General features: G+C 39.6%; 1 protein-coding gene across 1 annotated transcript; it reads left to right on the top strand.

The window, feature by feature from the left end:
- Nucleotides 1-25,752: 25,752 nt before the first annotated feature.
- Nucleotides 25,753-49,014, top strand: c1ql1l2 (complement component 1, q subcomponent-like 1-like 2). Its single transcript, XM_079875156.1, has 2 exons — nt 25,753-26,989; nt 47,265-49,014. The coding sequence occupies exons 1-2, from the start codon at nt 26,378-26,380 to the stop codon at nt 47,442-47,444; spliced, it is 792 nt and encodes a 263-aa protein (XP_079731282.1). The 5' UTR covers nt 25,753-26,377; the 3' UTR covers nt 47,445-49,014.
- The last annotated feature ends 23,075 nt before the right edge of the window (nt 49,015-72,089 follow it).

Genomic DNA, 72,089 nt, shown 5'->3' with positions numbered 1-72,089 from the left:
GAGCGTAGCGAGTGCTGAGCCCAAACGAGGAGGCGTTCCGCTAGATCTCAGAGGTTCCTGGATCTGACACCGCCCTGGCGGTTCACATAGGACACCACAGACATGTTGTCCGAACGGACTAGAACGTGGTGGCCCCGTATGTATGGGAGAAAGCGCTTCAGCGCGTTCTCGACCGCTATCATCTCTAGACAGTTTATATGAAGGCGTTTCTCTCGGTCTGACCACAGGCCAAAGACCAGTCTGCCCTCGAGGAGAGCGCCCCAACCTGAGTTGGAGGCGTCCATCGAGATGACCTTTCGGTACGAGACAGCTCCCATCGTCACTCCTCGCTGGTACCAGTCGGCCGCTAACCAGGGCTGCAGGGCTGAAACGCAGCTCTGAGTCACTCTGATTCGTCTGCCGCCGGAAGCCCAAACTCGGTGAGGCACTCGAGCGTTCAGCCAGCGTTGCAGCGGGCACATACGCAATAAGCCCAGCTGAAGCACTGCTGCAGCTGACGCCATACAGCCCAGCATTCTCGGAAATGTTTTCAGAGGAGCGGTGGTGCCCTTCTGGAAAGACGCGGCCAGGTGTCGAACACGGCGTGCACGCTGTGTCGACAAGCGGGCCGTCATAGCCACAGAGTCCAGTTCTATTCCCAGAAAAGAGACTGACTGACTGGGCAGTAATGAGCTCTTGGTCCAGTTGACCGTAAGACCCAGGCTTTCCAGATGGCTGAGAAGCATTGTCCTGTGAGATATAAGTTCTATCTCTGACTGTGCCAGAATCAGCCAATCGTCCAGATAGTTCAAAAATCGCATACCCCGATTTCTCAGGGGAGCGAGAGCCGCGTCCATGCACTTTGTGAATGTACGGGGTGCTAAAGACAGGCCGAATGGAAGGACGGTGTATTGATACACTTGACCCTCGAAGGCGAATCTCAAGAATGGCCTGTGACAGGGTATTATCTGAATCTGAAAGTACGCGTCTTTCAGATCGAGTGAAATAAACCAGTCCCTCGGGCGAATTTGCGCAAGTATCTGTCTGGTTGTGAGCATTTTGAATTGTCTTCTCATGAGAGCTTTGTTCAAATATCTCAGATCTAAGATAGGTCTTAGAGCTCCGTCCTTCTTGGGTACGAGGAAGTAACGGCTGTAAAAGCCTGACTTGCTCAGAGAAGGAGGTGCCGGTTCTATGGCCCCTTTGCACAGCAGATTCGCTATTTCTGCGCGAAGTAGGTGTGCTACTTCCGTATTCACTGTCGTCTCGGTCCGTGCTCGAAAGTGCGGGGGACGGCGAGCGAACTGCAGCGAATAGCCCTGTTTTACTGTGCTCAGCACCCATTCTGACACATTCTGGAATAGCTTCCCATGCTTCTGCATGTATGTCCAGGGGGGGCGGTCTGTGACAGCTAGCTGAGCGCGATCTAGGGCGGCCGCCCTGTCGTCGCTGCGAAGACGGAGGCTGGGCTGGACGTTGGTTAGAGCTTCGCGCAGGAGGCTGATCTCGAGAGCAGCCTGGAGCTGAGCTAGAGCGTCGAGGCAGGAAAAGGTTCATGGCCTGCATGGTCTTTTGCACCTCCGAGAAGCGGTCGACGATCCCGTTTACCGCTGGGCCGAAGAGGCCTGTAGGGGAGAGTGGTGCGTTGAGAAAGGCAGTGCGCTCAGACTCCCTCATGTCGGCGAGCATCAACCAAAGATGCCTCTCTGTGACGGTGAGTGACGACATGCACCTTCCAATCGCCTGGGCCGCGGATTTAGTAGCGCGGAGGGAGAGATCCGCCGCGCTCCGTAAATCCATGATGGCGGCCGGGTCCGGGCCCTTTTCGTCTATCTCACGGAGGAGATCGGCCTGGAGGATCTGCAGGACTGCCATGGAGTGCAGGGCGGATGCAGCCTGTCCGGCGGCTGAAAAAGCGCGGCCGACTAGAGCTGATGTGGTCCTGCAGGTAGAGGTCTGCACTCCCGTGGCTGTCCCGCGGGAACCGCGGGACCCGACCAGATATTTTGCGCCGTGGGATTAAATTTCCGACTAAAACACGGTAGCGGTCGGTAACTCTGGTGTAATTTGAACGGGAGCGGTCGGTCATTCAATATCACGTTCCCGACGTCCTTTCAGAACAGCATATCTTCGCTTTACTTAATCTTAATCTTATCGACCACCTGGTATAGGCTACAGCCTGCCCTGCACTCAGAACCGTTATGCATGCGCTGCACGCATGGACCAGTTCTTTCTGCGTCATGCATTGTATTTGCGGGGTCTGTGCACGCAGCATGTGCATTTTGGTCCTCAGGGCAGACTGTACCGGTGGTAAATATATGGCCCTCAAAAAGGATGGCAGAGCAAAGTGTGGATGCGCTGTCCTTGAAGGACGTTCAACTTGGACTGGAAAATGATCAGTTTACTGCTAAGAAACCCACGTCAGGCAAGTCTGATGTATGGTAGTCTTTTTCATGTATCATAGACGCAGATGGAAAAAAATACCCTTTGCGCAATGTGATAAATGCCTAAAAGTGTTCCCGTTCAGCAGTCACAAGACTGGAACCTCGGGTTTAAGGCGGCACTCATGCATCATCACAAAGGGTCAAACTAAACTGACATTTACAAAGTCTAGGCCGGTGCCAGAGCAGTTTAAAAAAGAGACCACAGAAAAATGTGTTTAATTTGTTTGCCAAGACATTCGACCGTATGATACTGTGTCCGGAAAAGGTTTTAATCAGCTGGCCCAACATTTGGTCGACACAGCAGCAAAAATCGGAAAGTTTAATGTCAATGAGATACTTCCACATCCAACAACAGTATCAAGAAATATTGAAAAGAGGGCTCAGAGTCTGCGTAGACATGTTGTTGACGAAATCACTGCAGTAATACACAAATTCGGATGTGCAATTACAACAGACATATGGACAGAAACTTATCGCAAAACGTCTTTTTTGTCGGCAACCATCCATTACGTTAATGAGCAATTTGAGCTACATTCAAGAGTGCTTTTTGCTGTCCCTTTTGACCCAAGCACCTCAAAGACGGGTGAAAATATTCGAATGCACCTGCTGCAGAATCTCAGAATATCTGGCATTGAGGCGAAAGAAATGGGCAGAAAGATAGTTTTTGTCACAGATCGTGAAGCCAACATGATCAGTGCCTTACGAGTATACACGAGACTAAACTGCACAGCGCACATACTAAACGTGAATCTGTCCAGTGCGTTTGGTCCTGCCGTAATGGAAATGTCTCCAGAGATCGCTGGGCTTCTAACTGATGTTAAAAAGTTGGTTACATATTTCAAACACTCAGGACAGCAGGCCAAGCTAAAAAGGTCACTGAAACAATCCGTAGAGACACTGTGGAACTCAAATTTTGACATGCTGAATTCTGTTTTGGAACAGTACGAAGACATCGCATCTGTGCTGACTGAGAGCAAAAATCACGACAAGATCATACGCATCAACGCCAGCACGCTCAAGTTACTAGTATCATTCCTAAAACCCTTCAAAGAGGCAACTGACGACTTGGAAACTGACAACACAACTCCAAGTGCCTCACTAGTTCTTCTGTGGTCTGTGCGATTAATTGAGCATTGTACATCAGCCACAAAAGACCCTCTGCTCTCTGAAATCGCAACAGTCTGTGTGAAACGGCTGAAAGAACTACTGTCAACAGACAGCACTTTGCCAAATTCGGTTCACATGCTTTATAGAATAGCAACCTTTCTTACGCCAAATCTGCGAAGTTTGAAAATGTTGGATGAAAGAGTGCGTCAGGAGGTGATACAGGGTGTCAAGGAGATAATAGAAGATTTAAAGTTTGATACCCATGGTGAGGATGTTGAGCCAACACCTGCCAAAAGGCCTACTGTTCTCTCTAAATTTTCAGATTGGGAGGACAATGAAGAATCAGTTGGATCGAAATCACTAGATATTCAGATTCAGGAGTACATGACCATGAAACTTGAACTATCAAGTCAACAAAAAGTTTTGCAGTGGTGGAATTCACATCAGTCCCAGTTTCCTGCTCTGAGCAACCTTGCAAGATATGTCCTCTGCATCCCGGCCACGAGTGCACCTTCCGAGAGAGCATTCAGCCTTTGCGGTCGGATTTTGGAGGAAAGACGTTTGGTATTTAAACCGTCATCAAACCGTTTTTGTTCATTTCATATATTGCCTACAATTATGAGATGTTAATTTATTATTAGTTATTGTTGAATTTATATATTTTCTTTTGTAGGAGAGACGTTGAAATCAAATCACATTCTTCTCAGTGATGTTAAATTGTTCGGTTAAAAAGTGATTTCATTTCGCGATGGAAGGCTTACATATTTTGCTTGTAATGAATGACATGTCACATTTTTTTCTTTCTCTGACACTTTTCCTGTGTTGACAGCAAAATGTTACAAATTGTGTATTTTGACAATACGAATAAAAATAACAAATAGGCTTAAATTTTTGTACATTTTTATTTATTTTTTCTCTGCAACATTTTTTCCCCTACTGTGTTGGCAGCAAAATGTTACATTTTGTATCTTGACAAGGTGAATAAAATAATAAATAGTTTTTGTGCAGACTACATTTTTATTTTCTCCGTGGAAATGTAAATGTGAAATTCTGGAAACGAGATCTAAATTTAGCGGGATGGTCGGGTCGGGAAGAAAATTATTCTAAGCAGACAGCGGGTGAACAAAGAGTGTATATATATCGGTAACGGGTGGGTGCGGATATAACCCCAGCGGGAGCTGGCGGGAGCGGGACTTAAAAAACAGTCCCGCGGAGATCTCTACCTGCAGGCTTTGGACGGGAGGGCAGCCTTTGAAAGCCATCCCACAGAGGGCGGACAAAGGTGCGCTGCTACACAGCAAAATCCCCAGAGTTAAATTAACTCTGTTCAGAGAACATTTGGTCCCTCTCTACAGAGAGTTAAAATAACTCTGAATCAGAGTTAAAGTTAATGAGATACTTAAGTGATTAATTAAGTGATGATTGGGCATTAATGATGAACACCTGCTGTTAACAAGTTCTCAGCAGAGGAGGATTCAACAACTCCATAAACAGCATTACCAGCTTCACTTATTACTAACCAGATTGACTTTATTTCTGTCATACGTTTACAGAAGTTCTTATTGAGAATTAACAGAGGTTTAGATGTTGACGATTTATTGAAAATGTATGATCACCATTATCGTGATGAGTGTTTCCTTTAGTTGGGCAGTTTGACTCTAGCTTATTTTTTTGAGTGTTTGTGGTTTTTGTAACAGCTTTTACCAAAACATGTCATTTGTTGCAAAGAATGTCAGATGCAATGATGTTCAGGTGATCTAGTTTTCAACAACAAAAAGTAGAATGATGCGCTTATATCATCACTGTCCAAAAGTGGTCATTTGATGTTAATAGATTATATTCACTAACAATACTCTCTTGCCACGGATTGGACATTTTGAATTTTTTAAATACATAATAGGGGATTTTTTTTTTTCTAAGACACAGACATCAAGAATCAGCATATGAATCTCAACAATGGTGACATGTTTCATGCCACAATGCATCCTGGGAGCCATGAGTTTTATACTATTGTGGCTCCCAGCATGCATTGCAGCATGAACCATGTCACCATTGTTGAGATTCATATGCTGATTCTTGATGTCTTTGTTTAAAAAAAAAATAATTCCCCTATTATGTATTTAAAAAAATCAAAATGTCCAATCTGTGGCAAGAGAGTACTGTTCGTGAATATAATCTATTAACATCAAATGACCACTTTTGGACAGTGATGATATAAGGGCATTTTTTTACTATCTGCTGTTAAAAACTATATCACCTGATAATCTTTTTTTTGGCTTTCTTTGTAACAAATTACGTGTTTTGGTAAAAGCTGTTACAAAAACCACAAACTTGCAAGAAAAGTCAAACTGCACAACTGAAGGAAACACTCATCACTATAACGGTGATAATACATTTTCAATAAATCATCAACATCTAAACCTCTATTAATTCTCAATAAGACCTTCTGTAGACGTCTGACAGAAATAAAGTCAGTCTGGGGTGCGTTTCCCGAAAGCATCGTTGGCCAACTATGGTCGCAAGTTCTGTCGTTACAATAGAGTTCAATGGACATTGCGATGAACTTGCGACCATAGTTGGCCAACGATGCTTTTGGGAAACGCACCCCTGGTTAGTAATAAGTGAGGCTGGTAATGCTGTTTATGGAGTTGTTTAATCCTCCTCTGCTGAGAACTTGTTAACAGCAGGTGTTCATCATTAATGCCCAATCATCACTTAATTAATCACTTAAGTATCTCATTAACTTTAACTCTGATTCAGAGTTATTTTAACTCTCTGTAGAGAGGGACCAAATGTTCTCTGAACAGAGTTAATTTAACTCTGGGGATTTTGCTGTGTACCGCCTCCTCCACTGGGGGGATAGAGTTGTACCCCTTCTCGGCGGCGCCGTCAACCTGGGAGAGCGCCGAGGAGACATGAGAGTGGAGTGTCGCGGAGAATGGTGCGTTCCACGATTTAGAGAGCTCTGCGTGGAGCTCCGGCAGGAAGGGTGCAGATCTGGATGTGGGCGCTTGGCGGCGGCGATGCAGAAAACAGCCGTCGAGTCTGTTAGGCGCGGGCTCCTTAGGCGGCGACTACTCAAGGCTGAGCTGGTCAACGGCCTTTGAAAGGAGGCGCATTAATTCTGCATCCACGCCGGCCCACGTCCGTCCAGAATCCTGGACAGAAGAGGAGGCAGAATGGTGAGAACCGGACCACTCCTCGCTGTCCGAGGCCAGGATGGAGCAGCTGTCACCGGCGGCATCTCCGTCCGCTTCATCCCCTGAGGCGGCGGCAGTGAGGGCCGAAGCCGGCAGCTGCGCGTCCGGAAGGGGGGGCGGAGAAGGAGAGAGAGAGGCTCGAGGGCTGGCGAGCTCTTAAATGCCGCCACAGACTCCGGTGGTCTCTGGGAGCGGCGCTTCTTCCTGCGCGGTCCAGCAGAGACAGGCGGAGTGACAGCTTCAGCGTCGAACACTTCAAGTCGAGCCCGCAGGGTCGACATCGAAAGTTCTTCGCAATGGACGCAGCCTCCCGAAGAGAGAGCGAGGGCTGCGTGGTATCAACCCAGGCAGAGAGCGCAGATCACGTGGCGGTCTCCGGCGCTGAGCGGGGCTCGGCAAGAGCCACAGGAACTGCGAGGCATTTTTACAAAAACGCTCGCGCTCTTTTAGAGAAAGTGTGTGTTGCAGCGGTGAACACACACAGAGAGAGCAGAAAAGGATACTTGTCGCCGGATAGCGCGGCAGGCACAGATGGCTGAAGGCGGCGAAGACGACTGGCTTCCTCAGACGCTTTCCTCTGCTTGCTAGTCACTTGATTCCACGGCGGCAGCTTCTCAGGATTCAGTGATGCGTAGAGCTTCGCTGAAGAGATGAAAATCAGGGTAGCAGCCCCTGAGCCCTTCCTTATACGCTAAGCCACTCCCATTCTGGCGGGCTCTGACACGTGTGGGCGCGGGAACCCACCATTGGGCGTGACGTCACGCGGGGCTCAGTGGTAGGCTACTGCGGTTGCCGCAGGGCAGCCAATGAGTGCACTAGACAGCCCGCTCTAGGTCTGCTAGCTTCTGCACTGCGTTGACAATAAATACAAAAATTAAGGATAATTTTTTGGCTTCATATCTCGAGAAAAGATGACTTTACCCGTAGCGTAAGCAACTTACAAAGTTAAGTTAGTTAAGTTAGTTATTGTCTTAAGCTTGTGGATTTGCTGCCAGTGTCTGAAATCAGCCAAAGAGATCAAGACTCAGCTACAAGACTGCTGATAGCACATATTTTTTCCTTTTGCCTAATTAGCTTAGGTGAAATGTTTGCGAATCGGCTGTATTGTAAGACTCACAAAGTACAACTAGGCATTTGTTTGCTAAGTAGACTCAATGTACAATATCATTATAGGCTATTATACTATATTACATCACACAGAGAATATGCATACTGTTTCAATTTTAGAAGGCTGGTAATTGAACAGTGAACAGTCTTGGCAGTAGGGTTAAAAACAGCATGTTCTGGTGTTGTGCTGAATTTCGACCCCTGCCACATTATTACCCCCCTCGCTGAGGCTGCTACCTCAGAATGACGCTGAATGTTTTGTTAAATGCTGGAATACACTACATTACTTTTAAAATCTGAGCAGATTCTAAAACACTATAGGCGACTGAGGAACAGACACTACCAGACTTCCACATGCAGAACATGTGCCTCATTAGGAGATGTGTGACAAATGAAAAGAGCCAAATATTGCCTCAAAATAACATGTTTGATTTTCTCCAACTGGATGAAATTATTGTCTGAAGATATATATATATATATCCAGGGCTAATGCCTTGCGTTGTATTCCAGCCTAAATGCGTCTTGGATGCACATTCTTCAACTCATGCAGACAGAATATGGAAGTTAAAACACAGCTTTAAATCTATAGCGTGTGTCATCCAAATGACTTAGGAGCTGATTCATTTTAGTGAATCTGAAACATATATAATGACCAGTGAAGTCCAATTTCTGAAATGATGGCTCTTGTAAACAGGTTCTTTTTAGTGAGTCAAAAAATGAATTGATTGGATAGTTAGATGGATGTGGTTTGCTATTGCTGTGATGTCATGTGAGTGACAGGTTGATCTCGTACTCACTCCAGTAAACACGTCATCAGAGAAGAGAAGAGATGCCGCTGCAAGAGGGAGAGGAAGTTATTTGGATGAAATTAAATATGGCTGTTGTTGATCCAAAGAATTTAACTACTGTATGTTCAAATTAAATAATGATCTTATGTTTGTGCATTAAAACTAAAACAGCTGTGTTGACAGAATTAGAAAAAGTAATTTCTCAATTGAACACAACTCACTTAAGTTAAATGAACGAAATGCAGTTGTGTTACCTCTGCAGTACCGCACTTTTGTCAACATGGAAATATTTCAAAGCACGTTCAATGCGTCGCTCATCTAGAAGCACTCGTTCTCCATTTTGTGGGTATCAAATCATGCTCAAACGGAGGATGCAATCAACATTTTGTAATTATCTGGACAAACAGGTGAGTTATTTTACTTCCTATCCTTTAATATTGAGGCTGTCAGTAAATAAATAATGTTTTTGTTGGTATTTTATTGAAGTTGCTGTATCCTTTAAGTGGTTCTGACCTTGTTGTTAGTGTTTTTTTTTTAGCTCTTATGTGATGTTAAACTCGCTGAACTTTGATAATATTTAAATTCACCCATACAAAAAAATTGCAAATGACCTTATTTTTTATTAAATTGCTAGTTAAGAAGAGTTTCTCCATGTTGTGCCCCAATGTAATGATAGAAATGAGCAGGAAAAACAGGTCAAAATTCAGTTTCCCAGGAAGAAAAAAAAAGACTTTGGGAGTTTGAATGACAAAAGTGTCAGTACTGCATTTTTGGGTAAAGTATCCCTTGAAGCCTGGTTTATAAGCTCTGGAATGGTAATATGTACATGATTAATTCTGTTTTAATTTCAGAGCTTGTTCGTCGCTTTACCCTATTTCTCAGCAGCATCAGATTTGTGATGCACCTATTGGAACAGCTCTGACATCCAAGATTATTTAATAGCTTTTCTGTAGCAAAGCTTTTGGTTTAGAACCACTTATTAGTTTTCTTGTACTGGTTCTCTGAATTTTTAGGCCCTCACAGATGCAGTTGCAGATAAAAAATGTTTTGGCTCTTGGATCATTTGTGTTCTTCATCAAAGGCTGTTCTTCTGAACACTGCTTATTTGTCTCATTGATCAGAATGACACCACTGGGAAAAGGTGAATGCATCCTGAAAGCACTTGCCGTTTACCTGGACGAGGGCCCCTCAAACCTTGTGAAGGAGTGCATGGTAAATTATTTACATTTTCAAGAATTATTGTATGTTTCTCTAAAACCAACTCCCCCTTTCACCACTGACTTTTTTTTAGGCTGTTGAACATTATGAAGCCCTAACCTCGATACGCAAGACCACCCTAGGAATCTATGTGGTCAGACATGAAGGGGCAGAGGCTACAGATCATTACAAAGATGTTGGCATTATGATTTAAGGCATCTAAATACATGACAACCTGAACAATGTGCAGATGTGTGTTCTTCGATGCTTGGTCTTATTTACGCCTGAATAATAAACTCCTGTAATCTGAGGTCAGGACCATTTCTGATCTTTCTATAATGTTGACTGTTACAGTAGGCTACCTTTGTTTCATCAACCATTACATTACTTTGAATAATAGTCTTGTTTTTAACAACTGATAAATTGTTTGCTGCTTTTTTTTTTGCAGAACACATTTATAAGTAGGCTATTTGATAAATCCTTTCACTTAAAGGAAACATGCTTTTATTTTTAATTATTTATTATTTAATTAACAATTATTTTTCTTGAAAAGTGAAGGCAGTCTTTACAGAGTAAGTATTTTGTACGTTCATGTTGGAAATGTTTGTAAAGATGTAAACAAAATTGTAAAAAAAGAAAAAGTGAATGTATTCATTGAATAAACTCATAATGAAACTGGATTATTTTTTATTTTAAAATTAAGACTGTTAACCTTATTCAACTAAACGGCATTGAATTAACCTTATGTAATTAACTTAAGTTTATCAATCATAAATCCAACGTAACCAAGTTCTACCAGAAAGACTCGGGAGAATTAATACTGTAACAATAACATTTATTTAGGAGCTCAGCAAGCAATCAGGTTCTTTGGCGTAGGCCCCGTTCGTAACTCGCATTCAGAGGGTACTGAATCTGCGAGTCCCGCCTGAAGACGAAGGCGGGGGCGCCGCTCACCCCCCGGCGGAGTAAGGAAAGGGGCCATCTGGAGGTGGTGGGGTGGATGGAGGAAAAGACATTTGAAGTCTTCAGGATGGAAGGGATAGCCTGACTGATGGTGTTGAGGTTGATAGAGGGAGGACCCAGCTTGGTTGAGTAGAGGAGTTGGAGGAAATATCCCATCTTGGTGGAGGCGGGGAGGATGGAGGTACTGGAGCGACAGCATCTGCGAACTCAGACGTGTGTAAGCACTGCCCTTTTAAGCTACAGTAAATGATATGATTGGATAGATGAGGAGGTAATTAATGACACGAACAATTGAGTCTTCCTGGCAGAACTTGCGCTAGCTTCATTTACGTGGAACATGTTAAAGTTAATTAAAGCCAACATATCATTTTTTTGAGTGGGCACAAGAACAGAAAAAATAACGATAAATCACTTGGATAAATCATTTATTCTAAATACTGCAATATTCCATAAAAAAAAAATGTAAAAAAATAATGGCAACTTTATAAAGTGTGTGTAGTAGGTGATCACACCTCTTGCAATAATTGTTTTCAGTTTATCCATCCATCCATTCTCAAACCACTTATCCTCTGTAGGGTCACAGGAATGCTAAATCCTATAGTTTTCAATTGATTTATTATTGAAATGATCTCATTATTTGAGATATCCCTCTATATCTATTCTTTCCAAGTACTAAAACCAGAGCCGGAATCATTAAATTCCTTCCCCTAGTTGTGAGTCTAGGCTGGTCTAAAACCTCATATTCCCTGCATGTCATCAAAGTTACAGCAGTTATTATAATACACTCAAACATTTATTCAGTGCTGCTCCATTTGACCAAAGGACGCCCCCTAACTGAAAATGGAGCATGTTAATAATCTCATCTTATCACCGATTGGCTGCTAGAGGAAGAAAAAGTCAGCCTCCTCTGACCCTCCCAAAAATACCCACAGCTGTCCTGTTCACTCCCCGCTCTCCTCATGATTAAAAGAAAATAGCTGTTCGCTTCTCATTAATATCATAACGGACGGAGCACTGCCCAGGAGCGAAATAGTAATAGCGCGAAAGAGAAGGCGATGCCAGGGTGGAGTAAGACTGTGTTCATAATGCTGAAAAGGGCAGTCCCCAAAATGCCTGCATATGAAATTCAGCGCAGAGTCTCACTTAGTATGACACATTGCTGAAACCTCATGGCAGGGGAGCCGCTTCTTAGAAGACTTCAAGATGATACATGTGTAGAGGAGAGAATGCTCTCGGGCAAATTCAGACTTGCAGCGCTTGCTGCCTTATCAAGCTGTGATTTCAGCCCTTACCTTCGATGGTTCTCATGATTTGCTTGTTTTTCTTTGTCTTTCTTTCTTTCTTAATTTATCATGCATACTTTGTGAATGCATTTGGGTTTTCTGCGCATCTTTGTTGTGGAGAGGTCTTCCCTTGTCTCTGTCCTGAGGGCCAGAACAAATACACAACTAATATTGCACCATAATATAATGTCTGTTTTCTCCTGTGTGTGGTCATTTGTGAAACAGTCTTGGAAATGCTATTATACAACTCCACAAACATTTCACTACTGACATTACCACAAGGCATTGTAGCTATCATTTGAATACATACATATTAATGAATTCACGGTTATCAGAGGCCATAGTAGTGCAGAAATACCTGTTAAAAAGTATCTGGGCATGCTGAGCAGCACATTAAATATGCCTGATAGACTGTAGATGGTTTGTGCAGAAAAGAATCAAAGGCTCTTAATTCTCATCTCTAAAGCTCAAATATAGACTTTATCGACAGAAAAGCTGCTTCGTGTAATGGTTCAATAGTGTTGACGGTAGTAGCATCAGGGTGGTGCTGTATCCATTATAGGCTATATGTTAAATGAAACCAGTTGGATGCTAATGTGCTCTTCTAGCATACAGACCAGAGCACTATTTTTGTTTTTCTTCCAGGTTTTGGCTATATTCAGTCAATTTGGATAAAAGGGTTTGCTAACTGAACAGTGTAGGGGACTGTTACTTTTAAAAACACTGTATTACAATATTGAATCCCTCATAGAATTAATTAAAGTAATTGCTCTATCAATATGTTTTCTGGGAAAATAATGCTTTTCACTCTCACGTCTCCGGAGTGGAAGCATCATGGTTTGCAGCCATTGCTTATACTGGAAGTGCTTTTTGTTTTCATAAAGACATCACTTATTTCTTTTTTGACCGTTCACACAGAACATATTTTTGGTCTGCTATTCCATTGTTTGTTTATGTAAACATGCACTATGCTAGACGGACATGTTTGACTGCTGTGCTCACGTCTTGCATCTTTCCCAGCATCTCACACATTCTGAAAAGTGCTTAAGTTTAAAAAAAGGTTTTAAAAAATATCTCTAAGCCTTGCGTTTTTTGTATTGCACTACCCCACGTCTCGCTCTTTTCAGCGCAGAAACACATTCTGTGTGAATGGCCCCAAATGATGTAATTTACAGATGAAATCCCCATCACTTACATTTTTAATATAAAATGTCCATTTGATTATTTAACATGCATTGTTTATGACAAGTTATCCCATAAGTACATTTAAAGAAAACATAAACGCATAGAAAGTATGTTTACCAATATTAAAAGAAGAACTTAATTTTAACCTAGGAATTACTTTACATTATGACACAGAAACACAGAAACACAGAAAGGTAAGCTTGGTCAAGTGCTGCAGACATGTATGTGTGAAACAGACCGTAGGCTTAATTTTATGTCACATCTCAAGGAATGACAAAGATGAGTTTAGGTTAACCTGAACCTGTCTGAATGTGTGGCTGATTTCGCTTCAAGAACGCCTACGCCTACTCTCCCTGCTCTCCCTCTGGGTCCGTGCACCTCTCACCCCTCCCTGGAGAGATGGGATTTTTCCAGAGTATCCCTCCGTGAGGGCCAGGCCAAGCATAGTGCAGCCCAGCTGGGATCCTGCCTGAAGTCTGACAGCCTCTGTTTCCCCACACCCGGATGACAGGAACCGTCCTGCGATTCCTCCCCAGGGTCAGATCAAAGAAGAGAGGAATAGAAAAAGATACTCACAAAAGTTTTCATTTATTAATTTATTTCTTTAAAGACACATTTTGACAGCTGTCTCCACACTGCAGAGGGGTGGAATGTCTAACATGAAAAGAAGTGGGCAATAGAGAAAACTGTTCTCATATCGCTAAACTTTACAGACTGACTATTCAAAGAGAGTTTATTCAATTGCGTCCCCGTCAGTGAATAAAGATCCTCAATGGGTTTTCCCCCCTGTGTCAGTTGACATTGACTGTAATAAGTAACGGGGGAATTCAGAGTCTTTAACTTCCATGTCCTCCTTGAGGTCTGTTCAACAAGAGTCTTGTCAAATATGCTATTTCATAAAGTGCTTTTAGTCTAATATTTGCCAATTTTGGCACGCCATTTTGTCATTGCTCAAATTGACCACTTGGCTTTATTAAATTATTTGATAAAAATACCAAAACAATTGATAACAAGACCAAAATATGAATTGCAAGCAGTTTAAATATACTGTTGAAAAAATATGACAAGAAAAAAAAGATGTAAGATAATAACAATGGACTAATAAGAAACATAATTTTGCTATGTATAATGCAAATGTAAATTGTATTAATAATACATTTGTTATGACAGATGTTTCAACTTACACTGGCACAATGAAGAATGCAAAGGTAAACATGAATTATATGTTGTATGCTAGTCAGAATAAATATACACTAGGGCAATTTTAACACACACACACACAAACATTTAGTGTTTTCATGTTTTATGGGAATTTTCCATAGACATAATGATTTTTATACTGTATAAACTGTATATCATTTCCCCTTACACTAAACCCACCCCTAAACCAACCCATCACAGAAAATGTTTGTTAAAATTTTCAAAAAACATCACTTAATTTTATTTATAAGCTGGTTTCCTCATGGGGACCAAAAAATGTTCCCACAAGGACAAGGATTTTGGATATTCCCATCTATGTGGGGAAACAAAAGATGTTTGCCTAGCCTGGGAAAACCCAGACAACTTCCGGCAAATTCAGATTTGCTCGAGAAGTAGTCTGGCAAAGAGCTCATTCAAGCCCATTTCCATGGCCTAGAAATCGCGGCACCAATCAGAAACGTTGAGGCGGGCTTTACACGATGCCGATCGCTCTGATTGGTTTTTGGTCTATCCAATTGCGCCCAGAGGCATTTGAGCGACGTCCGTTCAACTTTTAAATGCATTATTATATTCAAATTGCAAACACATGAGGACAGTCTCCATGAAAGACCCACTGGCAGATGAACGTGCTACTACATTTCTCTCCGAAACGGTAGGAAATTAAATCAGATTTAATAGAGGGTTTTAACTGTGACATGATGATTGACAGGGCAGTTAACGTGACAGGATGCACGCGACAGATCCGTCCGATAAAGATGACGAAGTAGTATGTCCCAAAGCTTGCCTACTTTTTTGCTACACATTCAAAAGTAAATACATTTTCTTCACAAAAAGAGTTCATACTTTTATGGCGTAGTGTAACTTAGGCGAATTGGGACACAGCATATGGCTTTACACGATGCCGATCGCTCTGATTGGTTTTAGGTCTATCCAACTGCGCCCAGAGGCATTTGAGCGACGTCCGTTGTGACGCCCCTTTGGAAATGATTTGTCTATGGAGCTTTGCCAGACCATAACTCAGTTACTGAGAATGGTCTGGTTTTAACCAGGCTAATGTTTGCCCGCAAAATGAAAAAAAACACGCACGCTCAAAGTAGGTTGGTTTTATCAAAATACTTAACACAATTCACAAAACCACACACCCAAACTGCAAAATACCTAATATATCCTGCAAAATGAAGCACTGCAACCAAAACTACATATAGCATTATCAAAATCAAACTTTTGCACGAAATGGCAGACACTTTTATTACCACTATTACCAGATTTTTGTCTAACCAACTACACACTGTTGGGCATAATGAAAAGCACTCTCATCTTTAGTATACTTTGCCATAATATAAAATAGTTCAAATTGTAGAAAATTCTTCATATTGTTCACATGCGCAGAAATATTTGCAGATACACACACATGGTGCTGAAACATTTATTTTTCACCAAACAAGTCAGTGCAACATGTGCACAGCAGATATTTACATTGAACTGAACAAAAATATGCTCACAAAAAACAGTAAACTGAAAAAGATTGAAGTGTTAACAATTAAGCATTGAGGTGTTTGGCCAGGTGGCACATGTATTGGCCAATTAGCTCAAGTAGTGTCATTTTGAATGGCAGTGTTTTGAAATGGTAAACATGTGACTTTATGTCAGATTGCTGTGTCTTATGCAGAGAATCGTGTTCAGTGCATTTAAAAAGTGCCATTTTGAATTGCAAAATGTGTGTAAAGCAGAAAATGTGTTTAGACTTTTGGAGACTTGAGAAGAGGTTTTGCTCTCTGTGCGTCAGTTTAAATAATTGTGCTGTGCGTGTCTTTTTAGTGTGTTAGCAATTGGAAAAAACTGTAAAATTTGCAATTATTTGCATTATCACCACCTAAAATGTTATTTATGTTGACAATGCCATTTCAGTTTGAGTAAAATAGACCAAGATGACTTAAAACTGTGTAAAAATTAACTGAGTCTAGGGAGAGCGGCTATAATCATGACTAGCAGCACTATCACTATTCACCACAGCCTTCTAGACAAGAGGGTAACCAGAGCGATGACACACCAGAAGAACCCAGTGACAGCTCCACATTCCCTCACTGGCAGGTCTGCTCAGTGTAGGGTGGGGGGTGGTTTTGCAAAGAAGGAGAGAAAAAATTGATGGACAAAGGAATGGCAAAGCCACTATTATTTATTTTTTCTCTTGGCACAAACCAATGATTCATTGGTGCTTATAGAGACTCTGTTGTCTGTGGCCTTGGTGTTTCTTCAGCAAAGGAAGAAAAAGACAAAAACAGCATGATCTCCTTGAATAAACCTTTCTGATGAAACCAATGTGAGTATGCACACCATCCAGCCTTTGAAAGTAATAAAAGTGAATAAAAAATATAATTGGTGTCACCCTGGTGTGGAAAACAGAATCGTGACCTCCTCTCGGGTGAAGTCCAGCTTTACAATCAATGTGGCTTTTAAAAGTTGCAGAGGTATAATGAATAAATTCAATTATTAGGCAGCAGCAGCAGCAGTCTTTTGAGAACAGTCTTGGATAAAGAAAGAATAAATGGAAAATGAAGAACAAAAAAATAACAGTTGGAGAGTCACAGTGATGTTGTCGAGTTCAGGGAAAATGTGTCACATGCTATGTACAGTGGCATGTGTCAAACCTGCTGGCATTTTTGAGACTAGTTCGCCCAGTAATTAGTTGTTCTGTTGTTCTAAACCCGTATGACTTTCCAAAGAAAAGAGGAGGCAAAGTAAGAGTGCCCCAAGAAAGGGACCCAGAGAAAAAGAAGAGACAGCGCAAAGAAGCCTCAGCGAAGAGCAGAGAGAAGGAGACCGCCAGAGAATAAAAGAGACAGAGCAACAGTTGTAATATTCTTTTATCCCTTCCTTGACCATGTGACTGCAACCCAAATGTGAGACATTCAAACTGACCAATCAGATAGTTACAACTTCCCCCACCGTACTAAAGGTGTGACCGCTGGACCCCCAAAGTACACACATCTTGTCCTGCAGGTCCTGATCGCTATCAACACTTTTTTTGTATCATCTTCTTCCGCTTATCCGAGGCCGGGTCGCGGGGGCAACAGTCTAAGCAGAGATGCCTAGACTTCCCTCTCCTCTTCCCTTTACACTCTTTGTCTTTAGGAATTCCAAATGGCCCTTGTGGTAAGAAAGAGGGGGTTGAAACTGTAAAGCAAATGTCTTTGTTCATTTTCAAGTATATTTGGTTATATTTTCAATCCTACAATATGGAGATGTGTGTGTAAATGTATACTAATCAAAAAGAAATAAATACTTTTATTCAACAAGAATGCATTAAATTGATCAAAAGTGACAAGTTCCCAAATAATACTAATACATGTTTCTTGAGAAGCAAATCATATTAGACTGATTTCTGAAGGATCATGTGACTGGAGTAATGATGCTGAAAATTCAGCTTTGCCAACACAAGAATAAATTGCATTTTAAAATATATTACATATATTATAATACAATATTACTCTATATTGTTCATAACCACACTGTGTTCTGCTCTGTGCAAGTGTGTGAGGACTGAGCAGAGGAGAATGAATAGCTGGAGTGGATGTATTACTCACACTGGGCCATCCCAGAGTGCAGGAGGTGAGGCCAGCCTGTCTTCCCCATCACTTTCATCTATCTATCCATTTCAAAGCACAGAGAGAGCACAGAGGCAGTGCAGCTGCTAATATCTTACATTTAGCTTTCTATTTTAAAAAAGCGTGCCCTCCAAATAGCTTCTTTCAATCTGTAAAAAATCTTTCAGCTTGAGCAAAATTGTCTTGCTTTGACAGGATAAATAGTGTTTGTGCTTATTGGCGGCTGCCATATATTCTGCTTGGGTCAAGGAAGTCTTTCTTAGTCAGTCCTGTTCTTCTTGCTTTCATTTGGATTGCCCTTACACAAACATTCAAGTATACACAAATAAATAAATGCACAAACTGTCACAGATATAGACACCCCCTCAATGTCCACATCCCTCTTGATGCTTACAGTTCTCTTTGTTAAGATCAAAGTTAAGCTATTACTGAATTATCCCTATACCAATTTCTAGTGTATTTGTGATTGAACTCAATGGGCCCTATCATACACCCGGCACAATGCAGTGCCAGGCGCGACGCAAGTGTGTTATGCCAGTTTCAGCCTGACGCAGTTTTCATTTTCACGTCCTGCGCCATGTTGTTTAAATAGCAAATGCATTTGCGCCCATTTGTGCGCTGGTCTGAAAACGAGGTGTGTTCTGGCGCACTGTTGGCGCGTTGCTATTTTGAGGCAACTGCAACAGATTTTAATTTTTAAAAAATTTTTATTTTTTATTTTTTATTTAAAGAGCACGTATAGCCGGGTCCACAACGCGCATACACTTTGTCCCGTAGATGGTCTGCTTGTGTGCTTTGACCTCGTGCACGAACAGATCCGTTTCCTCGCTAGAGAAGCGTTCAGTTTTTCCGCATGCAAATTTTGCCATGTAAATAGTGAATCCTCGAGCACAGCTGGCTTTTAAAGGGAATGGGAGATGAGACTCTGATTGGTTTATTGCACGTTACGCCCAAAACATACCCATTACTCATTAAGAGAACAGGGACAACCCTTTTAGACCATGCGCCGAGTACGTCGACCATTTTTCACTAGCAAAAGTGGATTTGTACAAGCCCTAAGTACACTTGCGCCATCCGCTTTAGACAATGGGCTTAGATCTTTAAAATAGGGCCCAATATTTTTTTATTCATAAAATGAAAGCATTTCATCTTCCTTTAGGAGTTGAGAGGTGTCGTTTTTTTAAACTTGAATTCTCCATTGCACTATTCACTTCACAGACACTATTCATGTCTTACTGACCTTCTGCTTAATTTGCGCTCTGTCCTGTGCATCTCACCTTCTGTTCTGTTTATCAGCCTATTTTATTATGTGAACATTTGTCTGTTAAGCACAACATTTAGCACAAGCAGTTGTGACTTCAAATCAACTCTGACAAAAGCCAAACTGTGTCTGGGTCTCCCTCTCTGGCCATTCTCTGCACCTCAGTCCTGCTCTGAAAGGAGCTCTTTGATAAGGCAGCAGTCAGGAAGGATGCAGGGAAGCAGTCAAAGACATTAGGACTGTCTGTGTATATAATGTTAACTATTCTGCTTACTTGTCATACGCTTTTTCCCCCCAAATAGTCCTATGAGTACTAAAAGTGATCTGTTCATTTGTTCCTCTCAAGCGTTATACTTTTTCTTATTTATTTATTTGTTAGTTTGTGTCTCAACCATTAGCTCTTAAAAGAGTCTCCAATCTTTTTGTCTTGCGCACTTTATTTGGTTGCCATGACAAACATGAATGTGAGCGAATCCATTTGAGACCCCTTCTAGTGCGGATGGTTAATGCGTAATCTTCAGTAGGTGGAGATATGAGTCCTCTTGCTTTCTTTCTCTCGCAGCGCTGAGCTCCTAACAGCACTCAGATCAAAGGCTAAATAAACATGCATCACTTGTGTCCTATCACTCCATTCCTTCTGAGTTTGCTTTCTCACTCATCACTTCTTACAAGTGTCTTGCTCTAAAAGACTTGGTCAAATCAATCAAATTATTGTTTAGTATCTTTGTTTGTTTATTTATATATAAATATTATATACTGTACACTTCTGTTCAAAAGTTTGGGGTCATGAAGATTTTCTTGGGAAAGAAAATACTTTTATTCAGCAAGGATACATTAGATCAAAAATGACAGTAAGGACATTTATAATTTTACAAAGGTTTCAGATCAATTTTTGTTCATCAAAGAATCTTGGCTTCTTAAACATTAAGCAGCAGTTTCCAGCATAAAGATAATAATAAGACATGTTATTTATTTTTTTTTTAGCTCCAAATCATCCTAATAGACTGATTTCTGAAGGATCTTGTGAGACTGAAGACTGGAGCAATGATGCTGAAAATTCAGCTTTGCCATCACAGGAATTACATAAAAAGTGTTATTTTGAATTTGTAATAATATTTTACAATATTACTGCTTCATTGTATTTTTGATCAAATAAATGCAGCCTTGGTGAGCAGAAATGTTTTTTTTTTCTTTTCTTTTTTCTGGATAGTACATGAACAGATATAAGCATTTATATTTAATTAAAGCTGAATTGCAAAAATACTGATTTCAAACAGGTTTCCTGAACACTTTCATTGGCTGAACAAATAGAAAGTATTTGGTTACACTTTATTTTAAGGTGTCATTGTTACAGTGTAATTATATTAATGTATTAATTTAATTTTAATTTAATTTAATATTAATTAGTAATATATATGTAAGTACTGAGTAATAATAACTAACTACATGTTCTTACTTTAGGGTAGGATAAGGATTTTGGTTGAGGGTTAGTTGCATGTAATTGTGCATAATTTACTGTTATAGCTACATGGTAAGTACATGTAACATATGTAACAAGGACACTGTAAAATAAAGTGTTACCAAGTATTTTTTCATTCCGAGAAAAAAAAACCTAATTCCACCTTTAAGCTCACGTACAGCATTTGGGCTTAAACCAGGGTTTTCAAAACATTCAGTTATGAAATATGAACATCTGGACATGTGTATTAATGTGTCTAATGAATTCTTGGAAAAGACCATTAGATCACTGTGTGAAACTGACCAGTGTAAACGGTTGCAGTCCCTTACCAATAAATGTCACCACACCTTTTTCTTTTCAATCACACTTTCTTTACTGAACTCATCAATGGCAATGAAAACATCATCAGGTCATATATTACCAGTGAGCACACACTGTCTTCCTTTCTGGCCTTTCAGATGCTCTCTCTATCTATTGACATCTCTATCTTTCATTGCTCCTTTATTTCTCATCTTCTCTTGCTGTTTGCTCTCATAGTCTGAAAGAGTCTTTTTTATTATTATTTCTGATCAAATAGTGAAGTAGTCAATTGTACACAGACAGATTTTCTGGTAACACTTTAGTTTAGGATCCAATTCTCACTATTAACTATTGCTTATTAGCATGCATTTAATTAGGATATTAGCTGTATATTAGTACTTATAAAGCACATACTAATGCCTTATTCTGCACGAACTTATTCTACATCCTTTAATCCTACCCAATACCTAAACCTAACAACTACCTTACTAACTATTAATAAGCCGCATTAGGAGTTTATTGAGGCAAAAGACGTAGTTAATATTTAGTTAATACTGAGAATTGTACCCTAATCTAAAGTGTGACCGATTTTTCTTTTGGATGTGTCACTTCTTCACACTGCAATCTTAACAAAACATCATCTTTACTCACATCACACTCCTGCTGTAATTTAAGACATGTCCAGAATCCTGCAGTTCTTCTTCCAGTGACCAGCGCTTTGGGTATGAATGTCAGCTGTCTAGTATGAGCCATAGAGATTATTTTTTCCCCACACAGGACCCTTAATTCAATCAAATGACTGGATCAATAGACACCATGCTCAAAAACGCAACAGGCCAATAACAAACCATTTCTGAACAGGAGGAGGAGGAGGGAACTTTATTGGCAGCCAGGGGGGAAAAATAAGTGAAATATAATAAGACTACGACATACACTCAAAGTCAAAGACACACACAAAGAGGAATAACAAGCTCATTTTCTTCTTAAATGATCTTGATAATAATACTGTATATTAATATATCTAAAATAATTCTTGTAGCACCTCAAATCAGTAACAGCATGTTTATGTGTGAGTATTTCTCATAAGTAAAAAAAAAAAAAAAATATATATATATATATATATATATATATATATATATATATATATATATATATCCACTGTGATTTTAATGGTAAAAAGACTGTAAAAATGCTATGGTAAAAAAAATAATTATGGACCATTCATTTAATGTAATTTTACAGTAAAATACAGCAAAATATACAGTTTTTGGAAGTGAATATATTGACATTCCCAGAATTCCCTGAGTGACATTTCACATTTGATGTATTTTCTTTGAAATAACTGTTTCTTATTAGTTTTTAAATATGTTATTAAAGGATAGTTCACCCAAAAATGAAAATTCTGTCAGTAATTACTCACCCTCATGTTGTTCCAACCGCGTAAGACCTTCGTTCATCTTCGGAACACAAATTAATATATTTTTGATGAAATCTGAGTGCTGGATCACTCCTCCATAGGCTGCTAGGTGACCGAAACTTGCTGGCCCAGAAAAGTTATTAAAGAGATCGTTAATATAGTCCAAGTGACTACAGTGGCTTAATCTTAAGTATATCAAGCGACGAGAATACTTTTTGTGCGCAAAAACAAACAAAAATAACGACTTTATTCCACTATTCATTTCCTTCTCTCTGGGCCTCGTAGTGTTTTTGCGCTGCGTGTCTGTGTTGCACGTCAGACGCATCACACACATGACCAGCTTCGGCCAATTGTGAGCCTACGTGGTGACGTGTAACACAGACGCGCTACGCAAAAACACTACGTGAACCAACTAGAGGCCCAGAGAGAAGGAAATGAATAGTGGAATAAAGTCGTTATTTTTGTTTGTTTTTGCGCACAAAAAGTATTCTCGTCGCTTGATATACTTAAGATTGAGCCACTGTAGTCACTTGGACTATATTAACGATCTCTTTAATAACTTTTCTGGGCCAGCAAGTTTCGGTCACCTAGCAGCCTATGGAGGAGTGAGACATAGCTCTGATTTCATCAAAAATATCTTAATTTGTGTTCCGAAGATGAACGAAGGTCTTACGCGGTTGGAACAACATGAGGGTGAGTAATTACTGACAGAATTTTCATTTTTGGGTGAACTATCCCTTTAATGTTGTTAAATTAATGTTTATTGCATTTTTTATGTCATGTATGTTACCATATGTTTGTATTGTTTGTGTGAATGACACTGTGTCATTATATTTATTTTATTTATTTTTTTTCAAATATTGCTTTTATGGTTGTATTTCTATAAAAGTGGTCAAAACATTTATTATTAGTGGTATAGTAGTAGACTAAGTAGTAATTTGTATTTTATTTCTGAATTTTTGTTAAAGGGGGCATTTAATTAATTATTATTTAATTATTATTTTTCTTTCCTGTTTGTTGTGCCAAATATATAAATGTGATTCCATGCTGAAATATATTGCACAAAATGCTATTTTGTTAAAATTGGGATCATCATAAGCATTTGCAGAGCACCAGGTGCTACACACAGCCAGGCAAAGCACAAGGTTTGACCTTCACCTTTGGGGAACCCGACAAGGGCCTCTTTCCATCCATCATGTTCTTTGCGTTGTTAATTCTATGTGCTGTATTTTAAAGGTCCCATTCCATGGATAATTTTATTATTTTATAATGTTTCCTGGGGTGCCCTTATAATGTTAGTATGTTTTTTAGATCAAAATTTTTTATAATTTAGAAATAAAAGGCATTTTTCCTAGCCTGATTTTAGCCTCTGATTTGAACACTCTGTTTGAAGGGGCGTGTCTGCTGTGAGACTTCAGTGTAAACGCCCACTGCTGTGATTGGCTGACATGCTTGCATATGAAATATCTGGCATTACATGTGGAACTATCTGGAAAACTTTTACTATTATACGTTTTTACTATTACAGCTATCGGGATTAACGAATCGTGAGAAGTTTTTTAAGTATTTAGATCTATTTCAATCACATAAAAGGTTGCAGTGATGAGCATTGAGCAGATAACAGTCTGTTGATCGCGTGAGAGATCTTATCATTGCAACGCAGTTTCTGCACTCTCACTAATGATTTCACCAATGCAAACATGAGGTATATAAATACAGTAAGAGCTTCGTTGTGCAGTGTAACAGCGTCATTGATTTCATAACGAGTTTTGGCAAGTGTCCAGATTAACTCGCGCTGTGTGATTGACAGCTTGGGCGATTGGAAAGGGATTGTTCTTTGATCGCTTTCTGTATATTAATCACAGTTTAAGTACGATTATTTTCATCCTACTAAGAGAAACGATGTGAAGTTGATCGCTACTTCCATAGTAAATCACTACTTACCGCTTGCTGGAATATAGTTGAAATTGTCCCCTTCGTCAGTATGAAACGCTGAGAGAAGCCTGCTTGATATTATCCCAGGTTAGAAAAACAGTCCGTGGTGAAATGGACAGAGCAAACTAACAACTTCGAATTAAACTTTTGCGGTATCCGATTATAATCGAGATAAACATCAACCACGTCTGTCGTTCGCCATCAATACGCCTGTATTCCTGTGGGCGGAGGTTAGTCAAAACACGGTTTTAATGACGTCATTAAAGAAGGAAGTAGAGGGGTGTAGTCCAATCCAGCCATTTTTTTGTAGGCGACTTCTGTTAAATAAAATATCTCGCTTGGCATTGAACTTTGAGCTTTATAATTTTACAGATATTATTTATACTCTAACAACAACATTACACACTAACTAAAGTTTGAAACATGGGATCACGAAGAACGGGACCTTTAATGTGATGAGAGAATGACATCACTTTCACTTATGGCTTTCTATAATTTACAGATTTAAATTTTAGTGCACTATTAATAGTTAAAATGTGTTCTTGTATATAATATACAAAAATAAACAAAAAAAAATTTCTAAGTGGTGGTTAAAACGATACTGTTGGAATCACTTTTGGAATTACTTTTCCAGCTGTTGAATGAAAAAACAACAACAACAAACAAAACCTGACAGCCAATCAGAATCCATCCTGCTTAGAATAAACAAAACAATCGTCTACTGGTGTGAACGCTAATATAATTATGATCTTTATAGTTATCGTTCTTGGTGTGAATGGACTTTTACTCTTGCTTCCAAATTTAAGTGGCATTTTAGAATACAAAATGTAACATTTTAGTGGTGTAAATGTGTAAATGGTGTGTTTTTTAAATGTATTTGTCTGAGATCAGAAAGCTGTAGAAGTACAGATTTTGCAGCGAAGTGGTCTTTTAGGATTGAGGAGGATGTTTTCAGTTCTTAAAAGGACAATGTTTTCAGTGTTTTTATCTTCCAAAAAAAAAAAAAAAAGTTTATAAATATATATATTTATAAACCTGTGTCAAACATCAAATCTTAATGTTTACTGTGATCTTTTTATGATGAGATTTTATTTTTCCTAGTGTATTCTTTATCTCCTTTTATATTTTCCTGTGTTGTCCCCTCCTCTCCTCTCAGTTACTTTTCTTCCTTTCCCCTGGCTGTATCGTTGTGACACAGAGAGGGAGAAGAGAGAGAGTGTGTGTGTGTGTGTGTGTGTGTGTGTGTGTGTGTGTGTGTGTGTGTGAGAGTGTGTGTCGGGGGGGGGGGGGGGGGGGTTGCTCAGTATAAAACCCTCAGTCTGAGAAAACGCCTCTGCAAACACACCGTCTCTCCTCTATATCTGCTTCTCTCTCTCTCTCTCTCTCTCTCTCTCACGCGCGTACACGCTGTCCTTCACTCCCATGCACACACTCGCTCACTTCATCCTCTCTTCCTCTTTGCCGCCTCTGCCATCCCTCATTCTCTTCATTACCTAGTGCAACTCTGTCCACCAGACAATGGGATCGACTTTTTGGGAGCGCGTGTGAGCGCGTTTGCATGCATGCGCGTGCGTGTGTGAGAGTGTGTATGTGTGTGAGTGAGATTGAGCGGATGTGGGATCTGTGTGAAAGCTCTTTCCAGCCTGCCCAACGGATCCAGTGAGCCAGCTTAGCAAACCAGGCGTGCACGGAGCTAGGAAAGCGTGTGAGAGCGTGTGCATGTGGGTCTCTTTCACCCTCACGTGCTCCTCTACACATTTGGGATCCTAGGGCTTGGCACCTTTCCCCTGGGACCCCCTGCACCCCTCTGTCTTTCTCTCTCTCTCTGCGGTCTCCTCTTCTCCAGCAGTCACCATTTCGGCTCCCGGCAGACCCACGCTGGCTGCCCAGCCACTCCCGCGCCTCAGCCTGGGCAGGAAGACCCTGGTAGCGGCCGCTGTAGGGGTCATGCTGGTGCTGGTGCTGGTGGTGCTCATCCCTGTGCTGGTCAGCTCCGTGAGCAATGACAACAGCCACTACGAGATGCTGGGCACCTGTCGAATGGTGTGCGACCCGTACCAGAACAAGGGCACCACCACGGGCATCACCAGCACTGGCTCTTCTGTGCAGGCCGAGGCCGAGGCTCTGGCCGACCACAGCAACATGCCCCCACCCTCCACGCTCCTCCAGGGGCCACAGGGGAAGCCGGGCAGGCCAGGCAAACCCGGACCTCCGGGGCCACCAGGGGAGCCAGGGCCCCCGGGTCCGATGGGGCCCCCGGGGAACCGGGAGGACGGTGGCCGAAACGGGGTTCTGAGTCTTGACAAGGATGGAGCTATCAGCACGGTTACATACAACACGCACCCACGGGTGGCTTTCTACGCGGGACTGAAGAACCCTCACGAGGGCTATGAGATCCTCAAGTTCGACGATGTGGTCACCAACCTCGGCAACAACTATGATGGTACTTCGGGCAAGTTCATCTGCAGCGTGCCGGGCACGTATTTCTTCATCTACCACGTCCTGATGAGGGGAGGTGACGGCACCAGCATGTGGGCTGACCTGTGCAAGAACGGACAGGTGAGTGCCAAATTCTTATAAGAGTTATTTATGACCTTTTTTCTTCTTTTTTTGCTGTTGAAAAGCTTAGCTTTCACATGATCATGACATATATATATCATGATCATGTGATAGCTAAGCTTTTCAACACCAAAAAAAAAAAAAAAAAAAATGAAATAAAATATTAACTTATGTCAATAAGATAAAAAAAAAAATATATATATATATATATATATATATATATATATATATATATATATATATATATATATATATATTGCCTATACGTATTTATATTCCTATTGACATAAGTTAATATTTTATTTCAATTGTATAGTTTTTTTCAGTTTTTTTTATTCTGATCTTTTTCAAGTATTGTTTCTAAAATCGTGTTGCAAATCTATAAAGAGCATTTCTTCATCTCGTGTTAGAAGTACGTGCTGGTGGTTTGAGCTGGTATTCACAGAGCGGATCTAAAATTAATTAAGCTGTTAATAATGACCCCACAGAGGACAAAAAAGACTGTCGTTTGTCTCTCTCCTCCGCTTTTTAAATTTTTTTTGTGTGTGTGTGTTTCGTGTGAAACTGGTGGGAGACGCAGTAACATCTGCTGTGAGTTCCTCGTCCCCCAGAGCACGCGGGTGAAGTTCGCACAGCTGCGGCGCCACACACCCGGCGAGAAGACACGAGCTGAATGCGCTAAATGCGCGCTGACATTGTGCGCGTGTCCCCGTTAACAGAGGACAGAGATTCTATCTCTCTCTCTTTTGAGGAATTGTCTTAGTATGGGACACTTAAAAGTTTGCCACTCCGAACTTTTTAATGAAGTGTCCAGTGTGTTTAAAAAGCGCATAATTATAGCCTATATCTTTTTTCAACTTAGGAGAATATATTTTGTTCATTGATGTATAAATATTGCAAAAGTTACATTTGGTGTCATTAATTTTATAAAGGCTATTGTCATTACAAATATTTAAAGGAAAAAATGAATAGGCTACTACTCGAATCAGTTTACACTAAGCCATTAAATAAATTGCCATTTATTTATTTGCAGTAAATGTTTGACCGCGAATGTGGCTATTTTCCGCGCGAAGCTTATTTACGTAATGATCATTAATTAGGGGGCGCGAACGAAAATGCCAAAATTTGATAAAAAAAAAAGGCAGCGCGTGCCAAATCGTGCAACTTCATGAACTTATAATCACAGTGCCAAGCTACAGCCACAAACACATCTTATTATCCCAGCATGTCTCAAGAAACGACCGTTTAATGGTATTTTACTCTCTCTTTTTTCTATGTGTCCTTTGCTCTCTCTCTCTCTCTCTCTCTCTCTCTCTCTCTCTCTCTCTCTCTCTCTCTCTCTCTCTCTGTGTGTGTGTATGCATGTCTTTCCCTCTGTTCATAGCTTTTGTTGTTTGCGCTATTTAATGATAAAATGTGGAGTTGTACACGATATACAGTGGCACAGTGACATGTCAGAATGTGCACAAATAGACACAAATATAGACATAAGTGGAACGTGCGATGTTTAAGGATCTGATATTATTGTTAAGGATTTGTCGACACGGTTGTAATTCCTGATACAGTATTTATAAGAATGCCGTAATATATTTATTCTGTTGGAGTAGTTTGGCACGCAAGACTAACTCTCAAGAGGGAGAAAAGCGCACGTGCAACGTCATCCACAGAATCCTGCCGCACGCGCAACGCGGGGGTGACAGATGGAATATAATTATACAGTAGACTTTAGAGTCTCTTCGGGCTCGAGTGAACAAGAATTCACATTTTCAAATAGTCCTACTGAAATATTACATCGTTTAGGAAGTGTACAAAGACACCACAAGGCCAGTTTTGACTTTTAAAATAAAACTGTCCTGTAGTGTAGCCCAGAATTGACAGCATCTTTCATAAACATACTTAATCACACTCATTTAAATGTAGGCTAATTTCAGGCACTGCAATGGTAATTATATATATGTATATAGCTCTCATTTTAATAAATAGCCTACAATTCGTTCTTGCCACATTTAAATCATTAAATATTTCATTTGTCAAAGCGAAGGTTTATCTGCTCTGATGTGTCCTTATATATTGTGCGCTTTAGTGCTCATAAACTGTCTGGCACCAATACACTGCGTTATTGTGCGTGTTTTACATAAACCAATCAAATAATAAATGCATTTCAGACATTTTTGAGTTACAATCTAAGTTCACAACGATCAGCCTACTGGATGATCACAGAATAGGCTACACTTCAAATTTACATTTCAAGCTCTTTAATTTGCTCTCCCATTTCCATTTGCCTCGCTTCAACAGATAACGTGACCCATAAAGTGTATTTGTCAACATGTATTTTTAACTGTTTAGCTAGAACTGCACCTGAAATTGAAAATGGGGTGAGGAGACTGGAGAGCATCACCTGGAGGGCGCGTGCATGTGTTTTTAGTCTTTCTGTGGCCCGGTCTGGAGGTCAGCGCGCGCAGGACTCAGCGTTGCCGCAGCAACCGGGGCTTTCGCAAGATAGCCGATGTTTCAGTTCAGATAAATACAATTACCGAAGGTTATCCGACTGCCGCCGCCGCCACGAACATCCAGCAGCCGCTCTTAGAGCATAGTTCAACTCCTATAACGAAATTGTCACAGAGGAAAGAATGCCAGACGTTTAAAAGCTGGCCCTGGGGGTAAGCAGGAAAATGAAAGAGATAATAAAAGGAAGCTATAACGGTCACTGGAATTGACCGTTCGCAAAGACCCGCCCCCTTAGTTACTGTTGCTATGTCCGACAAGCCACGCCGCTCTCACTCTACACCATGTTCTCACGCAGTGAAAAATACATCGCGGAGCAGAGAGGACACAGACAACGCCCTGACAGACAGGACAGACCAGGTTACTTGTGATATGAAACAAAGTCTCAACTCTCAAAATTGGTCATTTTTTAAAGAAATTTAAACAATAAATACCGTTTTGTGGCTCTTTAATGTGTCTGACAGATCGCTAGAGCCTCAGTTAAAGCTGCTCGTGAACCGATCACCCCCTCCTTCTAGTTAATTTATAGCATCAAATAAACATGAATGAACATAAGAAGGAATGTTGTTTTAACCGCGAAAAGACGTCAGCACACACCGTTTTTCAAGTTCAAATCCTCCAACGTTAATCTAATTCTCCTCACTGCTTTGTCGGACAAAATTGGCGGATTATGATTGGTCAGATCGCCTGTCAATCTAATTCCCGAAGGGTCAATTGAAATATGTTTCTTTTTTGTTCCCAACATATCTTAAACTCTCTCTCCCTCCTTATTAAACCTTATAAATGTAATCATGTTCTTCTTCATTAGATCAAACTAGGCCGCTCACTGAGACAGAGTTCTTATAAGCTCTGCCTGTCTTTCTAGCTGCCATATTAATTTAACTCGTCCAGTCCCTTGGTGCCATGATAATGTGGGCAGATCTCTTCCTCTTAATTAAGATGAACACTTGCTTCTGTCACAAACACATCCTTAATCTGATTACTTGTGCTTTAATCTGAACACAGACCTACCAATCAACCACAGTAAAATGCATTCCTTGCAAGAAACCAAAAACAGCACTTGGGAAGATTGCAAGTTAGCAGACAAACTTTCTAGCAGAGACGTTTACAAAGGTCTCATACTTCTCTGTTGTGCAGCTAAAAAGTTTGTCTGCTAACTTGCAATCTTCCCAAGTGCTGTTTTAGGTTTCTTTGTTTTCACAGTGTCCTAACTAGATTGCCTAAGCAAAACCCATAAAAGAAGTACACTAATGGCAAAGGCAAGAACAGGCAAAAACTGCTGGGAGCACAGTACTGCATTAATGGAGTGTGTGAAGGAAGAGCATTGGGAGAGCATATGTTGTCGTAAAGCACCGTCTGTTGAACACAATGGGTCCTGATCTCTAGAGACCCTCCTCACAGACACTTTAGGCAGACATGGGAGACAAGCCTTCCTCCTGAGAGCAAGCTAATCTTTATAAAGTGGTTACCGCCTCACTAATTAAACCGCTATTCCAGATCAGAGCAATTGCAGCAGTGTGTGTGTGTGTGTGTGTGTGTGTGTGTGTGAATGGGCATACAGGACCTCAGGTGAGCTGCTGCTGAATTAGCTGTCTCACATCGTTCCCTAACAGTTTAAAAGAAACTTTCACTATTTAACTTTGTTGTATTCCTCTTACTCTGAATGTATGTGAACGCAGTATAGTGTTTCTTAATGGCAGTGATGGAGTGCTAACAGACTTTCAGCTAGTCTGCTGTATCCCTGTGGACTTACTCTATTCTTCAAGCGGCCACTGACCATACCACCATACAAACCCACACAGCTGGTGTGCAAGATGTGTACGTGAGTGTATGAGAAAGAAAAAAGAAAAATATTCTGGTGAGACTGCATTCTGTGTGGAAAATATTAGCGCTGTAATTATTTATATTTAATGAATTTTAGCTTTAATACACATGCTCGTACACAGATGCATTTCTTTTCATCCATTTCCACTCCACTTTCCAAGCTCCTTCTGTTAATTCCTTGCCAATACATTTTTTTCTTAATTTGCCAAATATCCCCCCCCCCCCCCAAAAAAATCACATTTCTGCCAGATGGACATGTACAAATGCCTGCGAGTTCCTTTTGAAACTCCACTGGCTTTGCAAGGAATTCCACTTCAAATGTGATAAAGGAGTAAAAAACAAAAAGAAAGACTGGGAAAAGAAAAGGCGTTTGTAGTGTGCCAGAGTCTTTTTAATCGTAATTAAAAACTTTGAACCACATCCAGATTGCGCTGGCACCTGTCCTTATGTTCCTTCTGTTGATATTGTCATTAATCCACCCAAACCCATTCTGACTTCATTATAAGCAAATGCATCCAGGCACTCTTTGTGTTTCTCAAGAGGCTCCTTCGGGATAATCTTGCTGTCTCAGACCACACTCCAATGAACATACACACATTCACGCATGCGCAGATGTGCGCAGGTATCTGAAGATTCACCTGTTTGGTTTAAAGCTGATTTATAAAGTACAATATGTTTAACAGTAAGCTACAATAAAGGGATACTTCACCCTAAAAAATGTATTTCTCTCATAATTTACTCATCGTCACGTATGACGTTTTCTTTTGCCTTGCACATAAGAAGATGTTTTGAAGAACTGTTTTCACCCATACAGTATAATGAAAATTATTGGGGTCCAAAACAACATTGGGGTCCACTGACTTTAACTGTACAGACAAGACATTTTTTCTAAATATATTATTTTGTGTTCAACAGCAGAAAGGAAGTAATTCAGGTTTAGAAAGACATGAGGGTGAGTAAATCATGACGACTAAATCATTTTCATTTTTGGATGAACCATCCCTTTAATCATGACATTAACTCAGTCCTTCTTTAAGAGGGACCTATTATGCCCATTTTTACAAGATACATAATATAAGTCTCAGGTGTCCCCAGAATGTGTATTTGAAGTTTCAGCTCAAAATACCCCACAGATCATTTATTATACCATGTTATAAATGCCTAATTTTGAGTGGAAGGAAAAACATGTTGTTTTCGTGCATGTATCTTTAAAGGTGAACTATGCAGGGTTTCTTTACCTTAACTGAACAGCTTCGCAGTCATTGAAATGGTTATATGACTTTTTTCGGGTAGATTGGTGGTCTTCTCGCACCCCCCTAGCGCCTTTGAGCAGAAAAAACACACTTGCAACTTCTGGTCTGTGGACCGCCGGCCTCAGCGTCAGGAAGTATCGCGTGATATCAGGTCTCGTGATGTAACGGATTGCTTTACGGCACTGCACACATACACTATCTAAACATTTATATGCTAGCCTTCTGTGTATCACACATACCTCAGAGGACATGACTCCATGCGTTCGCCGGCTTCTTTGAAAACAAATGCACATGACCAGTAGGGGTGGTTAATCTGTCTGATTTCCTGATTCGATTCGATTACGATTATTGAAGTCCCGATTCGATTACAGTCGATTTTCGATTATTAACGATTCTCGATTAGCGATTATTGATTTTCCATTTCACAACAGTAAACGAAAATACACTACAAAGTGATTGCAGTATTAAAAAAAGTCAGCTGCTGAATTACTTAACTCTTTTATTGAGTAACAACAACTCAAAGCACTTTCTGTGTCGTGTAGTTATAACTTCAGAATTATTTGTATGTAGCTTATGTTCTGTAGAACACAGAAATGAATACATCACATTGTGTTGTGACTCATCAAGTTGAACTAAACAATAACAAATAAATGAAAGGCTTATTTCCTTTAGGAAGTAGATCAGAACCAACATACTGTAGAAATTGTACAATTTTCTTCTAGAAAGACAAGGTGTTCAGGTGGAGGAAGACTGCAGGTTGCAGTCGAAACATGTCAAGGTAAAGAAAAAGTTTTTTCTCCACCTGAACACCTTGTCTTTCTAGAAGAAAATTGTCCAATTTAATCATTAAGAAGACAAAATGAACATTTTTGAACAACTTACTGTAGCTTCAATTAGTAACATACAAAGCCACTCTTATACACAACTAAATAATAAAGAGTTATGACTTGAAATGTTTGCTGTATACTACAATCAAAAACAGCTTATACAAAAAAAGTGAATGAACATCTGCAGAGAGCACAGTCAAAATGTTACTTTTTGTGACTGAAATTGCACATATTGCAGTATAACGTACGTATAACAGATCGGTTTACACAGTGTACTGATGTGAAAACTAAACAATATAGAAAGCAGCTCTCATACAAAAATACTAAATAGGTAACAATGAAATTGCCAATTTTACATACGTTAGCTTTTAATGAAGAAGGTGCCGTTCGAATTTGGCGCTCAGCCATCATGAGTCTGTTATGTATGTGCGCGACTCTGTTATGTGCGCGTCTCTGTTATGTGCACGCCACAGATTGTCCGTGCACTGCACGTCCGCTTATAGTTCCGCCTTTTGCATTCCGTCAATATTACGTTATTAGAAAATATATATATATTTTTTTTTTAGAAAATAGATTTTTTGACATTTGTGAATCGATTCAGAATCGTCCACGTCCGCATCGCGATGCATCGAAGAATCGATTTTTTCCCCCACCCCTAATGACCAGAGGGGGAGATGGGAGGGGGGCGAGTCGCCAACGAGTTTTGGCGACAATGTTGTCAAATATCTATTCCGAAGCTGTAGGGGGAGCTCTATAGAGAAACCCATGAGCAAAAAAGCGAGAAAACAGTGAAGAAATTGCCAAAACTGCACAGCGTTGCTTTAAATTCAAATGAGCTGCTGCTCCCTGCCCCGCTTTCCAGAAGAGAGTGGAGCCTGTACAGCTAATGCTTTAGAATAATCTGCCAAAAACAAATCTCTATCACGGTCACGCTCACATTCTTTATCATGATGAAAGTTTATTATCTCCATGCGTTTTAAAGCCATATCAGTCTAAACTTCTGATATGGTTTTCTGAGCGCACACATCTGAAGCACTTGCACAGAAAACTGGATGTCAGACGGCACGCCCTGTGAGTATTAAACTAAGTTCTCTTTCATGTCTTATTGCGCTTAAACTGTCAAATACACTCAACTTTATGTCAAACAAAGTTCACATACTATGAACATAATCGTGTCTGTGAATCACTAGCGTAGCCAGAAAAGAGTATCTGGGTGTGCATAACATAAAACATATAAATCTGCATATTTATGATATTTTAACCTTTATAAAGAGCATTTTCCCTAATCGTTTTAAATACTGTATATGCTTCATCTTTCATTTGAAATTCTTAAATTTGATCAATAAATTAAATTAGAATAATAAGACACTGGCTGTTACCAATCAAATTAAATAATTTACACTGAAAAATTGCAACTGCATTAAATAATGTTATGAGATTGTTTTACATATTTTTTTGAATATACAAATATGAAATATTGGAATGAATGAAATTTTTAAACGAAACTAAACCACCAGTAGGTGATGGCAAGCAACTGTCTTAATGAGTGAGTCTTTGAGCCATTTATTCAAACTATTCGTTCAAACGGTTTGTTCAAAACGCTGAATCATTTAGTAATGAAAACACGGTTATGTGTAATGAAATACAACAAAAACAGTCAATATTGTGTCTAAAATGTAAGTGACTTAATATTAATTGCTTGTTTATTGAACTGGCATTGTGTCATATGAAATCACTCACTTTTTCAGTCGTGATGATATTCAGCACTCTTGATCGTGTGATGTTGCTTAACTGTATCATATGTTATAAATATAAAAACTTCACATAAATTTTTACCGCTGTATGTTCACTGAGTTTCCATTTTCTTCTCATGAGATGCGAGCCTCAGCAACACAACCTTGTTACCATCAGACAGTCAGCGGCTGTCAGCAGATTTTATTTTTTTTAACAATAATAATTTAAACATCAAATTACATTTAAAATGAAAAAATATTGTAAGTAAACAACAATAGCCCAAGTTGAGATTTTAGAAGAATTAGAAGATTTAAAAAAATAATTTTGCATCTATTTTTAGGTGTGAACCCGTGGCTACGCCTATACTGTGAATGTAAACAGCAAGTAAAGAAATCCCATTTGTATATTATACCTGTGTATTAAAGGGGTGGTTGATTTCTAACTTTGGTAAGTATGTATTGTTGCTGTTTGAGCATAAACAACATTGCAAAGTTACAACGCTCAAAGTTTAAAGCAAAGAGAAATATTTTCTTTTAAAAAAATTGCTTTTTAAGGACTACAACAAACGGCTGGTAGGGAATACACAAGCTTCCTCCCGGGTTAGTGACATCATCCCTAAAATTGACATAAACCCCGCCCCCGGGAACACGCAACAAAGGCCATGAGAAGAGGAAGACTTGTAGTAGAGCACATTTGGGAGTCTGCTCAAGCTGTAGCATCCGTCTTTTCACATTTATTGCAATACAGTACTTAACATAAAGGCAATAGCATGTCACTCTGTTGGCATCTTACAACAGTTCCCACACGAGAGATTTATAGATTATCATGACAGAATATGCTAATCAATTACTTTTAGTTAACTCCACATCAACTACATAAATTCATTAACTAACCATTCAGAAACGTCCTGTTGCATGTTGTCACTTCTTCTTGAGTCTCTCCATCATCGTTGGACCCGCTTTGAACATAAAAGGCTAAAAGTTTTAGAAATTTTCAATGCATGTCTATTGTGAGGTAACCGGAGCTTCTAACACACAATTTTAACATGCTATAAAAAAATGATCTGTGGGGTATTTTGAGCTAAAACTTCACATACACACTCTGGGGACATCAGAGACTTATTTTACATCTTGTAAAAAGGGGCATTATACCACCCCTTTAAAGTGAAAGCAGCATAATATACATTACCTACTGCTATATTGGCTGGTCAGATGAATCAAACAACAAAAGAAAAACAGAAAATCAACTTAGTAGCTTTAATAAGAATACATTTCTTACTTGAATGCTGCTGTTAAATGCTCTGGCGAGTAGATAAACATGGCGGACTGTGTACCGCTCTCAGGACGGGGTCTATGCTAATAGGACAGAGTCCGTCAGCAGTCGTGGGCGGGGCCTGTGCAATGTGATGTCACAAAAGCTAGAATCTGCAAACGGCTTGTTCTGAGACATTGCTTATTTATAGGGATAAAAAAAAGAGAAGTGGATATATTTTTACCACTGAAGGGTGCTGACTGTGCCAACAAACATTTATGTTCAAACACCATGTAAAAGTGAATTTTGCTTAATAGGTCCCCTTTAAGATGTCTTTGGGCATAGTGTATGCCTAAAGGCAATTGTTTTTACATGCATAAAATGTGCTAATATAATTAATATGACTAGGAGAAATATGAATAATATATGTGTACAATATGTGTGTGGGGAAAAAAGCACACTTCACCATCTGGAACAGCAAAAACGTGTTTTTAATTAGAGTTCAGTGTTCAGTTACTAGAGTCAAACAAATTACTCATGTTTAATTACACAGCGTACATAAATGCAAGTGTTGTTCATTGGTATTTGGATGAGGAGAGAGACAAGTAACAGACTGCTAGAGGGAAAATGTCCCCCAAATCAATACTATTTTTGCAAGAAACAGGAAAAAATACATCCAGTATAGCTTGTGCTATAATTATTTTGGTTGAAGTAGCCTATACAACATTTTTCACTTGTCTTTTCGGTCAGAAACAAACTTATCATCCTCAAAATAATCCCCTAAAGAAAGTCTGCAGCATCTTTTAACAAGTCCAATAAGCAGTCCTCTTCAATAACAGCTTGCTAATTTGCTTTGGAGTTGTAGAGTGTACTTGCGTTTCAGTCAAACACATTCTTCTCGCTCTCCACTCTTCTAATCAGCTGTTGAGGCACTGGGGCGGGGCCTTTGCCCCTGATGTGATGTCTAATTGGACACTAAATTTGCCGCCCAGTGGAGCAGAACATTAAAACCAGTCTAATTGGGTGCTGTAGGGTTATTAGCACTGGATTTTCCCATGCTGCGAAGAAATGCCACACATGTCACATGCGTCGGGGTGAGACGGAGCAAACACTGATTCTGTGGAGGAACCCATCATTTATTTATAGGCGAGAAACTATACTTTTAAAACACAGACCTTCTGCACCTCAGCTCTATCATTCAAATATCCAGCCCAGAGATACTTCAGCGGAACTGCTGTGAGCGTGCATGTTGAATATATGCACTAAAATAGCCGCGCCTTCCCATCTGATGACTGTGGTCTGGTCTGTGACTCAGGAGGAGACCCTCTACTTCTTTTAATGAGCAGAAATCAACACACTCTCAGTCACATGCGGTCATACTGATACCCGAACCCCCTCTCGACTCATGTTTTCATGACACACACACACACTCTGCTGTCACAGGGAATAACAACTTGCCCCTCGGCAAAGTTCTTCAGTAAACATCTTGATGCTTCAATGATGCTTTCAATGACTCCACTCAATTCCACTCAGACGCTACAAACCTATGTACGTCCACTGTGACTCTCTCGCTCAGCCCACTTACTTGATCGAATTAGTCAGCGCGTGTACGTGTGTGTTTAACACCTCGATCACCTTGGAAAATAAACAACAGCTACTGTAAGATTACAGCTATCCGCCCAGAGCCAAATGATGAATAGGGCAATTCATGAAAAATGTATCCTGCAGCAAAAACCATGCGTTTCTCCCTCGCTCCCTCTCCTCATCTTTCTCTCCCTTTTCCTCAATCTCCCCCAAGACTAGAATTACTGCACTCTCCTCATTATGGCACTGAGAGGAGGTGAGACTACTCTATCACACGATAATGCGTTATAATGCAGCGAGATGTTTCATTAAGCAGCTGCACCGCTCAGAGGCTTCAGAGAGGGGCTTCGCGTAGAGGTCAGGCCACTGTGTGCATCTTCAGGGGGATCCGCCACTTGTGGTTTAGGGGAATATTTCTTGCTTTAAGTGTGAGGTTACTAGTGTAAGTCGAGCTTGACTGACAGTTCTTTTAAACAAACCAATTAAACTGCATCTGTTTGTCTGTTATATCAGTAACAGTGGCTTTTTTGTGGCTGTTACTTCAGTTTGTGATTGTTTGCATAAGTTCTAGACGGAAGAATAGGACCTAATGTAACAAACTTTTCCGATTTTTTAAATTTTTATAACAACTGTTATAAAATATAGTTGAGAAGATTCAGAGTGAAATAACCTTTTTAAGGCATTTTTAAAACTTTTTGATGCCAAGCACGCCCATATGTAATGTAATTATCATGGCTGGTAGGCCTATACAGTATAAAGGCAATAATTCATCAAATAAAAAAACAGGTGTATATTTGCATGCATAATTCCCTGTTTATACTGTTAAAAGTAGTAATATTAATTGTTTGCTAAATTTGCTTTGTAATTGAAATTTAAAGCCCAAAATATCTTGTTTATATTAAGCTTACTATTTATCTTTTTCTTCTTGTCTGTCAATTACAGATTTTTGTGGGGCTGATATGACAAATATACCCCCTAAATAAGGTCTAGATTCACCTATGCTGTACACCGCAGCCAAAATATCCATACGAAGATTACGAAGATCCATAATGGATTTGGTTATAAAAGACTGCACATGTTGTAAACTACCTGGCTGTTTTGGCAGAAACCTTTATTAGAATAGATTATACACAAATGACTTTTCCAAGCAGTCTAAAAATCTCTGTGAATCATTTTTTTTTTTTTTTTTTTTTTTTTTTTTTTTTGCGGGGGCTATTTTGTGAACTCTCTTCCTTGACTTCAGCTACTTGAACTGTGCATGAATCAGCCTGTTTAAATTTCTTTTAGATGCATAAGTGTGAGTAACTGATGGAAAGCTGCTCTGGCATTAGCTGATGGCTGTTGGCATCCTCTTCTTTAGCCAGCTGGCCCTCGTCTATCATGGCCATCAGCAGACGACATGGTTATTTAAACTCCTTCTCAGTAATAACTTTATTAGAAGTACTTCTGAAGTTTTCATTAAAACCTTTCCTTTTCACCGCTATTCATCGTTCATTCTCTGTGCAAACACCATGGGCCGTACTTCTCAAACAGTTTTAATCATTGTTTAAACATTATATCAATGTTATTTAAGTATTCCTGGAGATCGCTGACAAGACAAAGAGCAGCTGGGTAGATTAATCTCTCCGGGTGTCTCTGCGACAGATGGAAATGAAAGCGTGGCACCTTCACTTTTGTTCTCCACAACTTATCTTGTCCTTAATCAGGTTTGCTTTGCTAATAAACCCAAGTGAAAAAGGAACACACGTCCGTCTCTTATGTCCTCAGGATTTTCACACAACCAGCAAGCATCTGGCTCACTCTCGTCCACGAGGGGATTTTTCTCCGAGCACTGTGTGAAGAGCTCTGCTAAACCTCGATCAGGGATGCAGCTCACAGTCCACCTTTTAAGTATAATTAGAGGCAGGTGCATGCTTCAATTAAACTACACTACCACTTACCTTCTAAGAGCCTGTAATAGGGTAGAAGTCAACTGCGAATGAAAATTAGCCACGTTAAAAATTGTACATGGTCCCTTTTCTATATTATATACTGGTGTCAGTCACAGAAAAAAAGCAAGAAAGAGAGAAGGAAACAGGGGGACTTGTCTATCAGGATTAGTTTGCTTTCCATAGATGAAATGTTTCATATCGTTCAGAGACAGATCAGTCTCTGGCAGGGAGATGCTGCTGACATCTGTAAGAATATCCACTGGCTACTGCATGCGTTTCAGTCGCAGCACGCTTAATCTCTCCAGTGACTGTATTAAGAAATCGAGCCAGGAAATTTAAAGGATAAGGTGTAAGGTTTGGTTTATTAAGGTGCAGTTTTGGTACGTAAATTCCAAGGTGTATGTTTGATTCCAATAATACATTCACTGTAAAAAAAAAAAAAAAAAAAGGACAGAAATTGCTATACATTTTTAAGCACAATCACCTTGGCTGTGTAAGTCATTTTAACTTGAAATACATTAAACTGACTTGACGAGTAGAATTTCGTAAAAAAAAAAAAAAAAAAGTTTAAAATGGCTTAACTTATTTTTATGAGTTTTATGAATAATGTAAAAACATTTGTGTCATCATGTCATTTTTACAGTGTTTCAACTATACAGATGTACTACGGTTTTACAGATGATCTGAAAAAAAAAGCCAAACAATAAACTGGGGTTTGATGACTATTTAAAATAAACTAAATCAGCTCTTATATATGTTTTACAGAGAAAACATTTGATAAAAATAAAAAAGTTTTTATTTTATTACACGATCAGCATTTGATTTTTGAAGGGTCGTGTCACACTGAAGAGTAGCTTTGCCATTACAGGATTAAGTTACATTTTAAATTGTATTAAAAAAGAAAACAGATATTTTAAATTGTACAAAATATTTAACAATATTACATTTTACTTTATTTCTGAACAAAAAAAAAGTAGCCTTGGTGAGACTTTATAAAAATGATTTATTCCAAACATTTGAACGTAGTGAACATTTGTAGTGTATATATAATAATAGAAACATTGGAGATTATTTAGTGATTTCTTGACTTTGCTAGGTATCCTATACCATCCATCTATATCAATTGACAAAACAAATGATTTATGATTATGTCAGATTATCTACATGTTTAGACATTTAGCTCTTTGATCAGTCACATAAATCTTGCAATATCACCAGAGAGGTCATTCCCTGAAAGTCAAAAAGCCATTCCTCAATGAAGTCTATGGCAGACGCATGGCATGTATGTGCTCTGAGCACACACCGACTGTTTTCTAAAACAGGGACAAACAGATGCGTGTCAGAGCAGGGCCGCCGGTTTCCGTCTGTTTGAAATGCTAAATGCAGGCTGTCTGTCCCCCTTACCCAGCCCTAAAGCTCAACAATGTCTTTGGACTTACATTCTTTGACTTTGCCCAACTATACCACCTCCCTCCCTCATTTGTTCCCCACGGACCTGTTTTGCAGCTATTTCACTCCCATGTTAAATGAATATTCTGGCATACTGTGCTATATGGCAGCATCTGTGGCATGCTATTGATTAGCACAGAATATCATTTCAATTCAAACTTCAGTTTAAAAAAAACAAACACAACTGATAGTTATTCACTTATAAATTAAGTCTATTTAGGGCAATTGTGCAACGGTTGCCCCATAGACTTCCATTGTAAGTGCATAAACACATTTTTTGTTTGTTTTTACAACTAAGGTACGATTAACAATTATTTTCTGTGTTCATTGACAGAATCACACAAAAGCTTTCTAAAGAGCCCAGAATATTCATTTAAATCTCAGCGTTTATTGCAGTGGCTGTCTGTGTTAATTATTTTGTTTAGGCCTCGGCTAACACAGATTCTCCGAGGGCATCATAAAGGAAGGATTCACCGTGGACCTCTAAGAGGCAATTGATATATCCATCTTTCTATTAGATTTCTGTTTACGCAGAGTTAGAAATGCCTTGTGGTGTCTCATTGCTCAGGATATCATTTATAGTCATAGTGGCCTTACCAATGAAATCAGTTTTATAGTATTGTCAATCAGAACACAGTTTCTGTCATTAAGTCTTTATAAGAGTTTTTTAAGCTTAGATTTCAACCGCAGTTCAATTGCTTTTTAATTACCCTGAAATGATATCCCAACACAGCCAACAACGGAAGTCCGGCTTCCCAGAGGAAGCTAATATTAAAAAAAAGGAAAAAAAGATTAAAACGTGTTTCATCGAAATCCTCTCCAACAAATCCCACGCACTCCCAGGGCACTAAGAGCTAACCCTTTAATAAGGCCGCCATGCAGGCTGTGTGTGCTAAAGGCGGATTATTTGACATTAATATGCACCGGACGATCGTCACCATGGATTCAGAATAGCAGACTTTGTTTGCGCATCGATATTAGACTCACCAGATTTAATCAAGAAGGTAAACAATGAATAGAAAAAGGATAGAGAATAAAAAGAGAGACAGGGCAACACAGAGTCATCTGGGTTGAGTGACGGGCAAGTCCTCTTACATTTGACCTTATGCGACGACAAGACGCAATAGAAGCTCTGCAGTTGCTTTATTACACTGAATGTGCCAAAGCAGACCTTACTTCTGAATTAAATACTGGCACAATATTTTCTGAACACTTCTCTAATGTTTCTTTAAGGCTTTATAAATATTAGTAGTAGTCAGGAAAAAACTATTCATAGCCACACCATCATACACTAGTAATTATGTAAAACTGTCCATAACTCGTATAAGTGCAATGCACAAACTTTGAATACAAATCAGTTCTTTTGTCTGCCACCCCTAAGCTGTGAATTACTTTGTTAATGGTATAGTTCTGTCAGTCTTTATATCAAGTATATTCAGAAGATGAGAGTGAGATGAACCCAGACTTGCATGAATATTCAGTCTGCCATTTTTCTCAATCCTTTTTCAATTCATGCGAGACCAGGTGAGATAAAGGTGAATGGTTGAAATATTTAGATTCATATTGACCATCAGCAACATTCTCCCCACTCACAACCCTAATATAACCAACAGTGTAAAAAGAGTGAAAGACATTTTGCTTTGACCAACTGGGATTAATGAAAAGATGTTAATTAGAACAAAAGAAACTAAGAATTTTGTAATATCAGGAAAGTGTTTTGAAACATGTAGATGACAGCAGAAGAATAATTAATTTACCCTTTAAAAAGTAATCGATCGATATAGGTATTTAAAAAGAAGATTTGTAAAATGAACACGATGGTTATAAGGTAAAATGTACAGAAAATATTTGTAAAAAATTGTACAAAAAACACTTACTAGAAGTGAGGTGGGGCAGTGAAGATGGTGGACAGATGGCTACAGGGTCGGAGTCTGTCTGTCTCTCTCAATCCTTTCTCATTTACATCACCAGCCGTCTGTTCCTCTTACCTGAGCTATTGATCGTCTGCTCTCGACCTCTCAGACCTCAAGACATGGATATAGATGGAAATAGAAAATAGAAAGAGGAGAAAAGGGGAAAGAGAGATTGAGAGCTGAAAGTCCTAAGATGATTAAGAAAACTAATTGGATGGAAGAAAAACCAGACATGTATATGAAGAGATTTACAAAGGAGAACATAAAAGAGACTCAGGTAAATGAGAAAAAGTTTTTTTTTTTGAGGAGAGAGGAAGTACGTTAACCAATATACAGTGTTCTTAGTATTTGGACAATTTAGCTACATTTAAAAATATATGAATGAAAAAAAAACCCAAATCAAGCTACATTTATTTCGAAGACATATAGCACACGCAGACTGTTCAAGCAAAACACATTTCAAAACATATGACAACACTTTCTGGTTGTCAAAACAATGGAATATGTCTACACTTTTTGTTTGATAGTTTGTTATCTATTGAAATGACATTCATATAATTCAAGTGTGGCTTCAGTGTGCAAATATACTTTGGGGTTCTTGTAAATACAGATGTCCCAAAGACTTCGTCCAAGAATCCTGAAGCTTTCTGATGGCTGTCGAAATGCCATATCTCACTCTTTTCCATGGCCTTGTCACATTTCTCTCCATTCCTTCTTGCACTGCGCTCTGTCCATCATAATTAAAGAACACATTACAGTCTCTGGCTGACAAACCCACTGCCATTCAGCTCAAAATGAAAACTAATGAGAGGGCTCCACTGTGTTTGCTGATCCCACCGCATCCCTGAGGAGGGCTGGTCCAAAGCTCCAGATCCTTCTCTCTCTTTGGCTCAGAAAGTGGACACTGAAAGAGGAGGGTGAATTTTGGCCAATGTCACTCAAGCCGCACAGCACTCTTACGCCGGCACATGTGTCAATGTATCCGATCAATAAGGAACAATTCTGGCAAGAGCTGCCTCAGCACAAAATGAAAAACAGCAGAATCATTCGATTTGAAGAAATTGACAGCTCTTTTCAAGATAGGTTCATAATATTCTCTCTCCCTCTGTTTCTTTATTGCATTTTCTTTCACCATTTGCTTCGTCTCTAAAATCAAAAGCTGATATGGCCCTATTGAGATTTAAGTAGCTATCTCTGCTGAAATTCAGAAGACCTGATTTTGTTTCAATTTAATCATTCCACTTCAACCGTTTGCAATCCTCACAGTGCTGGCCTTGAGTAACTAAGTTTACATATTTTGTTGGATACTTACCTAATAATTAAATAGGCATGAAATATTGATTGATTTTTAATTGTTTGAAGAGATTATTTATCAGACACCGAAGTTATCCATATTTAATAAACCTGGATATTTATTCCAGTGTAAGCATGGAGAACAGTTGTGTGTTTTCATATCTGCATTTCAGATTGCGCTTGAGTAAAGTGTATTTAGCAGCAGCTGGTAAACCAGCGCTGCACCACTACCCATTACACTTCAGCACTGCAAGCTCATGTGTCCCTCTACAGCCACCGTACTACGGCCCAAACATCCATATGGCCTTGACCTCAGGGAATCCCCTCTGCCAGAGTATTTACAGGGTGTTTGTGTGGATGAACGAAATTAGACAGCCACACACGCACATGCATACCCGCAAACACCAGCCAACATTTCAATGGGACAGGTGGTGATATAATCAATCCAGCCATTTACTCAAGCAACACAAACATACTATCTCTGTTCCAAAACCTAGAGAGCTGCCTCGCTGCCGCACTGTCTACACAAGCAGCTGCCTCATATAGGCATAGGCAGCAACTCCACACACCACACAAATAGCGCTACACACAGAAGATGCATTGCATGATTCAAGCAATTGATTAATTGGGAAATACAGAAATCTCACAAGCTCACATTTAATTGACAAATTTCGATTAATCAACAAAATCTGACCCATTACTGATGTTTCTCAAATAGAATGATAAAAAAAAAAAAAACATATTTCAGTTCGGTAAAGCCAACGCACATGTGCAGTCCCAAGCGTACGTCTCAGGTCACTGACTGATTCAATAGAAACACAACTTCTAATAGCAGGTGCAGTGATTCAATGACTTTACCAATCGCCCAATGGCGCTTTTATATAGAAGGCGGGACTTATTCCATCAAATTGCTGCACTTTGTTCAATTCATAAACTGGGTCTCTCCGGTGGTTGCATTTGTCCGTCTCATGCACCATCTAAAAGCAACCGTTACATTCCAAAGTAATTTAGAAAGTAATGTAGCACAAGTAATATGAGTGAACCATTTTAATATATTTATAATCTTTAGTTTGACATTAGAATGTTTCTAAGTTAAGTCAGTTTTTCTTTTTAATGAACTAAAAACTCTTTATAATTCGCAATATTGATTTTACAAATAAGTTATCTCACTGAATTTGCATTTTTGAATGTGTATTTTTCACTGCATTCTGGCATTGCCTTTTTCACAAAAGATATCGAAAAACGTGGCTGAAATTGGGTTAAAAAATATTCTGGCATTATCCAAAACCGGATGTCTTTATTTCTTCTGTACAGTAAAAGTCTATGGAGTCCATTGTTGTTTTGAATTCAAAAGACCTTCGTTCTATGGGCAAAAACAGTTTGTCAGAATGTCTTCTTTGTGTTTCACAAAATAAAGTAAGTCATGCAGGTTTAGAACAACATAGGGTATCAGGACAATTGTGGGTGGCCCTGTAAAATTTCCTTTTATACAAAAGGCAAAGCATTAGTTTGTTAGTATGTGTGAATGCATCAGACTGTTTTACATAGCAAAGTCATTTCTGACTCTTCCCCTTCCAGAACCCTGGTTCCCTCTATATTTCTTACTAGAATTGCCAAAGAGTGAAAGCCACATCGTGTGGGAGGGACACACTTACACACACCAACTCCGCCACACACACCACCATACACTGGTGTTGATTATAATAGTGCACCGGGGTTTGCTCTAACACCTCTGCCTACGGAGTCTCTCCCTTGAGTCTGTAAAAATCCTTTCAAACAGAACTCTTAATTAGATGTAACAGAGGTCATCTAGAACAAGAACACAAGGACACACAAATACACACCCACACAAACACTTCCTTCCTTCTTTTTCTTTAATAAATAACATAGACATTAGCACTTATCCGAAACGTTGAAAAAAAAAAGTCAGCCTGTCACATTCAATGCTTTTAAAACGCGCTCACATTTTACAGCTTCTTGTGAGCGAGATCCAGACAGACAAGCTTTACGTATTCATGCCTTTACCATTTCGAAATTTAATTCACCAGACAGATTACAGAAATCCTCAGCAATTTCCCTAACGCTGTTGTGTGGTACTCGAACAAATCCACACATATTAAATCCATCAGTGTCTCAATCTTTTCCCGGCCCGCTCAGGTGAACGGTAACAGTTGTCATCAATTTGAAGCGAGTCTGAATGTGTGTCAATGATTACGTGATTTTATGCATCCCAGAGTCTTATGTGTGCTTATGTGTTGGTGGATATCTAATACTTACTATTTAATGAGGGATATTTAACCTTTGCAGAGGTTGCAGATTTTAAGCATCAGTGTCAGAAAACGAGATTGGCACTAAACTGTATTCATTACCTTGGTGTGAACCGTACAGATGAACGGCTTGTGTGTTTTTTATTAATAGCTGGAGAAAGCTATCCATAATATCCCTATACATCACAATGGCAGTTGCTTGGCTGGCGCAGGACCTTTAATTTTTGAGAAGTTACTTGCCAAAAAGTTATTTAGTCAGAATAAACGGCTAGTTGTAAATGGACTACGATGCCTTTTGGATCCAGCTGGTATATTTACAGCATCTACCAACCATCACGGTCTAACAGAACCATGCCAACCAGCTAAACCTTGACCGACAGTGTTCGACAGAGATTATTTTCTGTTACTGAACCTCCTTGTTTGATTTCTCTCTCTCTCATGTAGGTGCGAGCCAGCGCGATCGCTCAGGATGCTGATCAGAACTATGACTACGCCTCGAACAGTGTGATTCTGCATCTGGACGCTGGCGATGAAGTCTACATCAAACTGGATGGTGGCAAAGCCCACGGAGGCAACAACAACAAATACAGCACCTTCTCTGGCTTCATTCTTTACGCCGACTGAATATATGAGCGTAAGAGGGAAGGAGTGGGAAAGAAAGAGATATAGTGAAAGGAAAAAGGAAGTGAAGGAAGGAGCATTCACCATCCCAGAGCTTTATTTTATCAGGATCTCTCCATTGCTTCAGCACACATTTCACAGAAAGAGACTCACTGGAATTAGGTTCAGTGGCTTTTCTTCGAATCACCTTATTGTTCGATAAAAGACAAGGAAATAAAGTGATAAACGTGACGTTTTTCTCTTTCGATGTTGAAAGGGCATCTTGTTTTAAGACTCCAAGAGTGACTGGCAGAGATCTTTAAACTAGTCATCATGTGCTTTTCCTCAGTAAAACTTTCTTTACCCATAGATATCTAATGTAATGATATCAGATATCCCCTGGCACCCTGTTCAAAAAAAGTACTTATATAATTGTTACGCTCATGTCTAATTCGATTTCTCCTTACCTCTATGTTGGACAAAGCACCCCCTGTTGGCTACTGTTGGTTACTGATTTCCATCTGCATTCTTTCCATGTGTGTTGTACTTTGTTGGGACTGCAGTAGCTGATGAGAATTGCGAATGAATGTTATTCCTTAAAAGCACTTGATACTCAATTTAAACAATTGATACTCTGCTACCCCCTCTTCCCATGACTCCTTTCCTCCCCTGTCAATTAGCACTCGACCCTAAACTCCCTCCTCTCAGCCACCTTCCGCCCCTCTGCGCTCCTGCGGAAACTGCAGATGACTTTCTCTTTCTTTTGAACATGAGTGACAGTAAATGATGACTTAAAGGATGCTTATATTTTAGTATTAGTTAACTTAAAGTAGAATGAATGGAGAGCCTGTGATTGACAAAAAAACAAAAAACAGATTGAACAGTGAAATACAGAAGTCAGAAGTGTTTGTTAAAAAAAGTTTTGATTTTCAAGAGGGGTGAGGGATGCATTTCTGGGGAGAGTTGAGGTGCGGTTGAGGGGTTTCACTTATCGCTCAATCATTCCTGCTAACAAATTCAACAACATTCAGTGAGAACATTTTCAATATTTTTATTTATTTTATCCTGATGGGACGAAGGAATGTGTGCAAATGAGGTTTGTTTGTAAGCGTGCATGTGGGTTTGTGAGTGTGAGTGGTGTGTGTGTGGTGTGTGTGTGTATCAGTACCAACACCAGAGCATGAACTACATTTTGTCTTTGCCACATTATTGGTTTGAGAAATGTGCTATGCTTTAGCAGGTCAAAGATGTGATATAGAGACAATGAGATTGCATCAGACACGTTTAGCTAAGCCTCTACAGAGAAGATATAAAAGAAACAATAAAGCTGTAAAATAAATAAATCTATGCTATGTTTGTCAGTCCTACTCTATCTTTTGGAAATGTTGAATAAATTTAAATAACAAATGGGATATTTGAAGTCATTTGTGGTGTAATGTTTTTTTTGTTTTTGTTTTTTTCAATGCAAGAAAACAGTTTTGGGGAAATAGAAGCCCATTTGCATAAATCTTCCAATTTATCTAATATTTCACATTATGGGCCATTTAATACATGCTCTAGTCATTTGAAATTACATCAGAATAAATAGGAAAGCAACAAAGATTCAGATTTATGCCTCTACTTCTTTTCCGTCCACAGATTCCTCCCTCCCATCCCTCTATTTTTATCCCGTACCTGTCATCTGGCTTGACTCACAAGAGCACACGGGGGAAAAAAACAGCTGTAGACTTAACAAAAGCTTTTATTAAGTGTGCCTCATTGCTTGATTCACATTGTCACCTCTGTTGCATTTTCGGACACTCTCTTCCAGGACACACTCAAACAGCCAGGGCTGGTGTTTTGAGAAGTCACTCCCACTGAAACAGAGAGAGAAAGAGAGAGAGAAATGTTGGCAGGTATTTGCAAAATACATCAAATTAACTGATATTCTGAGAGGGATTTAAATGAATACACTGTTCTGCTCATAAGTTGACAGGATCTGCAAGATGTATAAATAAATAGAAAATGGCAGTTTATTTTTTTATATTCCACAAGAGAACTGAATTTAAAGATATCACCTCGTACAAAATTTTACATGCATTAATTCTTGTTTTGTCCTGAGCAGTGAAAAATCCTCCAAATACTGCAAGGTTTTTGGTTTCTCAGAATGTTTTGTACATTAGAATTTAATTTTGTTTTGTTTTTACATTTTGGTTATATGATACTGAGATCCAAGACAACACAGTATTGAGAAGGCTACAGAGAGGGATATGAAAATGAAAATTTGTGTACATACAATTCATTTAATCTTGCGAAATATTTAATATATATATAATGTGTGTGTGTGTGTGTGTGTGTGTGTGTGTGTGTGTGTGTGTGTGTGTGTGTGTGTGTGTGTGTGTGTTAATATATATATAATATATATAAATATTAATAATTGTATACCATTTAATTTAATAAATTATTTAATTTTCTTTTTTATTTTATTTCTTTTTTTTATCTCTTAAATGTAAAAAAAATAAAACATATTACATTTTAAAAATTCTAAACATCAAATTCTGCAAGGGGTATGTAAATATATGAACACACTTGTACATCATTACATATTTTAATGTTACCCCATAACATCCTAAGGTTTGTTCCTGCAAATGTTTTTTTTTTTTTAGGTGATTTCTATACAACTGACATTGTTGTCTTGTTTCTCTCTTTCCATTTTCCCTGCTCTGGTCCTCTTGTGTGCTGAGAGTCTTTTCTCATTCTGAACTCTCTTTACTGAACATCAGCACAGATGCCTGACAATACCATGGGTCAGAATACGCTTTCATTTTCCATCCATTTCTCTCTCTTTAAACGAAATAGTGCTATTCACACACACACACCATGTACTTGGGCATCTCTAGGGAGCCACTGGAAAACAAGATAAAACAACAGCATCAGATATCCTGTGCTGCTCTCTTGCTTCATGAGCTCTAACCTTGCAGAGCTTCGACAACTCCAGACAATTGTCCTGGGATCTGTCCTGCTCCAAAATGCCATCAAAGAGCTTCTGAGTTTAGTCTGATCACAGAGCAGTTTAAAGACTGTCAGACAGACAGCATTCCAGCTCAGAGGAATTCAGAACACCTGTCTGACAGGAACTGAAGGATTCACTGATTTCCAGGTCTATCTGCTAAAAGGTTTTTTTTTTTTTTTGTTTGTTTTTTCATCTGTCCATAGAACATTTGAAAAGTAACTGACACTACTGGAACTTCAAACGGGATGGGTTCTATGGTCAGATGAAACAAAAGATATTTGCTTTTTTGGCAGCAAACACTTAAGATGGGTTTGGTTCATACAAGGATAAAAGGTACCCCATGTGTAAAATGAAATACTCTGCTGTATCTTTAATGCTGTGGGCCTAATTTGCTGCCAGAGGTCCTGGACATCTTGTTCAGATACATGGCATCATGGATTCGATCAAATACCAACAGATAAAAAATCTAAACCTGACAACCTCTGCTAGAAATCTAATAACGGGCCATGTTTGGATCTTCCAACAGGACAGTGATCCAAAAACAAACATCAAAATCAAAACAAAAATGGGAGACTGAGCACAAAACCAAGCATCTGCAATGGCCATCCCAGTCCCCAGACCTGAACCCTATAGAAAATGAGTGGTCTGAACTGAAGAGAAGAAGTGCCAACATGGATCTGGGAATCTGAAGGATCTGGAGAGATTCTGTATGGAGGAATGGTCTCTGATCTCTTGTCAGGTGTTCTCCAAACTCATCAGGCATTATAGGAGAAGACTCAGAGCTGTTATCTTGGAAAAAGGAGGTTGCAAAAAAGTATTTAATACAAAGGGGCAAATAATTGTTCCCAATGTGTTTTGGAGAAAAACATTTATTTCATAATGTGATTTACCCCTCACTTTCAATTCTTTTACTTCAATGAATGGTTTCCCAGGCAGAGTTTAAATTAAGCCAGGAGCAGGCCTTAATATAAAGTTAATCATGGCTTAAAAAAATATGGCTAATCCTAACCCTTTCTGAAACACAGATTAAGTACAGATTACTAACACCTGGATTATGGAGTCCTGAACTAAAATAAACAAGATAAATTTAAAACCAATTGTGCTAATCTGAATTGCATGACACGGGTTGCCTAAAACATGGAATGAACAAAGAAATTCTTAAAATGAATGGAACTGAGAGGTAAATCCAAGGAAAACAAATGGCATCAGAAAAACTTTACTAAACAAGATAAAAAAAATCAAGCAAGCAAAATAAAAAGCACATGTATATGTTATATATGTATATGTTGTATTAGGGGTATAACGGTATTTGTATAAAACCGAACCGAACACCGAACACTGGTTCGGTGCATACAGTCAGACGACGAATACAGTCAGTCACAGCCGATCCACTCTCCAGTTCAGAAGGGGGTGTGCGCAGTAATGCAACGCTGTTTGCTAACCACCACAACAGGAAAAAGAGAAGAAGGAGAACAGCTCCTGTGCGAATTACTTCCTATAGCAGGGGTCTTCAACGTTTTTCAGGGCGAGGACTGCTTAGGCGATAGAGACATGGAGCAGGGACCCCCGATACAAAATGTGTCAAACAGAGCTACGTATTAAGCATATATCCTTTAATATTAATAGAAACTAATTATATAATGAATAAGAATAAGTTATATATGTTAAGACAGTAGATCAGAACTATGCAAATTATTGTTGTTGCAAATGCATAATTTCATTGTTAAAATGAAGATTTATGCATCATAAACAACAACATGTTGTGATAAAAATCACAATTCATTAGTTGTTAGCAGCAATTATTTTAATGGGTTTCCAGAGTCATACATTTGTATTTAATTAATCAGATGGACAATTAAACATTTACCTGAACTTTAGCTACAAGTTTATTAAAAATTCACACATTAATTTTACTGTGAGATGGACAATAAGAATCAAATCACTGATTATTTGAAATCAATGAGGGATCTCCAGTAAAGAGCATATGTAATGTGTAGTGTAGCAATGGCTCCACCATAACAAGAATAGCCTAGTAATGTACAGTGAGACATTTAAGATTATTTACAAGTCATTACTTTTACAAATAATTGGAATGGAATTTAAAAATATATTGATATTATCTAGTAATCTATTAGTCTGCATTTAGCCTACATTGCGCGTATCTTTGACATGCCATATTTTTGTCCCGTGTTAGTAATCACTATGTCATTTGCAATTTCAAGAGTGAATCCTGCCTTTAGATGTTAGTTCCAGAACTTTTCAGCATGTAACTGGCTGGCCATTGGTCCTCTTAGCAGCAAAACAAAACTTTTCTTCAATGGATTATAGCAAAAGAGCGCTCGCTTTACAATCACTAAAAGCTGTCACTCATCTCAGTTTGCGATCTCACAACGTTCCTTTAAAATAAATAAAGTTGTCTACACACACTGCATAATAAATCTCTTACTTACATCGTGTCTTTGTTTGTAAATGGATGATTCGCGAGAGAGTGAGCAGAACTCATCACTGAACAAAAACTCCTGTGTTTTGAGCGGTGAGTGGATAAACACCTCTGATTGGAAATTGCGTTCAAGAGATCAACAGAAAGAGGTCTGTGTTTGGCTACATTTCTCACTGCTATAAAAACACGCTGTAATTAGGAGCATTTCACGTTGCAGTTAACATGTGTCTTTTCTTCTCCACCTGTTTTTGTCTGATCCTGCTGACCCAATGAGCATTTCACTGTCCAATGGTCATGCCTTAACTGCAATTTCTAGAATTGCATTAGTATTGCATCCTTCTCATGGGCATTTAATAATTTTTTTCAGTCTGAGTTAAATCTCTTTTTTTTTTTTTTTTTTTTTTTTTGGCTTATTTTATCTGTAAAAGAAACCGTGCCTAATAATTATGCACACAGTAGGCGTTTTTCATTTCCAGGCTTCATGAACAATTATATATCACTTATAAATGATTAAATACAAAATTAATAGTAGTTATTAAGATTAATGTGGTTTGGAATTGGCAAAATGTGCCTGGAAAAATATAATCTGAAAATCAACGTGACTAATAATTCTGCACGCACTGTACAGTATCAACTGAGGGTGTTCTTGTTTTCGTTTCAGAGTGCTTATATTTAAATTTGACTTTGTGATGTTTTTTACCCATGTTTGAAATTTTTTAACAAAAAATGATTTGTGATCAAACATTAATTGGCAGACCCCCTGCAGTACAGTTGCTGACCCCCGATTGAAGACCCTTGTCCTATAGCTCGTCCTTGGTCCACATTTTACTTGGTGCTGTTTAAGTTGATGATTGCTTTATTTTACATAAGCATCTGCTTACATATGAGATCACTTGTTTCTGCTTCTTCTTCACATGTCTAACTATCAGGTTGTGCTTTCCTAAGGACTAACCACCCACTGTGTCGTGATCAGGTCTATTGCTGTGTGGTGAACATCAGTTAAGAGGGCATTCCAGGGACCAGTTTATGGCAAGGCCTCTCTCTAACTGCTGGTGTGGAAGAAGGTGTGCCACACTGTGATGTATCCCCTGGTTATTAGACACACCCTTGTTCTGCACTTCCAACTCGACGGGGAAGGAGACACTAACAGACACACTACGTCCTGAGTTTCTGACCTGACAAGGAAAAAGACTAAGATAGTTGAGGTTAAGTTTTTGCAAGCAAAAGCTTTTGCAAAACCTATTGCTTTCGGCTGCACTTTAGCTGCAAAGGGCCCCAGCATTGAGGGACCTCATCTGACCCTTTCAGCTCCTCCAGCAGCACAGCTCAGTCCACAAAAGAACCTCTGCCACACGGCTCCTCAGTGACGCAGCCAGTCTGCAAAGGACCCTGTGAAGATTTATTTGACCCAGCTCCCCAATCCACTCTTTAAGGATCTTCTTGGTGCAAACAAAGTTCAGCATCCTCCAGCCCAGCGTGACAATGACTACTGGATCGCAACTCTGCGCCCTTTCCACTTCACGCTACCCGCATCACCAGTGGAAGACGTTTCTACTGCCGGACTGATCACCCGACTGTGTGAAATGTACCAAACCTCTTTTTAGAGACCTTGGCATTAGATTATATCTGCATCATATGTTCTTCTAACTTGTTTAGATAACAGTTACCTGAGGTCAGCTTGTTACAAATAATAGGTATATTATTTGTTTAAGGATAAATAAGCATTTATTTGTCACCATTTTTGCCAGAGCCAATAGGTGGTTTTCCAGAAGAAAGATTCCCATACATTTCTCTTTCATCACTACATTCAGTTCAACAGCATTGCATTTATCCATTCTGTGTTGTATTGCTCGTCTGATGCACTCATAACTACACCTTAAGTGACACAATATCAAAAATCACTCGTCATCAGTGAATTATGTAAAAATCATTACAGACGCGAACCAATCCTGATGCTGAACACATCACAGGATGTGTTTCTGCGTAAGCATTTTGAATGGAAGCTTGTACAGGGCCCAATTCAAAACTCACAGATCTAAGATTGGTCTTAACCCACCTTCTTTCTTTGGTATGATGATTTAGGGGCTGTAAAAACCCTTCTTCATCTCGGCCGGAGGGACAGGCTCTATCGCGTCCTTCGCTAGAAGGACAGCAATCTCCACCCGAACCGGACTGTTCTGATAAGCCAGTGTGACGGGCTGGGCAGCCCTAGCCACGTGTCCAGACTCCGTACAGGTGGCACCAACGGAATGATATCTGGTGTACCCCTGGGGGATTCGCGGCAAGGGTGAGCAAGGGAAGCCAGGGCGGGAGGCTCTGCGTCCCTCGTTACTCGTGGCGAATGATGTTAAAACCCCTACCTTGCCCCCAGGTCTGCAGTGGCAGTAACTGGTGACAACCGATGAGGTTGGGCGTCATCAACACTCGTCACACTTACCTGCTGTGTGCAGACCCATTGCATCAGAACGCAGGGAGGTACTGGTGCGAGGTTCTGAAGCGAGTGTTTGATGTTTGATGGCCATGAGCATCATGTGTGTGTGTGTGACCCAGTGAAAGAGGAAATTGAAAGAGGACCATGTAAAATTCACTACCCCCTCTGTCTGCAGCCTCTCCTTCCCTGGGTGGCCCGTCTCACAAATGCTTGCAAGGGTTCTTAATATCCTGTTGACGGGCGTCTGGAGGCACTCTGGAGTCTGGCTGCTGGTCCAGGCTGTTGCAGGGCCGGTGCAGCTTTCGCCGGTCGCCCTCGGCATCGAGCAGGTGGAGCGTGGGCTCTCGGGGGTTTAGAAGAAGACCCGTATCGAGGCAAGTTGTGCTTGATTGCCTCCGTCTACTTCTTTAATACAGAGAACTGCTGCGAGTCCTCGACAGTGTCGCCGAACAGGCCACCTTGGGAGATGGGGGCATCAAGAATTTTCTCTGAAAGGTTGAGCCAAAGGTGTCATTCCTGGACTATCGCCCGACCCAGGGCCTGTGCCATCACCTTCATAACCCGAAGGGCATAGCTGGTTACCGAACGCAGTTCCTGCATTACCTCCGGGTTAAGACTGCCCTCGTATATATAATGTATATAATATCTTCTTTTTTAAATAATATTAGTCTCAGTGACTCAATCTTGGGCTCAAGACTCTCTCCAGTACAAATCTTCAGGCATCCTTTCATATGAACAGATGGAGGTTTATCTCTGGGAGATAAGCTAAGGGCTGATGAGGCAGACAAAAGGGGAAATGATAATTGCGTGTGCACAAGTGTGATAGGAAAGGTGTTGTTGTGTGTCTCTGTGTGTATGTTTTGCTTAAAGGCCACTGCATCACTGAGGGAGACTCATAGAGCCATCTGCCCAATTAGGCAATGTACCCACCGCGACACACTTCTTCAATTACCACACTGATCTAAGACAACACACACACATCTGCACAAGACCAACAGGAACCACATCCACTAATATATTTGTGTGAATGCCAGCTAGACACACATACACGCAATTCATGCCAAACTCTGAGAGCTGGTGACTTTCTACAGAGTTTCTGACTCAAAGGTCAAAGCCACACAAGTCAAAGACTCCTAACGTTGAGAAGTCAATGGTTTCCATGATGATGGGTGAAGTCTGGTCATTAATTTCTGCCAGCTGAAAAGGCCACAGTGCCCTGGCATCTTGGTTAGTTAAAGATCTACTAAATCATTCTTAATAAATGTGTGTGTGTACTCTGCTAAAAAGCCTGAAATTCTTTAAGTAAATTAGACAATGCTTCTCATATTAAACACTTTAAACATTATCAAGAAATTTGCACCTTGAAAGATCAGTGTATTTATATACTAAAGTAACTTTCCAACTGCTTGCAAAGGTAAATATTAATGCGATATTTGTGTAATATTAAGAATCTGTATTTATAGATCTTAGATATGAACTGACATTTCAAGAGAGATAATCTTATGACAATAAACAGCTGATTAGTTAAGACTTGCATTACATTGCTCTCAAATATTCCCATCCCAACAATGTCCCATAATAAGTCTCTTATGTTCATCAAGACTGCATTATTAGTATATATTTAGTATAATATTGTATAGTATTTGATAAAAACAGTAAAAATATCAGTAAAAAAATAATCAATATTTGTACAATTTATTTTATTTTAAATATTATTTACAATTTAACAACTGTTTTCTATTGTAATGTATTCTAAAATGTCATTTATTCCTGTTATTGCTCAAGAAACATTGAGCAATAACAGGTTTCAACACTGTTTCAACATTGATTATTATTATCAATGTTGAAAAGAGTTGAGCTGCTTAAATTCTTTAAAGAAACCGTGATCTTTTTCAGGAATCTTTAATAAATAGAAAGTTCAAAAGAACAGCATTTATCTGAAATAGAAATATTTTGTAACAATTTCAATGTAACAAAGTCACTTTTTATCAATATAATGTATCCTTGTAAATGTATCCAATATAAATAAAAGTATCAATTTATTTACTTATTTATAATTTATCTTACTGACCCCAGACTTTTGAATGGTAGTGTACGTATATACTATATATATGTATATATTAGCATACAGTAATACATGCATGTACATACAGCATATATACATATATACAGTACACAGGGTTCCCACACCTTGGTTAACTTCAAATTCAAGGACCTTTCAAGGACTTTCCAAGTCCAATACCCTCAAATTAAAGGACTTAATGTGGGGATACATTTCAAGCGAGAGCAAGGTTACATCGTTTCAGCGGTTTCAGCCTATTTTTGCAATGTTTCAGTGTGGCTGTGAAACGTTTAGGTACCATTGTAGTAGTTTCATGCACACGTGAACGTCATGGCAACGTACAACACAAAGTACCTCACGCAGGAAACACTTAACGTAACGCGTAAATGCGAGTAACTAACATAAATCAAGCAAGCTAGTATGCATAGGCCACGAAGTGTTGGCACATAACATATTAGCGGACCTGAGGGAATAATATGGATTTTTTCCCAGAAAACTTCTTGCACACAATAAATTCAAGCACTTTCAAGGACCTGTACCTATGCATTTTTATTTTCAAAAACTTTCCAGGGCCTTGACATTTTTTTTCACATTCACAAACTTTCAAAGATTTCAAGGACCCGTTGGGAACCCTCAATACAGAATACATATAATATATGTAAGCAGAATGTTATCTTTGATGACACAAATGATCAAATTTTGACAAATGTTGTGAGCATTTAAAGATGAGCCCTGTTGAGTGTGTAGTAAACAGTGAAAAATCTAGACTGGAACAGCCTGGGTGATGGATACTCTTACAATGTACTCCATGGAAAACCTGAAAGAGAAAAAGAGAGAGAGAGAGAGAGAGAGAGAGAGAGAGAGAGAGAGAGAGAGAGAGAGAGAGAGAGAGAGAGAGAGAGAGAGAGAGAGACAGTCATACATCCACTCCACACACCCTCTTGATCCCAATGTGATTATGGCACATCCCTCTGCAAACACAAATACTGATAACCACACAGAGCAGGAGTGTTTGCCTCTGGCTTCCTGACAGACGGGTCATCAAAATAGCATTCGTCTGTATTTGGCCGCCACCAAACACGACATCATGGATCACGGTAGTACTGCACAACATGCTTCTGGCTACTAGGAGAGAGACAGGAGAGCAATCCAGGGGACTCTATAACATTGTTCTTTGTTAAAAGTCAAATGTGTTGATTATGTGTTTTTCGTAGCAGATGGCAAGATCTGAAATTGATTTTTAATAAAGCTAATCCACACCCAATCCATCCTCTTTTATTATGAAGCTACTGTGCCAAAAAACCTGTGAATTTTGAGGTGAACTAGATTCAGTGTAACAGAGAATGACATGGTCGTTTATTAGTGCCAACAGCTACATTTCCCTAAAATCTCCTGTTGATTTTATTCATGGGCTCTTTTGTGTTTCATCAGTGTGAGTGTGAGTGTGAGTGTATTCAGGCAACAGAGAACAGAAACCCTGCACAATGGCATAATATTCAGTTTGACCCTACTTTGATTTGATTTGACATTACCAGAGTACAAGCAATTACGTACATTTGCCTGTTTGTAGCATTTCTGGCTGGCTGCAAAGGGACAGGCGTGATGTCTTTACCCTGACGCTTGGCCGCGTACGCTCATAATGGAGGTCAACATCAAATGCGGCCTCTAAGCATCCATGCCTAATGAAAACAAGTGTGTGTGTGAGTATTTGAAGTGCGTGAAAGCCCTATCACACGCCATAATCCAAACACATCCTGAATTCCGCATGCACTGTCAACAGACTTAAGCAGAGCGCACACAATCCACTGAAGGAGAAAAGGGCATCCTCTGACTTTGATAAAGGCCAGCTTTATCTCGCTCTCTCTTTCTCATTCTTTCTCGCCCCTTCTCATTTACGTTTGTACATGTTGCCCTTATTCTTGCTGTTACACTATGACATCCAAAGACCCATATGATTATGCATGATGGCAGGTTAATGCCATCAGGCATATCATACAAAAAATATGTGTGAACTTCTTTTAAGGAGTTGTGTTAAAAGTTATGATGCCATAACCATGACCATTTTAAAATGAGCCATTTAAAATGGTGGGGGTAGGTTTGGCAGGTTAGCAAGCCCCTATGGTTGATGCCGTAACTACACCAACTTCCAAAAGGCATATTTCTCCACTTTTGCAAGCAACATGAATTACTGTTCAAAAGTTTATATATGAAATAGCCATGCATGTCAATGGCTGTGGAGTTATGTGTTGACCTCCTTTTAGAACATGTTCCTGTCCATCCCCTCTGTGCTGGCTTTAGCCCCAGGATAAGGCTAAATCACATTAGTGTTTGCCAGCAGAAATGCTGAGTTGGGCATTTGACTGACCCACTGCGTGAGACACACACAAACACACAAACACACAACACAACCTTCCTGATGGCTTACAAATGCACACCCTCACAGCTGGTGTCAGGTTTAGCACGATGACCTTTGTGGCGTGTTGTTTGTCGTGGAATCCTAACAAAGTCTGCTCTAGAATCAATGCATGACTTGTCAGTCTGACACTAAATATTGCTCTAGTACTTTCTTCTTACCTTTCTTTGTACTGGTCCACAAAGGCCAAGGACGTGTTTTAGAAAGGTCAGTGTTTCAATGCCAGTCTGGAGACCATAACTTATTCAGCTGTAGCTGCCCTCGTCTGCTACTGCATATTGATACTGCAGGACTACTAGTTCAGCTTAGTCTACAAAATGGAGCATTCACAATTTGTACAAATTCAGCTTTTTATATACATGTATTTGTACTGAAACCATAATAATAACAGCACTGTAGACTAGAGTCTTTCAGCACCAAGGACAGTGAATTTCCCACTATGTGTCTAGCGTTGAATTCATCCATTAGGCAAAAAAAAAAAAAGACATCATGTACAGTTAGAGTCAGGGAACAGCAGCAGTTCCATGTGTGTGTGTGTGTTTCTATGCGCTCATTAAAAGTAGAGAGGCTCCTCATGCATCAGTGTCCAGGCCAGAAATTAGTAAGTCAGTCAGAGCAGCACAGCTATTTTAATGCATGCACTTCTTGTGTAAATCACTATGCTACACACACACACTTACACTGATGCCATTATCATCATCATCATCATGCCTGGATCTGATGACTGCCGTGTATTTAAAATAAAATGTGTTGGTGTGAGCACAGTGACAGTGGATGTCATTGACGAACCATCCAAATTTGTGCATGAAAACTACGTATGAACAGAATCATGATTCATCAATAACAATCAGTTCTAATTTATGAAAAAGGAACAACTAAAAACACGTACACAAATAAGATATTCTTAGTGGCATTATAGATGTGTTAAGATGAAATTTATACATAGATATTTCATTTTTATATTATATATTTCAACTGAACTGGTTTTGAGGATGGCCCACTTGACCCACAGTCACTGCTCGAGGATCTTGCTGCCCATGATCTCAGTCGAAAGTGCGTCTTTAGAGAGAGTCATATGTTTGCTGACAGTGACGAAAGGCTGTAAAAGAGAGGTTGTGTGGAAAGCCCTTATATGGAGATAGTTTGGGCGTGCTTTATGTAAATGACAAACCTCTGTCATGCAGTTCATTTAGAATACTAAATGAACACGCACACAGTGTGTGTGTGTGTGTGTGTGTGTGTGTGTGTGTGTGTGTGTGTGTGTGTGTGTGTGTGTGTGTGTGTACAAAACTATATGCTGATTAGGAAAGAAAAATTCAATAGTAAAAAAGAAAAATATTTTTTTTTCAAACATATTTCAGATTTAAAACCTTAGGTTCTCACTTTCAAATTTTACTGCCCTAAACATACATTGTCAACTTTTTTCTCCTCACAAAATGTTTTTGAAATATGCTTGAAATTTAAATGTAAAAGTGCCTAAAAACTGTTTGATAGCACTTATTTGTGTAAAGATTGACTAAATGGTAAAATAGTACACTGTTTTATTTTAAACAACATAATTTGGCTGTTGTATAAATACACCTTTGAGATCTTAAAGTGTAGGTGGGGTGCATGATCGCAGGAATTTTGGAACCTAAAAATAGGCTGCGGACCAAAAAAGGTTGAGAACCCCTGACCTAACCCTACCCCTCATTCAAACATTTTTACATTTTTAGGTTTCCATGAGGACATATTTGTTTTGTTTTGTTTATCTAACATTTGGTCCCCATAAAATAGGCAAAAACTGACACACACACACACACACACACACACACACACACACACACACCAAGGCTAAGATGCATGTCCGGTTTATAACAGGCTTTCAGAATTTCTGATCCTACTGAGATCTGAGACCCAAAGCAAGCCGTCTGATAATTATGTACATTTTAATCAGTCATATCCCCTTTCTGCCAGTAAAGTTCTGTGTATATGTGACTCATGTGCATGTGTGTGTGTGTGTGTGTGTGTGTGAAAGATGGGGATGGGATTGGAAAATGGAACAGGACCATGAACACACGTGGGGTACAGAAAAAAGTGCATCTGTGTGTATGTGTGTGTGTAACAAAGTCAAGGGTAAAAAACTATTAAACTAAAGTGGACCTCGGGCCACTGAAAGACTTAATGGCTTTTTCCCCTGCTTTCTCTCTCTCTCTCTATAGCTCTGGGTCTCATTCCTCTCCTCTAATCCCACATGCTCAGACGTAGCAGGTAAATTGACTTTTCAGTGACAGACACGGGAGCTTTTCTTCCGAGCTTGACGACAGTAGCCGCGTTCCTCACCTGTGACAGAGCATGTCTACGGCTCACATCACCGCTCCATTCTCAGAGCTGCTGCCATTAGCTTCAGATCACTGCTGCCATTAAAGCAACCTCCGGGTAAAACAGCACTCCAACCGTCATCAGCCCCTACACACACATACACAATCCATCACAACTACAAATAAAAGCAACAATCACCACACACTTAGGACAATGATCGGTCCACCATTCTCTTCAAAGAGGGTCTTCAAGTATTGAATTTCTGAATTCAGCACTGAATAAACGGCACCAAATTATGGATTTACAATTGAATATTTGTTATGATACTTACATTGCAAATCTATTAAAATAATAATTTACAGAATCATATATGTGTACATTGCTTTCACTGGGACAGTACCCTTCAAAAGGGCTCTAATATATACCATTTACAGTATGTACTAATATGTACCTTTGAGGGGCTTATATGCACTCTTTAGGTACAAAGGTGTACCTTTTGAAAAGGTACCGCCACAGTGACAGCTTTTGTACCTTTTTTTCTGAGAGTGTACCTTGTGATTTTACTACTAATGTGTAAGTAGCAAATAAAACATTCACCCAAATCAGCTTCCTCTGATTTTTTTTTTAAAGCTAACTTAATCTAATTTGATTTAATGCATTAAATAAAGTTACAATAATAATTGTCAGACCACCTGCAGCACTGAAACCGACACACTGTTGTAGATATTGACAATTTAAAGCATCAGTACATAGATGCTTTCCAAAGAACTAAAAGAAATAAAAAGTTATTTGAGGAACATAAAGAGGTTCTTCCATGGCAACAGGCAGCAGAACCTTTTTGGTTCTAACTTATAGTTAAATCTTTTTTTTTTTAAGTGTAATAGTATGAGATTAAAATAGATTCTTCCACTCATGCAGACTTAGAGATACATTTATTCTGACTCATTAACACAACCATTCTTACAATAATATGATTAAATGTGAACATTCTAGTTTTGTTGCATCACATCACATTGCTTGCTTGCAGTAAGTGCACATAGTGTCAATTTTAGAAACCAATTGAGGCCAAAGAGCTAAGAGAAGCACTGCAAAAGAAACATGAGACACCTGCCGCTCTAATCTGCTTCCTGTTTGAGGGAAATAAGACCCCATCTATCCTGCTGAGCTCGAGCTGCATTTAAGACAAGCATGAAAATACCCATGCACGCACACATGTGTGCACACACCACATAAGCAGTTTTGTCCTGCGGATGAGCTGGAATCAGCCAAATGCACTTCACAGTTTATTCCATTACTTCACCGCACAGCTCTTCTGGTCAAAGAAATACAGAAAACAACAGAGACGTGTGTGTGTGTGGTCATATCAGTCATCTGTTTCCCCCTCTAATTGCACAGGATTAGAACAAGTTTGCCCAATTTAAGCAACAAGGAATGGCTGTTTAATCATTTGCCTAATTGCTGCCAACTCGCTTCCTGAATCTCTCCATGGGCTGCATGCGCTCTGTGGGTGACTGTGTGTGTTTGAGAAGGGCAGTTAAAAGATATATGTGCGTTGTGCACCCTCGTCCGTGTTCTTCCAGGAGTATATGCATTAGTTTGTGCCTATGATGTTTGTTAAACCTGTTTCCCTGATCATGCAGCTTTCTTCTCCTTCTCTTCCAGCAGCTGTAATCTAAGGCTCTTACAGTAATTTAGACAGTAGACAAATCCGTTCTGCTTTCTTAGCATAAACAGTGTCAATAGAGCCATGTGGTGCTCGGTAGTAACGAATGAAAGTCACCAGCAAAGCTGTGTACGATAGCAGGAAGAACCCTCCTAGGGACCAATTGGAATAAGTTGCTATTTGCTGCACTTTGCCTTGTGTGCTAATTGTACAGGTGCTCGTGAGAAATGACTCTCAAACACAAAACATTCACCATTCTCGATTTCCTAAGTTATTTAGAACTTAGATTGTGATTTTCACTTCTTAGTTCTGGCTTTATAAGAACATTAAAGTGCACTAAAGCTGCAGTTGGTTACTTAAATGTTAGACATGTTCCAACACTTACCTTGATTTATGACCAACGGGTTTTTACACGGAATTAAATTGGTGAAATGTAGGGGAAGAATTCACATAAACTCATAAGGCATTAGGAAACTGAATGTAAAACAAAAGCCAATTCATTTTTTATATGGGGGGCGTATATTAGGGATGCAGTGGCAGAATTTGTGGCCACTTAAGGCACACATAAAAATGTATGAATGTCTACATATCAGACCGAGTGGAATTACTCTGGAAAAAAAAAAAAAAAAAAAAAACCATTCAGGTAAAACATTTCACACACAAAAAAATAAGTTTGTATGTTTTTAAATTATAATAAATTATATATACTGTTCAAATTGAAATAAAAAAAATAGACAATGTGTACAAATGTACAAACATAATTTAAAACAAATATTTATTTAGGAAGAATGCTTTAAATTGATCAACTCACAGTGAAGACATTTGTTACGAAAGATTTATATTTCAATTAAATGCTGGTTTTTTTTTTTTTTCAAAGAACAGCTGTTTTCCACAAAAAAAAAAATAAAGTAGCACGGCTATTTTCAACATTGATATTAATATGAAATGTTTCTTAAGCAGCAAATCATCATATCATAGAATGATTTCTGAAGGATCATGTGACACTGAAGACTGGAGTAATGATGCTGAAAATTCAGCTTTACCATCACAGGGATAAATTACAATTAAAAATAGAATCAGAAATAGAAACCCAATATCACTGTTTCACTGTATTTTTTTGATCAAATAAATGCAGCCTTGGTGAGCATAAGAGACTTTTAAAAACCTCAAAAAAAATCTTATTGACCCCAAAACAAAAATTTTGGCAAATCCAGTGATAATTTCATTCTCAAAAGCACTTGTTATAGCAACCCAGTCCCTCATAAACAACCTAGAACCTTTGTTCCCAGGTGGACTTATAGAAAACCCTGTGTGCCCACGCAATAAAATTAGTGTTTGCCAGATTAAGAAAGTCCTTGCCAGTTTTATAAGCAATAGGCCCACATCAGACAGTCAGTGTGTCATTGGATGTTGGTTAAAAGTAATTCCGGAAATAGCTCTGAAAAATGTATTTAGTTTTTTTATTTAGTTTTATAAATTGAACATCACTGTAAATGCTACTTAAATTGAAATTTTGTGATATGAATTCAATTTATACATTGACCAATGTATATTATATATGACCAAATACTTTTGGGGTCAGTGTATCCTTGAATACACTGGCCTATAATTGTCTCGGTCAGCAAATCCATTTCTCCATCCTCTCTTTCTGTTTTTTGCTCTGCTCACTTCTCAAATGAACTCCCTCTTTTTGTCTGTTTGTTTGTCAGCATGTCTCAGCTGACATGCTTTCATGCTTCAGCTTTCATGCGATTTTATCACACAGCACCAGCAAAAAAGTTCCTGTTGCTCAAATCTCTCTGACACACACACACACACACACACACACACACACAGATTGATGTGAACATTCAGAGCTGTCTGTCTCTCTCATGCTGCATGTAATTCAGGATGATAAGTAGAAAACCAGAGTCGTCACCGTATTAACATAAAGGTCACGTAAGGAATCATTTTTCATCTTCCAGCCCATCCTTTCTTCTCTCTGTCTGTCTCTTTCGAAACATAAATCAAATCTCTCCTCTTTTCAAGACTCAAGCATTCATGCACAGTGATACCATTACGATGGAGAGAACATGAAGCTCCTCTACCCAATCCATTGGTGAAAACAAAACACAGACAAACTCCAGATCAGTGATTCCCAACCACTGGAAAATTTGTTACGAAACAAATATAAATATTAGCGATGTCACAAGATAATGCAAAAAGTCAGCCATTGTATTAAAAGCAATTTTAAATGTACACTATGTAACTTTTGGCCCTCTAGCGGTTAAAAAAGAAAGAAACTGCATGCATTTTGTAGAAGAACATTAGTTTGGTTGTGCTTCGGCTTTGCATGATTGTGTGGATGTTCTTTCTCATAACTTAAAGAGAGAGAGAGAGATTATCCTACTGCTCATAAAACATTCACTACTAGGTTTAAAAGGTATAACCAGTTAAGATAAAAAGGATCTCAAGCTGACTAGTTACTGTAAATTACTGTTACTTTACCCATTAATAGACACTTCCTTTAATACATTTTTAAAAAATTTTAAAATACATTTTTAAAAACAACCATAACGACACTTTACAATAGATAATGCCTTACAACGAACTACATTAAAAAAATGCCATCACCACAATGCTTTTACAACATTTCAAATCCTTTAAAAAATCCTTTCATTTTTAAGTTCAACCTTACTCGCTCGTTGTGACAACTAACGTATGCCACTCCCACACCATACTGTACATAAGTCAAAGTAGCCGGAGCAACTTTTTTCTATTTATGGATATGACAAGACACACACAGGCGAGTAAGGTAAAATATAAAGATACATATTCATGAAGATACAACTCCCTGTTTTTGCTTGTTGTCAGCCCCTGCTTTTCCACTACAGACTGAAGCGTGTGAGTGTATAACTCTCTGCACCAATACTTTTAGCAAATAAAAGAAAAATAGCCTACTGCAATTTTCTGGTGTTATGCAGTACTGTGCAAAAGTCTTAGGCATGTTAATATTTTGCATTATTATTTTATGCAAAGGTTTCTTCAAGCATCTTGGAGACGTTCCCGCAGTTCTTCTGGATTTAGTCTGTCTCAGTTTTTTCTGTTTCTTCATGTAATCACAGACGGACTTGATGATGGTGAGATCAGATCATACCGGCTGTTGTCAGACTCCTTGTGCATACACAAATCTCACTGGATTATTACAATTAATGGCAAAAAGAATGTTTGGAAATGTAAACTGATATTTCCTACTGACACACTACAGCAAAATATATAAATAACTGACTTAAAACCTTTTTTTTTTAGGCATATTAACATGCCTAAGACTTTTGCACAGTACTGTATATCTATTTCCTTTTTTTTTATTAGTTGGGTATTCTACAGCCTTTCCTTCTCAAAACACAGCCCAACTCAGATTGCTTTTAATCAATGCACAATTCATATAAAAAGATTAACACTATGTAGTGCTGGGCGGTATGACCAAAAATCCATATCACAGTATTTTTCTAAATTATACCGGTTTAATGGTATATGATTTTTTTTTTTTTTTTCAAGCATGACTGGGTGTTAACCACATTTTATACTGATTGAGAGAGGAAATACTGCAGTAGATTGACTTAGAATGCCCTATTTTACTGTCATGAGTGAATATTGTAGAAAAAATCCACACATACTAATACAGGTTTGCAAGGCTGTATACAGAGGTGCCAGCAGGAGGCGCTTTAAAAAATTCATATCATAAAAAAAATAAACACTGGTATTCGATATGAACCGGAATACCGCCCAGCACTAACACTATCTGTGCCTAAATTCCTGCCCATACCTAAATCTGGCCCCTGTATGCAATTTACAGTGAAAACCATTCTGCCCGGTTTATAATATAAACATGTTAGGCATAATAGCCTTACTGTACCATAGTGAACCAGGGTAAGACAAAAACATGTTTTGGAATAATGATTGATGTATTGACTCATTTAAATTTTGTTAATTTTGAAAAAAAAGTTACATAGTGTACCATAATAATATCAATAATACTAAATGATATCTAATAATATTTTCAAAAGAACATGCAAGACAAACAAATTTGGCAGACTGCTCTAAGTCAGAAGTTTTCAAAATTGTGATACTCAGGACCCTCAAATGTGATGATCCCCTTACCTTGTATTATAAATATGAAGTGTGATTTAATAAAGAAGTTCCCTATCGGTCAGTCACTTTGGCGTTGTGTCCATGTACTGACACTAGGGATCGCATTTGGGAGCCCCAAACACCTACCCCCAGAATTGGCAACCATGCTTGCCCGGGCCGCTTCGAACAGCAGGCTAGAATGGTATCCTCCACCCTGTCCTGAGTGTTCACAGCTGGATTACTGGTATCGGGGCTCGGAGCATGACTCACAGCCGCACCCAGCTCCAGTGTCTTTCTTCCCGGAAGTGCATGGAGAGCTAAGGAAGTCATGGAGGGCACCTTTTACCTTTTACAGGGCCCGCTTCACAGGCTCTTCCACCCTCACTACACTCGACGGTGAAACAACCCGGGAGTACACGGAGGTTCCACAGGTGGAGCATGTGCATTTATGCTTGAAAAACACCACCAGCTGGCATAATCGTCCCACATTACCATCCAGGACATGTAAAAAGGCTTACAGTGCTGCTGAACAGGTTGCCTCTGCACTGCATGCCATGGCCCATCAGGCCAAGGCACAAAAATATCTGCACATGGATAGTTCTGAGCTGGGATTGATGCAGGAAATGTGTTCGGCGATTGACTTCACTCTACGAGTAAATAAGGTCACGGTACAGGCTCTCGGCCAGGCGATGTTTACCTTGGTAGTGCAGGAAAACTATCTCTAGCTCAACCTTGCTGAGATGAGGGACAGTGACAAGGTTCGCTTTCTCAATGCCCCCATCTCACAAGGTGGCCTCTTCACCGACACTGTTGAGGACTTTGCCCAGCAGTTCTCGGCAATCAAGAAGCAGACAGAGGCCATCAAACATATCCTGCCTCGGAGTGACTCCACCCTCACCTACAGGCCGCCGAGGTCCCGCTCCCGGTCTTCTCATCAATAAGAGCATCCGCCTGCAGCAGCCACACCAGCTCCGCCGCAGCCCGAGCCCACAGCTCAGTCGCAGCTTCAAGCCCCGTCCGCAGGAAAGCGATACTGCTTGTCCATCAGGGAATTGGCAAAAACCCGAAGAAGGCGACACATGGATGGTGGGAGCTGCTCTTCCTCGGGACAGGCAACACGGCAACGGCAGCATATATTTTACCATGGCGGTTTATGCTCACGTCGCATCTTCTCCTTTGGAGTCAGCAGCAAGTCAATGAGGGCCACTCACATCCCAGGTGAACTCAGTCTCAAATATGGGTTCCCCCTGCAGAAGGACCTTCTTTCACAGGGGTAGGGCACAATTTGGCACCAGCACTCAGACCTCCACGGGAGACCTATGGGGACTTGAGTGACTTATCACTCAAGCCAAAGCCCCCTTTATAAGATGGCTATATGCTTTGAAATGACGTCTGTTCACGAACTGTTGTTTTTCCCGAGGTGAAGACCCACAGAGATGTGCAGTCGGGTCGGTTCTTTACTTCCTGCAGAAGAGGTTGGAGTGACAGGGTTGGAGTGTATGTGGCCGCCATTCCCGCCATAGCGACACATCCCAATGCAGTCCTTACGGGAAGCACGACCTGATCATCAGGTTCCTCAGAGGCGCCAGGAGGTTAAATCCTCCAAGGCCGTGCCTTATTCTATCTTGAGACTTCTCTGTAGTCTTCCTGGGTCTACATATAGCTCCTTTTGAAACTCTGGAGTCAGTTGACTTGAGTGCCCTCTCTTTGAAGACCGAGCTCACTTCCATCAAGAGGGTTGGGTGACATGCAGGCGTTCTCTGTCAGCATAACGTGCCTATAGTTTGGTTCAGCATACACTCACGTGATCCTGAGACCCCGGCCGGGCTATGTCCCCAAAGTTCCCATGACCCCATTTAGGGATCAAGTGGTGAACTTCCTTTGGAATGAGGCAGACCCCTTGTTGTTGCTATGTCCAGTACGCGCCATGCGTGTTTACTTGGACCACAGGGAGAGCTTAAGATTCTCTAAGCAGCTCTTTGTCTGTTTTGGGATACAACATATGGGGAAGGCTGTCTCCAAACAGAAGATTGCCTACTGAATTGTGGATGCCATTGTTTTGGCATACCAGGCCCACGATTTACCGTGCCCCCTAGGAGTTTGAACACACTCCACAAGGAGTGTTGGCTCTGGCAAATGGCGCCTCTCTAACAGACATATGTATAGCAAAGGCTAGGCAACACTCAATACCTTTGTGAGACTGGCCGGGTGTACCGCTAGCACACAACGCCTTTTCCTCTCTGGGGTGATAATGTCAGCTTTTCGGTAATGCCATATGATATATTTACCATGGTATGGTTTCCCTGTTGATAAACCTGTATCTTCCCCTGGGCAAAGCTCTGCTCTACCGCCAGTTTATTGATTTGACTTGAATTGGATGATAGATGAAATGAGCAAATTTAACCCTTAAACAGGCAACATGCACCACAGTATACATACTCTTTAAAGGGACAGTTCACCCAAAAAAAAAAAAAAGGTTAATAAAGGCCTTCTGAAGCGAAGCGTTCGTGTAAGAAAAATGATGGATTGAGTGGGGGTGGGGGCCCTTAGGGAAGATCCTAATAGGCATTCAATAATAAAATTAAAAACATGTTTTGATAAACTTTGTCAGCCAAAGATACATTTTGGTAAAAAAAAACAAAAACAAAAAACAACCTTTTCCACTGCATGGTACAGTTCGGTACGGCTCGCTTTGGCACTTTTCCTCTGCATGGTACGGTTCAAGACACCAAACCTGCTAGCAGCAACAGCCACCGCAGTATTATTTGTTCACACGTCTTCTTTAAATGACTTGCTTTAAACGACCGTCACATGCAACTTGAAAAAAGAAATGGTTGAGTCGTGGTCAGTAGACAAGGTGCAGACGTTCCTCTCGTTGCTAGCCGAGGAGCGGATGATGTCACGGCAGTAGGTGGCGCAACTATGGTGATCAGTCCATAATCCCACCCAATTTGAAGTGGTATTAACCGCAGTGGAAAAGCCAAGCAAGCCGAGCCATCCTGAACCATGCAATGGAAAAGTGCCATTAGTTTCTAAATCGGTTTATGAATCTCTCCATGTATTTTGAGTAATTAGTCCATTTGTTTGTTTCCTTTCTGAATATCTCTTTATCCTATTACAGTCCCTCTCTCTTGGTCTCATACACTCACACTCCCTCTTCTCCCCTGCACCACTCGCTTGTCACCAGCAGTTCAATTAACTGCTCAGGCATTAGCTCACAGACACTTTGGCTGGCTGTTAATTTAAATCAGCCGTCACATTATACTTGCCTCATATTCATCACCTTCTCATAACCTTGTCATTCCTGACAAACTTCCTTCCCCTACATCTCTGCCTCTCTATTTTAGTCAGCATCACGGCCACTAAGACTCCCAGCCAGTAGTTAACACTGGCAACATTAAAGAGCTCATGAGGAATGTTTGGGGGAGAAAAAATCTTTCATGCTGGTGTGATTTGGGAAGACATTTACCCAGGAACGGATTTGTGAGACGGAATATTCTGAAGAGCAGCGGTCCGTCAGAGGGGTTCAGTAGGGGGCTGAACCTCCTCAAACATGCATTCAAAATGACCATAACAACCAGTGATCAAATTAACTGCTGTTTTAATCAATTTACTTTCTAATGTGCAAAACTTAGATGCATATAAATGTAATATACATATATATATAAATGTAATATATATATATATATATATATATATATATATTTATATATATATATATATATATATACACACACTCACCTAAAGGATTATTAGGAACACCTGTTCAATTTCTCATTAATGCAATTATCTAATCAACCAATAACATAGCAGTTGCTTCAATGCATTTAGGGGTGTGGTCCTGGCCAAGACAATCTCCTGAACTCCAAACTGAATGTCAGAATGGGAAAGAAAGGTGATTTAAGCAATTTTGAGCGTGGCATGGTTGTTGGTGCCAGACGGGCCGGTCTGAGTATTTCACAATCTGCTCAGTTACTGGGATTTTCACGCACAACCATTTCTAGGGTTTACAAAGAATGGTGTGAAAAGGGAAAAACATCCAGTATGCGGCAGTCCTGTGGGCGAAAATGCCTTGTTGATGCTAGAGGTCAGAGGAGAATGGGCCGACTGATTCAAGCTGATAGAAGAGCAACTTTGACTGAAATAACCACTCGTTACAACCGAGGTATGCAGCAAAGCATTTGTGAAGCCACAACACGCACAACCTTGAGGCGGATGGGCTACAACAGCAGAAGACCCCACCGGGTACCACTCATC

Source organism: Squalius cephalus (assembly GCF_949319135.1).
Source record: "Squalius cephalus genome assembly, chromosome: 1".
In the NCBI taxonomy this organism is placed as follows: Eukaryota; Metazoa; Chordata; class Actinopteri; order Cypriniformes; family Leuciscidae; genus Squalius; species Squalius cephalus.
The sequence above is the reverse complement of the archived record's forward strand: the minus strand, read 5'-3'. Positions and strand labels throughout refer to the sequence as shown.

Bases quoted from the DNA above. Each gene is read 5' to 3' on its own strand.
- c1ql1l2 (XM_079875156.1), top strand. From the start codon at position 26,378: ATGCTGGTGCTGGTGCTGGTGGTGCTCATCCCTGTGCTGGTCAGCTCC. The intron at 26,990-47,264 runs GTGAGTGCCAAA...TCTCTCATGTAG, and splicing joins ACCTGTGCAAGAACGGACAG to GTGCGAGCCAGCGCGATCGC.